This window comes from Phodopus roborovskii, unplaced genomic scaffold (genome assembly GCF_943737965.1).
Source record: "Phodopus roborovskii unplaced genomic scaffold, PHOROB, whole genome shotgun sequence".
NCBI classification, from domain to species: domain Eukaryota; kingdom Metazoa; phylum Chordata; class Mammalia; order Rodentia; family Cricetidae; genus Phodopus; species Phodopus roborovskii.
Window position 1 is genome coordinate 23821711 of NW_026126447.1, and position 72089 is coordinate 23893799.

Sequence of the window (72089 nt, forward strand, 5' to 3'; positions counted from 1 at the left end):
TACTTACATAAATATCATTTATAGCACTAAATATATCAGAAATTTTGTTATACAAGGAACAGCTGACCTATTTTTCTATGTTGCTTCCTCATATATTTTCATTCTTGTTACATGAATTACAACTCAACATTAAAGACGAAGTTCACTCTCCCGTATCATTCTGGAAAAGTATAAGTTTGACTAGTAAATCAAATTAGCCCTACTTCTATATTTATTCACTTGGAATCTATTTTAGTCTTCATAATTATTGTCATAAATAATTAAAAGCTTCCTGTCAATCTGTCACACATTGAAGGACAGTGAGTAGGAAGTAAAGTCCCAGTGTATGTCATAGGCCTGCTTATTATGCCAAGAAATGGTCTGAATACTTTCATAATTTAGTAAGAATCCCTAGATACTGAAATTTCAGTTTTTTGCTTTTTAAGCATTGATGCTGCTTTGCAATTAGAAACAAACTAGAGTTTTGAGAAGTGTGAATCTCATTTGACAATATACCCCTACCAGATTGGCTTGTGTGCTAGCCTGTAGTGCATTTCTTTAATTGGTGATTGATTTGGGAGGACCCAACCCATTGTGGGTGGTACCAACTTTGAACAGCTCATTTAACAGTTGTGTAAGAAATCAAGATGAATAAGCCTAAAGAAGCAAGCCAGCAAGTAATGTTCTTCCAGAGTCTCTGGCTCAGTTCCTACCATCAGCTTCTTGCCCTGAGTTTTTGCCCTCACTGTCTTCAGTGTTGGATTATTACCTAGAATTATAATAGAAAATAAACCCTTTTCTCCCCAACATGCTTTCGTTATACTGCTGTATCAAAGCAATAGAAACTCTAAGACAGTAGCTGTCTAGAAGAAAAGTCAATGAGTTCATGTTGGAAATACACATTTAAGAGAAAAATGTTTAGACACTTTTTCAGAGTCAATAGAGTAATGTAGGCTAAGAATATTCCCAAAGAAGATATGGAGCAGATTGTACTGGGCAACATTTGCATTTGACTAAAGATTTACCTTCAAGGAGCTTAGGGAAATCACAGAAAGCATTATGTGTAATAAAGACACAGATAATAAAGAGAAGTTTAATTTATTCTCCAGTAATCAGAATCTGAAGGAGGATTAATATTTAACTAAAAAAGTGAAAAGCCAATTCTATAACAAATAACAACAGAAAGACCAGTTATATGAATGTGAGCCAGTTGAAAATGAAATCCAAGCCAACAAAATACATAAAATGGTCTTAAATCAGAAACTAAGAAAATAGCTTCCATAAAAGGGAAGGAGAAATCAAAAAGGCAAGGGATAGTGCGGTGGCTTGAATGCTTTGTCATCAATGGGTGGTGCTATTTTAGAAGGTTATGTAGTCCCTTTAGAATGTAGAGCATCACTGAACAAAGTGGGTCAGGGGAATGCACCTTGAGGTTTTAGAGTATAGCCAAACTTCCTCTTCATTTCTGCAGATGCAACAAGGCTTTCTATCTCCTGCTGCTTTGCCTTCCTTTTCATAGTGAAAACAATACCCTCCAACTGTAAGCTAAAATTACATTTGCATCCTAAGTTGCTCCTTTTGGATATTTTGTTACCCAACAAAAAAGTAACAAATAGAAGTGGGCAGGGAGAAAAGAAGAAAAAAGAAAAAATAGTTTTTCTAGGTAGTTGAAGTATTTGGAGAAAATAACGTTTATGAGTTTTATGGTGAACCAAGCTTTGTGAAGAAAGAGGAGGGAAGATAGGAGTTCATAGCAATGCAAGGGATTATAGCCACTAGAAAGTTTAACCTAATACAGCTAAAACCACATAATTTGAAGATGAGGCTCAGAGAGAGGAAGAACTTTCTCTAGAACATATTCTAGCTGGTGGATATTAGTTACTATTCATGCCAGGGTCTGTATAGTATGTCATTGCGAGTCAGAGACTTTAGAAATATTACACCATATTTCAGGAACAATTCCTCTGTGACAATATCTGTAGAAATGTTTAAACAGAAATATAAATGTTAGGTCTCAAAACCCACAGCTACCTTGCTGAGTTATTCAGAATTGAAAAAAGAAATCAGCAACAAAATTGTGTAAGATAAGATCATGTCCCTTCCTCTTTGGTCTTCATGAATGGTTCGGACTGTTGAAGGACATCCCCTGGAGGGAAAGATAATAGTTAGGATATTTAACATGTTTCAAGTGGTAAAAGACTGAATGACAATGTTGTTTCTATTTAATTATCTTGGTTACTCATTATTTTAAAAAATAAAGGTGTTCATGGTGCAATAAAAAGACACACTTGCAAGTCAAAAGATTTATAAATAGTCATTTCTTATCTCTTTTTTTTCCTCCCTTGAGCCTTTGGCAAGTCTTTTTCTTTTCTAATATTAGTGTTTCTCAGTCACGGAATAGACAGTAAAAAAGGAGTTTATGGGATTATTTAGTCATAAGTTTGTAAAGAAAGAAAGCACAATTACTACTAGATTACATAATACATAAGTACAAAATAAAAAAGATGATCAAATACAAATCTTTAATACATAATACAGTATATCATCAGTAGTTAGACACATCAAGAGTTTAAGTCCCTGTCCTCATGTTAACAGGCTCTCAATTTTCTTAAGTGACTCAAATGTAATGAAGGTACATTTATAATGTAAAAATGGATGAATAAAAATTATAGTGGTTATAAAGCTAATATGCAAGATCATCATGTCAGACTGAAGCAATATGCAGGCCAAATGTTTAATATGATAGAAATGAAAAAAAAAAAGATATCACTGTTTTAAGGAATCATCTGTAGTGTATTTAAAATGTTTTACATGTTCAACTGAATTTATTTTCAGTTATAGCACTTGGTATTAACATTTTTCCCTTTCAAACAGACTTTATGATTGCCTTTATTTTTTTAATCAAACTTTACTTCAGCATTTCCTGATATCAATTTATCACCATATAAAATATGGTTCAAGATAATAAGGAAAATTTAAAATTCATGTGTGCTTGTGAGTTTTTTGTGAGCATAAGTGTCCATGTGCCACAGTGCATATATGGAGGTCAGAAGATACATTACTGGAGTTTGTACTCTCTTTGCACAATGTAGGTCCTAGGAAGGGAACCCATGCTGATATCCTTGAAAGCAAGTGCCCCCTGATGAGCCATCTCACCCATCCTAAATGGAAATTTAAACTGTGAATTCTATCACCCTTTAAGTCAATGAAATTCTGAGTGATTGTTTTTTCACAAAATGTATGATATATTTATATCTCAGTCCCTTATTATTAATAATGTTAATGATTAAGTTTCCTGTTTTTTCTACATCCCTAAATATTCAATTTGTTGGAAAAATATACTCTAGCCTCCAGAAGTTACGATACATAGGCATGATGAATAAAACAATCTCAACAATTAGAATCATGGGAATCTTGTTTGTTGGATTCAAGAAAAATCACATCACATATGTAATGTTAACTCTTACATAAAGAGTATGGAAAATGAACTACTTATTTCTCTACAAAATTGAGTACCAGCAACATATGCTGAAAGCTTGCATTGCCTGGCAACATTTTAAGTTCTTAGAATTAATGGATTTGATCCCCACAATCCTATTGTAAGATTTCATCACTATCTTTCTTTTAAAGGTTATCTTTTAAGACAAAACAATTAAGGGCTTTCTAGACATCACCCAGCCCATGAATGACAGCTGATACTTAAACATGTGGGGGCTGGGGATTTTTTCTTATCCTCTTCAGCAGTCTACTTTTCAAAATTATAGTAGCCTAGGAAATGCATCTGAAAGTAACATTTCTTTTTTAAATCTCATACAATCCCTTTGCTTTAGAAGCAAGGCAATTTGATTCTAATCAATTGAATTTTAAAAAGATGACAATGATTCATTATACAAGATTTCAAGGAGACCAAATTGTCAGGTTTTCCTATTACCCTCAAGCAAGCAATCATCTATGATATGATCTTGCTTATGACAAAACCATTGTCTTGCACAATCTCCTGTAACAAAGAATCAGATACTATGTGGCCTAAGCATCCGATATTTATTTTTCAAAATTTAGGGTATTAATAGCCAACAACAGCTTTTTCTCTGCTTTGCAGATGATGGTGTCTCATGTGAACTCACTTAGTAGACAAGTCTACAGTGCCTAAGAAGGTACTAATCTCATTCACAATGTCTAGACTCTCAGAACCTAATAGCCTCTATCAACATCACTTTATGGGATGGAGTTTCAATAAATAGATTTAATGACTATAATGACAATCAGTCCCATAACAACCACATGTGAGGAAACATAATTTAAAGGAACTTGTAGCTGTAAACAACTGCAAGTCAGTGAGTTCTGCCAATAACCAAATTTACTTGGAAGAGAACACTGAGCCTCTGTGAGCTGATAGCCACAGCCAATACTGTGATTGCAGCCTGTGAAACCCTAAGCTGTGGAATCCAGTTCAATTGTGCCCAGACTTCTGGCTTAAAACCAAATGCACTACAAAGTGTCTATTGCTTTAAATCATTGCTTGTTGTAGTTTATTATATAGAAATAGAAATATACTACAGTAAACAGAAAACTACTCAAAACTGATTATCTATTGGTGTATTTCTTCACTCATTTGTTTATTTGTGACAGGGAATCATAAAGAACAGGTTGTCTTCAAACTTGCTAAAACTTGCTATGTATTTGAGGATGTCTGGATTTCTGATCTTCCTGCCCAACATCCTCCACAAGTGCTGGGACCACAGATGTGCACCAGTTTTATGTAATGATGAGGACTGAACACAACTGTGCATGTTCAGTAAGCCCTCTACTGAGTTACATCCCTAGCCTTGCTCTTTTGCTTTTAAGAGCTATGGTTGCCCCTACACATCTTATGATTATATAGGACATTGTTTCTTTAGTCAGTTCTCTGGGTGCTATTATTGCACTATAATAATAATAATAATAATAATAATAATAATAATAATAATCTTTATAACAACAAAAGCCTCACACAGCACTACAATAGAGTATAGCATGTCTTCAGTCTCTTCTTTACAGCAACCCACTAACCAGTAAAAAAAAATCCTAGAAAGTCAGATAAAAATAAAGCAAAATATAATTAAATACAACTTTACGCATGAAAACTTTTCAGTTCAGATTTACTTTAGTTAATGATACTTCAGCAGTATAAAAACAAAACAAAAATAAACTTATTCTGAAAATAAGTTCTATAAAGGTCCTAACTACCCAAAGTGATTGCAAAATAAAAATGCCCACAGTAAACTAAAATTCACTTTATTCATGGAAAGTTTCATCTGCTGCTGGCATCAGCAAACCAATGACACATGTACATTTCTTGGTGAGAGGAGATGTGGGAGTACAGTTACATGGCCACATTTTTTTATATAATTTTTTTATTTAAATTTGAAACAAGCTTGTTTTACACATGGCCTCTTTAGCTAATAATGCTGCAGGAGTAAACACATTCAAACACCTTGTCTCCAAAGATAGTGCCACTTAATGACTACTCATAGCGCACACATCATGCCTCAACTCACATAACTGCATGTAATACTCATCCCTGAGTCCGCAGCATAATTGTGTTGGTCACCTACTCGTTAGCCCTCCCCAGAAACATACAAAGCAGTATTGGTGTGAAATGTGCAAATGCATGCATCAATGTTATTGACATTCTCCCCATTGCATTATATATATTAAAAATGTGTGTTACACACATTTCCATTCTTCCTTTATTTTATTCTTCATTAAGTGATTGTTTAAAATCAATCTGCATTTTACTATGTAGAGGTATGTCCACACAAATAATAGTAATGTTTAATTAAACTCAACTGTCATCAGTAGACATCGTCTTTCAACAGTCACATATCAGGAGCTTTGTCTGTCGGAAATTAACTATAAGATTGGCTTGACTTTTAAAGGCAGTGTGCGAGTTTCTCATTAGCCTTATTATCATTTTGAATCATAAATATGTAAATGATGAGTTCACACGGGAGATTTAATTCTGCACTCTTATTTCTGATTAGCTGGAGATACACTCTGGCTCTGTCAGATAATTGGTAACACTGCACACCAATAAGGCATTTCCCTATGCTTCATCAGAGGCAGTTGGAATTAGAGAAGGCAGGGCTGTTACAATTTTGACAGTTTTGTAACACCACTTGTTAAAGTTTTAACTCAGCCATTAATATAGTCCATGAATTATTAATATAATTTTTATGTCAAGGATCTTTTTAAAGTTGAGATCTGAGACTAAACTAAAATGTTCTGAGAATAAATGTGCCTTTATTTTTTATTCATATTTTCAAAAAAATGCTAAACAACAAACATCAATGTTGTTCAAGTAGAAGTTAAAAACAAACAGAAAAGCAAAAGTCATTTAGACCAGTTTCTGAGAATCATTTACTCCATAGCTCATAATGCCAAAATATTTGCAATGGGTAAGTCTTCTTTATATTAACTTAGGTGTGTTTTATAATGAACAAGTAAAGTTTAGTTTCTCTCTTTTTTTATATAGTTTTTATTTATAATTTTTTATTTTACATATTGATTCCAGTTCCCTCTCCCTCCCTACTTACCTCCCTCCTTCTTCCGTTCCCTCTCTCACACCCTCTCATGTCCCCTGAACCCCTCCCACCCTGCCCCTTACTCATGGGGAAACCACTGTACCAGTTTTATTTCAAGTTGTCCAGTTCTGGAAATGAGAGAAGTTCAGTTAACTTTAACCTAGAGCAGTCTTAGTATTTTTCATTCTTCTCTTCATAAGTTGATACTTAGAGTTTTGATGAGCTAGTAAATAACTGTCTGGAATCTATTTTTTATTCTAGTCTAAGCATTAGTTATCACTGGAAATGTCTTTAGTAACTAGACTACCAACTAAAGGAAAATAATATTTCCAAGCATAATGGCCACATTTAGTCATTGGTTTTGTGTCTCTTCAAGTTATTCTCTAAAATATATTTTTATTTTTTGAAAGATGTCTACATATCATAACAGATGACCTATAACTATCAAAATTATTGAAATAAGTAGCATTATTTAGCTGGTTATATAATTTCTTATTTCTGTATCTCTAACTTTATTAATGTCAGAACAGTCACATGCTGAATATGTATGGGTCTTACAAATGATTATATTTTCTTTAAAGGTGTTCTACAGGATAGATGGGATTTTTTGTTATTAACTTCATAATGAAAGAAATCAAGTGCAGACTGATTAAATAATAATATCCATGGGTAGACTAGTAAGGCCTCTATAGTACCCTCCATCAACAGGAAGAACAGGAAGCATTCCCTCATTATTACAGACATTTACTCATTCACCTTCACTGCTCCTCACCATGTTTTTGGTTTTCACCATTATCTTTCTAATACATTCACTACTCAATGTCTTCTTAGGACGGGGTCAATGTCCTAATCAACTCCCCCCCCCAAAAAAAAAAGTGTTCATATACTGACTGAAATGCTTTGAAAACCAGTGATTTTAAAAAGCCATTTTAATATATTTATATTATATATAAAGGCTATTTTAATATAGTAGCTCTTATTTTTTCAAGAAAGTTATTTATTTCTAAAACTAAGGACACATTTAGTGTTGAGTGAAGACCATTTGTGTTATGAGTGAATATACACTTATTCTTTCCCATGGGTTTTTTATCTTTTTCTCCCCAGGACTGATTCATTCATAGTTTATTATTCTCAACATACATAGATTCTGTGTGAAAGAGAAATAAGCTATTGGGTGGAAAGCAGATTTTGTACAAAATTTAATTCTTATTGTCCCCAAAGAGTTGACTAGGGAACTGCCCTTAATAAATCTTGCACTTATACACTTCCACACTTTTATTTGAATCTATAGTAAGTTATGAAAGAAAATAAAAACAGCAGAAAATTTGCTGAGTTTTACAAAACTGCTAGATGCTTAAACATACAGAATGCTGTATATGAGACATTTAAATCAATCATATAAAAACTGTATAAAAGGAAAGATAGCCAAACTCAGTGATAGAATTTCCAGTGAGATAAATGTATGATGTTAGACATGAAGAAATAGTTCTATGACCATAAAATATGATAGCAAAAATTCTTCTAATTAGAAATGAATGCACATTGCTGATCTGAAAACTGAGCTCAGGTGCACTTACCTTCACACATGAACTAGTCATATAACATAGAGGAAAATGAGAAATGAGCCATCAATTCCCAACTTAATTATCAGCCACTGTGAACTGAAGAGTAAGGCAGCATAGTACCATATTAACCATATGGATGATAGACCCAAATATGCCCAAGTTCAAATTCTAGCTTTACCTTTTCAAGGCCAAAATACTTGTGGTACTGACTGTATCCTCATTAATAAAATAGAAGAAACAAAGGTCACTTAACATAGTGTTAATAGGATTAATTGAGATAATAAAAGGGATATTATTAGTAAACACACTTATCAGACAGTTTTATTTTTTAATTTTCTTTATTACAAAGAAACACATTAGAAAATTAAAATATAAATTTCTCCTTACATATACATATGGATATACATGTTTATAAGTATAAATATTATATATGCATGTGTGTACATAAATACAAATTATAATTAGCTTAAAATCATATCCTTCAAAAAAGTAACATTGACAATTTTGTATATAATCCCTCAGATTTTTTACATTGACTAAAATGGATGATTTGGGGATTTTTTATTATATTGATTTGAAAAGCTATATTACTGTAAGAAATTACCAGTGTTAGAGTATACAAGGGTCCAAAAATAACACTGCTTTTATATATGAAAAAGAATGACTCAAATGAGTATATAAACCAAAAGAGCATTATATATATATATATATATATATATATATATATATATGTATGTATGTTAAACCTAGGGGTATCTTATTGGTTTTCCAAAGAATGTCATAATTTAGGGTTGCTAGATTAATAATTAGCACATCTTCATTCTGATTGTTACCCTTGTTCATTCTTAAAAAAAATCTCCCATCATGGGCAACAATATGCTAAAGTTTGTATTGGAGACTGTCACTTAGCTTTGGGGCCACTTTCACTTTCTAATTCGAGATCCTATCACAAGATAGGCATAGTTGTTTCTGACAAGCAAACTGGATCACCCAAGGGCTTCCTAAGGAGTGACCTTACTCCAAGGAGGTGACAAAAAACAAGATGAGCAAAATATTCCTGTTGTCCTGGTTCTGAAGGGAAACATGGCAGAGGGACCATGTGACACATGCCTCAGATATTTCCCTGGTAAACAGTTTGATAACTCCCTCTACATCTTTAAGGAAGGAATAAGTGACAGCATGGGGCAAGGGAATTTATTACTGAATGACAATCAATGTAGAGTCACCAATCATGGAACAGATTATCGGTCCTCCTGAAGGGAATCTGGCTCTCAGTCTTGGACTGAAATAAAATTTGTAAAAAAGCTTAAATATTAACTCCTATCTTATTATAAAATGTGATCCAGGTTCTCATTACACTATTTGTTGAAGAAAGAGAAAATTATAAATATAAGTCAAATGAAACATATTTACAAATACATGATTTAATAGATCTTTACAACCTTTTCTTAGTTTGGCTATAGATAAAGAAAGTATAAACATACATAGACCTTCCTTACCCAAAACTGTCTGATGATTTGTTTGTGGAATTCCTGGGGCAATTCAAGGAACTTACTGCATTGTAACAGTATAACAAAAGTAAAAACAGGTAAAAGTACTATGAAAAGTGAGACAAGTTCCTCAAAGCTGTTGAGTTATAACATCTAAGAGGTCTGTTCATACAGAAGAAAGGACATCAGTCATATCCCATTCAAAAAGGTAAAATCTATAACTGAAACTGAAGACACCCCTATCTCTATTACCATTTCTAAAATGAAGCCTTTCAAACACAACCAGCCTTGATTGCTTTTAAATATGAAGAACAAGAAATACAAAGTGGATGTGGTACTCAGAAGCCAAGCCCAGGACAACTAGATCTCAACTACGTTGCAAAGCTTTGCTTTGTGTTAGTACTCTATTGCTTTGTACTAAAATGTAATGACATCCTTCATCTTTATTTATATGAAATGTCAGTTCCCTTCAGCATCAGTGAAGCTGTGCTGATTTCAGTTTATGTTGGTATCAAAACAATATGCATTCAGTAAAAAAAAGCATTCCTTCCAATTTTGCATTTTGTTCTTTTTACAGTCTACCTTTGAAAGAAAATTATTAAAATGCTACCTAGCAGCAATCAGTCACATCTTCCATGTGATCACAGGGGCAAACAATTGAAACTCCACAGCACTGGTTTCAAAGCTATTGCATTCTGAAAATTGTGCTTAGTATATATTTTCAGTTTACTATGGGTTTATCAAGATATGACATAACTAGAAGCAGAAATGCATCTGTATCTCCCTTGAATGCCGTAATAGTACTTGTAAAATCTTGGTCAATACCAACTTAACTAATTGTCAGAAAAAAAAATATGACGTGCTCACAAATCAGTTTCAGAAGATGGAAGAGCGAGCTTTGTCTAAAACAAATCATTTTTAGAAGTATTTTCAATCCTGCACTGACATGACTAAGCCCACATAATATTTAAATGTTTTCTCCAATGGGTATTTTTATCTCAAGCATAATTATTAGACACCACAAACATGACTAAGTGAAGATTTTCTTTCATCTTCTATCATTTTCATTTTAGAATCACAAAACATCAGGGGACCTTTCTTTCTGTGTTACTGGTTGGATGCTTCTATTCCCTGCTGCTATTAGTCCCAAGGAGAGAAATGTGAAGTTTCTATAAATGACTTTGTCAATTTTATTTAGAAATCCAAAGTTTCAAACTGACACCAAATGAGGCAAACTCCAAGTTCTATTGAACTTCACCCTCAAATGTATACCTTCAGGGGAATTTTCTTACACAAAGAAAAGAAAGCAGGCACACAGAATTGTTTTCTAAAGCATAAAATGATTTCCCTTACTTCGGGTGTCACCTGTGTAATGACAACAATTTCAAAATAGATATTTGAAGATCTCCATTTTGTTTTTGTTAAATCGGTTCTCAGGAGAGATAAACAGTTTTCCAATCTGTTAGATGAAATAATATCCTTTCCTGGTTGTACCTACTGGGCTATATTACTTAACATCTGAGTAAGGTCTGCCACACTGCACTGAAACATTGGTATAATTAAGTATTAGTAGAGCATGTATATTGGGTAGCAGTAAATTAAAGTGAATAATTTATATATCTGGGTTCAATAAGTGGACTTAAATGCACAATCATATAAGCAAGAATGTTGTTGAAATTTTACACGGTAACAAGTTAAAGATAGGATGACAGGAACGGAAACAAAAAAAAATGTAGCAAAATGGAATGACAGGGAGCCTTCAAGTCCAATTAAAAAAAAAAACTGAATATACATAAAAACCTGAGGACCATGCAAGGCTTCTGAAATAGTGGTACCTCTCAGAGCTCTGTGCAAAGTATGGAGATTGAAAGAAGTTATCCAAACAAACTAATGGCAAAGACAAGACTTCAAATTGCCTTCTGAGACATTTTAATGTGCTCATATCCATTGGCAATACTTGTCATTTGCATCTGCTGAGGTTTTAAATTTGTTTGAAGAGGAAAGAAGAACAGGTAATCCCATAATATCTCACAGTAATATGTCACCACTTTCCCAGCAGGCCATCACTCAGCCCTCCCTCGTGTTCATTTTAAACTTTAGTTACAATAACTGGAAAGGATTTAGTAGATCTCCCCCATAATGTTGAGAATATACATCCAGACCATCTTGTTTCTGAACTTGTCTTCTCAAATCTAAAACTGGAATTAGGATTATGTCTGAGACGCCAACTTTGCATAACAAGTTTTGTCTTTTTTTTCTAGATTCTTTAGAGATTTATAAAAATCTCTCCATTATGTTAGGATGGTGCTCTGCTTTGTTCAAGAAAGCCTTCTGTCATGGGGAGGAGACAAGTTGGCCTCTGTTTTCAGCCAAGGGAACCAACACTGACACTTGCTGGGAGTTTGAACTCTGCATGTTTGCATGGCATGGTGGCTGGCACATGGCCATGATGTGTTTTGCCTACTTTCTCATCATGCTACACAGCTAGGTCATGATGAAGGGTACTGAGAGAAGCTCTCCTGAGCCAAGAAATAGGAGCCATATTGATTTTTCTAATATCCATTATTTTTCATTAGTGGTGTGCTTAGCTTTAGAGAGTATCCCACATATAGGAAATGCTGCTAGTCCCCCTTTTCAGTTGATTGCTTTACTTTAAGCTTATTGCAAAGGCACATTAAATTTAGAATGTCTCACCAAATTTCTGTCAGAAAAATTTTATAAAGAAAATGCATCCAGGGTCAGCAATTATTATTGTTGTTATTACATAATCAATTATTTTACAAAGACTATTATTGGATGCCATCCTCAAAGAAGCTTCAATGGGTAGAGTAATTCTTCTACCTTCCTTGAAAATGTCAAAATGAGGAATAGAGATGTTGTTGGTTTGGGAAATCTTTTGTATCATAAGCTTGTGGGGCCATAAACCCAAAACATAGGACCTGTGACAGCTGCATTATGAAAGTTATATTCCTTCTAATCTCCAAGTCCTCTATAAGTGGCCAAAGTCCTCAATCTTTGCCAAAGTTTGTTTTATGTCTACCATTTTTTACTCAAGTGGTATCTAACACCACATATTTTATATAAATTGGAATATTTTCATTTAATGAATTCACAATGAATACAAACTATGTTTTTAGTGTAACATAACACTATGTTAGCCTTAGACATGTGTGAGCTCACTTAGATTCTGCTCTTGATGCACAATTCACAGGGTAAGAATCTCACACAATTTTAGACATAGCTGTTCGCCAACATCGTTTATGATGAGCAGCTGTCACTATACCATATCATTTATGCTGCTAATGTCATCCTCTCTGCAATCATACTTCAGCTCACAATTTTAATCATTTTCCCACCATATTAAAATTAGCCTCATATAAGGAAAAGTCTGTTTAATAGATGAAAAGGTGAAGGCCTGGAAAACTTAAGTAACTAGCCGAAGTTCAGTGCGGAGACAAAATCAGATTGTCTGGAAAGCCAAGTATGTCTGATGGCATGGATTTATTATAGCATCCTAGAATAAACTTTGGGGGATGTGAATAATAATTTGAAAACATGCTGAGTTTTTTTCAGACTTTTGTTATATTGTGTTAGTTTAATAAAATATGTTTAAATCCCTTACTGAATCGATTTTACAAAACCTAACTAAAATGAAGTACAGCGTCTTGACCACAAGGGGGTGCAAGTCCCAGCATTGTCCTAAATTGTTTCTTGAACTGAAGATCTTCAGTATGTGTTACTCCTGTGATTTATGAAAGGCAGGGGATTCTCTCTGGAAGAGCGTGGAGTAATCCAGAGGGCTTTATATATCAAAGGTCAACATCCCTTTGAACCACACCTGATGGAAAATGTGTGTCTTTGAGTTGTGAAACTTGATAGAGGACTGACAGACTGTTATAAAAAGAAATCAAAGAAATGGAACCTCTACTTTCTCTACACTATTTTCAGCATTATAAAATTTGAAAGAGTCTGTCTGAACAGTTAGCCACAAAGGCTCTTAAGGTATTGATTAGGAAAGGAAATTCCTCTTGATAGACAACCTGGATTTTAATGATGAGCATTTGCAAAGGTGATCTAGTAGACCCATCATGTCATGTCATGCAAATTGCAAGGAATAGGGTCCATTTCCAGGACAAGGCACACTGCAGATTCCCTTGCACAACTTTGTTTCTGAAAGTCCTGTTTGTATATCTAGAAATTATCTGAAAGCTTGTTTTCTCTGAGGCATAATGCAACTATTGTCCTGTCTCTCGGTCAGCTTTTTTTGAATCTTTCCGTTGTCACGCAGATTGTCAGCATGCGCCACAATTACAAAGAGTCTCTGATTGTAAAATAAAATAATAAAAAGGAAAATCAGTAGGAGAGTGCCTGGGGTGAATTTATAATGCATTTAAAGTGTGAAGCTGTCCATTTAACCCTTAACAATATTCATTTTCTTCACAGTGTGCAAACCTTGTCAGTAGTTTGAAAAGCTATGAATTTAAATAACCTTAAGCAGCCTGAAAAATGAATAATTTGATAGGTATATCTGGCAGATGGTTGAAATGTCTAACTTTTTTTTTCATTTCTTTTTATTTTTTTTTTCTTTTTCCTGAGAATATGCTACAGGGTTTCTGCCAAACTTAGGTTGTAAGGGAAGAAAATGCAAACAATAAATGCTTTATATTTGCAAAATATGAGCACTAAGGTAGCAGCTAAGAATAACAGTTGCCAGTCCCTCCTCCCTTGGGCTTTACCAGGATGGACAGAATAGCAAGCACTTTGACTGTTGTTTTTAATGATTTGTTTCACTTTGTCAGAGATAATATTGAATCTGAGATTAAAATCAATGCTGTCCTGTGCCTCTCCATTGTGTCTTTTTGTTTTGCAAAGCATAATATTTATTTTAACATTAATATGGATGCCAATAAGAAGACTAAAATCTTGATTGAAATCTCATTGAAGGGACACTAGTGGGAAGCAACACATTTCTTTTCCCCCCAGGCTATTGTTATGTGTGCAGACACACACCTTATCTTTTGCAAATAGTTAGGGGAAAATAGCTAAAAATAATATTGTAGAGCCAGGCCAATACAAACCTTTAACCAAATCCATTTATTACAGAGCAGTATCATGACCAAGGGTATAGGTTGCATGTCAAATAGATTCCTCAGTAACATCTGCTACTCTAATAGATAACCTTGGCATAAGAATGTCTAGGAATGGATAGGTTACATTGAAATCCCAGGTATGTATGCCCAGGGCTCCTAAAACAACCAACTAAACAAAAATTACAATGTCAGGAAAAAGACGGAAGGCATTTTAACTAAGAATCAAGAATATACTAAGGATGTCAAGATATTTCAGTCATTTTTCTCTGTGTTCTGCAGACTGTCTGGCAGACTCTTCCATGAAGCAGGAACTCTGTAGCAATGTCCATCTTGAATCAACAGTCATTTTTTGTGGGTCCTGCATATCCAGTTAATACAGCATAAAGTCAAACAGTCCAGACAAGAGCAGTATCTTGTCCAAATGGCTAGTCTTGCCATATTGGAGGCAAACTCCATACGTGTTTCTTCGATGTCCATCTTCCTTTCTGACATAGGTGATATTGCCAGGAGCATTTGTGCCTCACTGTCAAGAAAAAACCTAAAACATTTCAAATGTCATATTCTGTAGGTCTTTGAAAGGTTTGAAGAATTCCTATCCATCTCAAATACATCTCTATACATCTAGAAAACCTAACTAACACTATAAATTTTGACTATTATAGGTAACTATCTATAATCTGTACTATATTATACATTACATTTTTAAATGAGCTATATAAACACAATACATAAACAAGAGGAGAAATATACTTAATTACAAAATTGACCTTAAATTCATATCAATAAATGAAAATCCATTCCAAAACAAAGTATTCATATCTATACCATAATCCCTTTTTACCTTTAAAAGGAGATTGGTTGTTGTCATTAACCATTTAAAACCAAGCCCACTTAAATGAAAACAAACATTTATAAACAATATTTGGGAATTTGGGCGTCGTTCTTTCCAAACTACTTCCTGCTGACAGGGGGCGCTGTAATGGGGATCCTAAGAGGATGTAGAAATCCTGGCTGTAGTCTGCAAGGCTGCTTTGTCCAAGCTGGTTTGAATGTTGGATCACCAGGGACTCTGTTTCAGGGGTTTGGCTTGATCAAACCACATTAGTCTGGAAGGAATCCACGGCTTTTGATTTTTTGTGGAAACAAAATTAGAAATCCTTTTCCCCCAGTAACTTGTCCTTGAACTTAAATTTTGGAGTTAAAGTATTTTTAAAATATATAAATTGAATTAATCCAACAGTATTTCCCTTAACAGTTGTTTCCTCAGCAGTCAAACAATATAAAGACAATATAATGCCATACAGTAACCAGATTTTCTCTGAGCTTTTCATCTTTATGTGGCTTTATTATTACTCTGTTTCTTTTACTTTATATTTTTTATTTTTTGAGACAGGGTTTTTGTGTGTAACTCTTATCTGTCCTGGAATTTACTCTGCATACTAGGTTTAATTTGTAAATCACAGAGATCTGATTGCCTCTGTCTCTGGAGTGCTGGGATTAAAGATGCGTGCCACCACACCCAACTGTTCTCTGTCTTTTTAAAACGATTTTATTTTTTTTCCATGTCTACATATATTTTAAAACACACTGTAAACCTTTAGAAGTTTTTCTTAATATGAATCTGTCTTTACTGTGAATCTTTATCTATTTATGGCCACGAGTCTTTTATCTGGTAAACAACAACATTGTTAAAATGAAAATTATAGCTGTGTCAGCTGTGGTTCAACAAAGATGGCCGTGGCGCCAGCACTGAGAACTGTTCTCATTGCCTTGGTCTGTATGCTGCCGGCTTGGAGATGTGATCATTGCCATTGCAAGCTCTCGTACACACCAATAAATTGTTAGTAGTGATTTTTAAAAGCCGTGTGGCTTTTTGACTCTTATGTTGAGTCAGGAACCTTTACTTAAAGGAGCCGCGCGAATATCTGCTTGTCTCTCCCAACTCAGAGTTCAACCAAGAAAAATGCTGCTACCAAGAAACCTTGTTTGTCTATGTTCTTTTGTTTCTAAAACCCTTTTTTTAAGCTTTTGTTAAATTTTAAGTGTAAGTTCTTATTAGCCACATGGGCGCCATTTGTAAGGAGTATGGTTTTTTTGCCCGCTGCAGGTCTTGTCCCGCCGCGGGGCCAGCCCCAATTAACACACCGAGACTCTGTATTTAATATAATTCTGTTGGCCAGTTACTAGTTTCTTATCGGCTAGCTCTGTCTAAATATTAACCCATTTCTGTTGATCTATGTATTTCTCTTACCGGGGAGCCCGCTGGCATTCTGCTTTCTCCAGATTCTCCATCATGACCCCTTACTACTTCCTCTCTCTGCCTTTTCTCCTAGTCCCTCCTATCTTCCTTTCCTATTGGCCAGCAGTGCTTTATTCATTAACCAGTATGAGAAACATATATACATAATGTCATCTCCCATCACAGAACCATTGGATTTGAGGCTACAGGTCTTATGAGTGGCCTGACATCGGTGCATCACTTTGGGTCCTCTAAAAGAGTAGTACACATTCAGTCACTCAGCCTTGTCTCCAGCTTACTTTTCTAACTTTTCCCTTTGGATTAAAAATATTCTCTTTTTCATACAATGTATCCTAATTACAGTTTACTCTCCCTCTACTCCTCCTAGTTCCTTCCCACCTCCCCTTCCATCCAGACCCACTCTCTTTTTATCTCTCATTTGAAAATATCAGGCTTCTAAGAGATAACAACAAAATGTGACAAAATAAAACATAATAAGAGAAAATAAAACCAATCACATCAAAGTTGTGAAGGCAAATCAACTAAAGGAAAAGAGCCCCAAGAGACAGCACAAGAATCAGAGACCCACTGTTTCACAGACTCAGAGTCCAGTGCCTTCATCCACACAAGGTTCCCATGTAGTATAAAGTACTTTATGGACAATTTTTAGGTTTTTTTTTGTATCAAAGAAAAAATCAAAATTGACTGTCTCTTATTTTTAAATTGTCTAAGATATAATAAGTAGAAGACTGAGTGACATATTTTATCCTTTTCATTATTAATGTCTTTAATTTTGGCATTTCCAAACAATTTTTTCAGTTAAAACTGAAACATTTGATAATCTATATTTAGTGACTATGAAACCCTTACTCTCCATCTTGGTGAAGCTCCTATTCTGCCAGTGGAGAAACACCACAAGGAAAGGGGCTTACTCAAACACTCAAATCAGAAAATACTTTGTTTCAACTTGGAATTTATTTTTGTTTCATTAAAAGAAAAAAGAAAGTAAGAAAAAGAGCAAATGGGACACTATATGAAAAGACATGAATATATTTTAATGGGGCTAAGCATATGTGACGATTTTCTATTAGGGTTGGTCAATTACAGTCCATATGAGAGTTCAGCTATACACAACAGATGTAGACCATATTATGTAATTTTTATTTTGTTTTGTTTTTTGAGACAGGGTTTCCCTGTGAGGCTTTGGAACCAATCCTGGAACTAGCTCTTGAACTGGTCTTGAACTGAGAAGAGATCTCCCTGCCTCTACCTCCCAACTGCTGGGATTAAAGGCATGTACCACCACTGTCCTGCTAGATGATGTAGACTTTTTATAATGAGAAATGGATTCTGTTCCTTACACTAGACGACACATGCACTATGCAAAGGACAGACATAGTACAAATTTCATGCTTTGTACTAATTGTGCTGCCTTCATCTTCTTTTCTTTTTCCAACGCCCACATGGAGTTTATTGGTAGAGGGGAGAGAAAGGAGGGGTAGCTAGTGGCTAACTGAAAGCAGGAGAGAAAGAGAAGAGGAGATTGTGTGTGGAGGGGGGGCACACTTGGCATGCTTGCATGCTTTAAAAGGGAAATTTGCACATGCGTAACTTAGTCCCCTGCACAGTCAGGTAAGGCATAAGCCTTCATCTTCTCTTAAATTGCTCTTGTGAGATACTGTAACCAAGGCATCTTACAGAAGACTGTATTGGGAGCTTACAGTTTCAGTAGGTTCATGATCATCATGTCTGGGAACATGGCAGCATGCAAGCAGGCATGACACTGGAGTAGCAGCTGAGATCTTGGGTTCTTTTCTTCAAGTACGAGGCAGAGAGAGTTAGCATGTAATAGTATGGGTGTTTAAGCCTTAAAGGCCATTTATACTGACATACTTCCTTCAGCAAGCCCCAACTCCTCATCCTTTCAAACAGTTCCATCAGCTAAAGACAGCACATTTAAATAAAAGCTTATGTGAGCCATGATCATCTGAGTCACCACAATGTATAATTTATTTTTCACCATATTTCCATTACTACTCTCCTAGCCTAAAATTATCCACACTTCTTGCCCAATAGCCCATGCTTAGAAATATAAGCAGAGTGCATATTGCATATTTGTAATCTCCACACCTATGCTTTCACCAAACATTTGAAGCAAGACTGAATTACTATAATAACTCATCCTCACAGTACTTTCACCTGGTTGGTATATTTTTACAAACAGAAAACAGCAAGGAAGACACTGAAATTTAGGGGAGAAAAAAGGCCAGAGAGTGGATTAACGTGAATGCCTAGCTTCCTGAGTTTCCTCTGGCATTCAAGTTACTAAGATAAAGAAAGATACAATCATGTGTTGTGTGAGAATGCACACAAAATCAGCACGTCTGGCACTGTGACAAATAGTCTGAGAAAGACAACTTGAAGGAAGAATGAGTTGTTTTGGTCACAGAGTTTCATGGGACATAGACAAGCAGGACTGCCTGGGTCCATTGCTGGGGTACTGAAGGGAGGCAGAATGTTTTGGGCAGGGTATAGTAGATGAAAGCTACACATTTTATGCAGGCTAGGAAGCAAAGAGAAATAGACAAAAGAGAACCCAGAATAAAATATACCATTTGAAGACATACTGACAATGATCTACTCCCTCCAATCCTCCTCATCTTCCAGTTTTTACCACATTCGCAGAGTCCATTCAGGTATGAATCTATCAACAATTAGGGCATGCATGAGCCAAACATTTCCCTGTCCCGACCTGTGAACATTGCAGTAGGAACCAAAGCTACAACACAGGGGATTTTAAAGAACATTTCATACCTTTATACTAAAATCACACTACTGATACCAAAGTCTTTTGCTCAAACTATTAAGAACAATATATTTTGTTCAACTCTGAGTGCCATGAAATCTGAGATTTTCTAGAATTTTTCAGAAGTCTAAGTTCAAAGGCTTCACTGAGACTCAAGACAAACAGGATCTGAGAGGTCCTTCAAAATGCACAAAGTAAATCATATACAAGAAGTAAGTAAGACTGAGGTTCAGTGGGGCAAACTTTAACTCTTGTTATTCTATGCCTGCCATCCATGAGACATGGTGGTGTGAAGTGAATTCCAAAGGGCTTTGGCAGTACAAATTACATCCCATGTCACTTTTTCCTTCTAAGGTGGTCTCTGCTGTCTGCATGCAATATCCCACAACAGTCAGTCCATGTTTCTGGTATTTCTAACTTCCTAGGATCTCTTTCAAAAGTTCAACATTATTCTTATAGCTTTAATATTATTAATTGTCCTGGGTATGAATATTTTTTTGGTGAACTTTACACAAACTAGTATCATTTGGGAAAGGGGAACTTCAATAAAAGAACTGTCTCTATCAGATTTTCCTGTGGGAATGTATGCAGAACATTTTCTTGATTAGTGATTGGTATGGAGGTAAGGGCTCAGTCCATATTTGCTGGTACCACCCATGGACAATGGAATTGGACTGTATTAAAATAAAACGATCTTAGACTGTCACGAGGTGAGCCAGTGAGCAGAAGCATTTGTCCATTGCTTCTGCTTTGATTTCTGTTTCTGGATACCTGCTTGACACTTTTGTTGATGATGGACTTTGATGTAGACACATAAACCAAATAAACCTTTTCTTTCCCCAAGTTGTTTTGGTCCATATTTTATAACAGCTATTGAAAGTCATATTAGACAATATCCTTTCAGGTATTCCCTTCAGGAATTTGGGCCTTCACACACATTGTCTGGCCTTCCAACTATCCTTTGAAATCTCTGAAAGGGTAGAATCATCTATGACACTATAATTATTGTATTCTGCATTCCTGTAAAATGCAGCATCGCATGGATGGTGCCAAGGTCTACCGCCTACTTAAAAAGTAGCTGGGCCCTTTTGGTCTCAGATGAATGGCTTCTGGAAGACTAGATAGCTCAGAGCAATGAAGCAAATTTTGAAAACAAACTGCCTAGACATCCTTGTGAAAATAAAGTACCTCAATGGAAGCATTCCCTTCTCTAGAGAGAAAAGTTTCAAATGAATTACATTTATAAACCTTTAAACAGATATAAGATAAGGTTGTATTGACTCCTGATTTGCCTTCAAGGTATCCTTCCTGTTGTCCTAGTGTAGACAACTACTTTATTTACTTTAAAAACATCTATCTATCTGTCTACTTTTTATGACACAGGGTCTCACTCTGTAGCTTTGGCTGGCCTAGAGCATGCTACATATACCAGGCTAGTCTCAAACTCTCAGAGATCCACTTGAGTGTTATGTGTGTGCATGTGTTCATGCATCAAAGTCAGAGGATTATTTTCAAAAATCAGTTCTTTGTGTTCTGGGGATCAAACTCAGATAACTAAGTTTGGGGGCAAACACCATTAATTTCTGAGCTTCTTGCCCTACCTGAACTTATTTTTCATGGCACTAATGTCTTTAGAAGCCATACTTTCCTTGATCTCATGTTTATTTTATGGGAAAAGTACATATTTTTTCAAACATTTCCATTCTTTTTTCCTCCATCATCCTCATTGTACAACTGGCTAAAAGCAGTAAGTGATATCCATGCTACAATGTTAGTGTGCTTCACAAATTCCTCTACAAGAAAAATCAAAGCATAGCCTTTAAAGTTGACCTCACACAAAGTCTCATATCATGAACAAAATGTAGACAACTTATTTTTAAAAAGGCAGCATAAATGATCTCTAGTCCAATTTACAGTATAGCCTCTGACACTTCACGAGGATGACCTTTACTCTCAAGATTCCTCATGGTGCTTTGTTTCCTTGAGGATTAAGCAGTCAAAATTATAAAGGAAGAAATTGAGGCAGTATAGAAAGAGGGAAGTCATTGGGAAATCGGGATAGAAGAAGAGAGAGAAGTTCCTCATTCTGGAAGCCTCTACCCAGCTAAGAAACATGAGTTCTAGCACAATTAGCATTTGCTGTAAAGGCTATTGACAGAATTTGTGTTCCTTTCATAAAGAAATATTTAATGGTAAAGTAGAGGTTTCAGACTTAGATGTACATGACTTTGGATAGGGATTCATTAAATTCCTCAGACATTACCTAAGGACATCACATAAGGGCTGGAAAGATGGTTTTGTGAGTAAGAAGAATAGCTGCTCCTCCAGAGGACCCAGGTTTAATTCCCAGCACCTAATTGGAAGTTCACAATCTTTTGTAACTCTAGTTCTGGAAGATTGGTACCCTCTTCTTGACTCTGGGCACTGCATACATGTGATGCACAGAACATACATGTAAGCAAAACACACATACACATAAAATAATAATTTATTTTAAAAATCTCAAAAAGTAAAAACTTAACTTTGCTTACAGAAAAGAAACCCTAGCTTTCTGTGTACCTGGGGCTAGGTTTTTCCCTTATCAGTTATAATCTTTTTAGTTGTAGCCTTTAGAACCACTTAGTTATATGACAGTAATGTCAAATTCCACCAAATCCTAACTATGACTACTGTAAAAACAATGCCCATAAGTGTCTCACTTTCTACTACTCCTCTCTTTCTCCTGACCCTCATGCTTAAACCCATATTAAAATATATATTTTTTATTCATTACATTTGTTCTTTAATAATTACATACATGATTATTCACATCCTTATGTCTTTGGTTTCCTTCTCACCTGTTTCAAGTCCCCTTCTTAAAATTGCCAGTTATACTATGAATAAATAAAAATAAATTTCTTAAACTAATCTACACGCATTCTACTTAAGCATATTTTAATTGACATATTTTGTAATAATGGGATAGTTCAGTGTGCAAAAGCCTGCTGATCTGGGATCAGTCTCAGGAAGTCACCAGGTAAAATGAGAGAAATGACTCCTATAAACTGACCTATAATTTTCACCTGTGTGCTATAGCGCACAGCAATCACATATATGCACAAGCAAATGCACACATGTAAATAAACAAGCCAGCTATACAGAGATTAAATAATATAAAAACTTAGTTTTTTTTAATCCTTGAAAGTCAACATACTTTTTGAAATATTAGCATTTAAGTCTACTAGAAGAAACTAGAGGAAGCTGACTATTCAGAACATCCATCTGCTCTTTTTTTCTAATTTTACAGATGGGATTTCTATTATGGAAACTATATCCAGAGAAATCTTGTCTATGCTTCAGGCTGTTCATGGTGTCCAGGACAGACTTTCTTTACAGGTGACCAGAGGCTCTGTTCTGGGTGCTGCTAGGTCTTATTTCCTTATCCAGGTCTTGAAGTCCTTTCCAAACTTTTTCCAATAAACAAAAGGATCCATGCTGTGCACCTATGCATACCCCTTGCAAAGTTGAGGGATATCATGATCATTTTCTCAGATTTAACAGACATTTTCCCAATTAACTACATCTTTGAAAGATATAGTAAATCTTCTCCAGACTATACAATAAGGTCAGCAGATTTTGTGATATTTCATCCACTCATCTTAGGTAAAACTTTTCAAGCATTTTTGGTGTACATATATAACTTTCAATGAGATGCCTATTGATCTGGTAAAATCATTTTTCTGGTAAAAAAATTTACTTCAGACACAGTAATAAGGATCAGAAGGGATGGAATTGGGAGGATGGGAATTTCTACTCTGTACTCTTGATGTAGTTTAAAATACAGAATTATAAACACTGAATTTTAACTTTATTAGCTAATTTACTATGATGGTTTTCTATGAACAGATATAATAAAAAAATGGCTGTGTAATCAGGTTATTTTTCAATACTGAGGAACATTCAAAATAAATGACAGGAAGCATGACTCTGTATATTTTAAATCATTATTTTGATTAATTAACTATCTTTCTCCATTAAATTACACCACAATGAAGGGAGGAGACAAAATAAAAGGAAAGTGGGAAACAAAAGTAGAGTATAGGGAAGGATTGAGAAAGGTAGTCATGAGAAAACATTGCATATATTAGAAAGATACTGTTTTATGTACAATTATGTTTTAATAATCAATATCCAAAAAGTCAAAATACATTATTTTAGGTGAAAACCACTTCTCTACTTCATTTTGCAACTGAAGAATTAAAGTTTTTCTGCCCAACTTATGTGACTTGAAAGGTCATTCTGCTGACTGTAACCATCATGAAAAAGTGACAGTATGTTTCCACTGCCTGCTTGGTTGCCTTACACATGAATTGAGCCTCAGTTAAAAAGATAACAATATATATTCTGCATCATTTAACAACCAACATTAGAAAGAAGAAAAAGGTTTTGGAAAAATGGCCTTGGCATTCCTTCTTCACCATCCACAGGTATATGAAAACAAAACAATCAATTACACACACACACACAACAAGTAAATAATTTTAATGTAATTTAGTAGTAAGTGGATAAGGAGAAAGGAGAGTTATGTTGGACACCAGCTTCATTTTTCTCCATTGCATGTTTATTTTTTCTTTGGAAGCTTTGGAAGATTCACAGATTTAGTTGCATTTCCCAACATTAGAAGAGCTATTCTTTTGTGTCAGTTTAATACTTGAGAACAATATGTGTTGTATGGAGACCTTATAAAATAGTGTGAAACTTTGATCTCTAAAAAATATCAAGATCAAAGTTTTCTATGCTTTGGAAATAAATATCAGCTAAAGTGAAGTGATAATAGTCTAGTCAAGAAAAAATAACCTGTTACAAATGCTTTTGAATTGGTGTTGCTATATGTGGTTGGTGCACTCCTGAATTAATTAATTGTTTCTTTGAACTTCGATATTCTGCTGTCACTAGGTTAGGAGCAAATGCCAATCACTGTTAATGCACTGAAAATTCATTTCAAGAATGAAAATTTTGTAAATGAAAAGAAAAAGAGTAAAACTTTGTAACTATAGGAAACAACATCTGGAGAAAATCCATGGCATAGCAAAATGGACATATAGGATTGACATCCCTCCTCTTCTCAACTGGAATGTGTTCATCTGAAATAGTCTGAATTTGTATCTGATACTGTATAAGTTAATTTGGTTGTCAGCTGCTCTAATTAATGTCATTATTTATGTGATGCCAGAAAGACTAAGCTTAAATCACAGATCCTCCAATTACCAGATACTTGAACTCGAACTAGTTAGATGACCTCCATACTACAGATGTTCCATTTTCAAAACAGAACTGTTAATGGCAGCCATGATCTAAGCATGTCATAAGTATTGGTAATAGTTATAAAAATTTCCCTCAACAGTTGATTGTGCAATACTCCCTACTCATAATTTATTAGTGAATTCCTTAGATTTGAAAACTGCCTACCAAGGGCTAGAGTATTAAAACTTTTTCTGAGGAACTATGGTAAATCTATATAAGAGCTAATAAGATGAAGTGATAGGCCTGTGATCTCCCATTTTCTGTTCAAAAAGGGTAATTCTTTCTTTCTTCCCCACCTCTCTCCTTTGTTTTCCATCTTACTCTAGAGTCTAGGTTAGCCTAAGGTCACCATCCTCCTACTTCTATCTCCCTAATGATTCCGTTGTAGACACCTGCCCCAAATGGCTTATATACCTATTTACTGGAGAGCTTTAACATATTTTGAATTTTTGAGAGCACTGCTCTGCATCTCCACATAGCCATCATTTAATTTCATGTGACTACTTAACTTTTTACAATGTAATTTTCTCCATAATATTTGACTGGTAAAGACTACTTTGATTAAATGAATTGGAAAATTATTGCCTAATAAGCTATGAACATGAACAAGGAATTGATGGCACATACCTTTAATCCCAGTACTTGGGAGACAGAGGCAAGCGGATCTCTGTGAGTTCGAGGCCAGTCTGGTATACATAGCTAGTTCCAGGACAGATTCCAAAGCAATACAGAAAAACCCTGTCTCAAAAAGAAAAAAAAAAGATATGAATATGAACACAAACATGTATTTCTTTTGTATCATTTTAACTCTAAACACATGAATGAATTCTATCTCTAAAAATGGCATGTCAAGTTAACATCCATCTGTGCTAAGCCTCATCTTCATCTCTTTGTTCACTATCTTATCTACAATATCATCCAAGTTATAGTAATAGAAATATCAATAGCTGCCATCTAGGTTTTCTCTATATCACTGACCTCTCAAATGAACTTAGAGCAGTGACTCTCAACCAGTGGGCCGTGATCATGATACTCAGGGTTGATTGACCCTTTCACAGGTATTGCCTAAAGCAATCAGAAAACACATATATTTATGTATGATACATATCAGTACAAAATTACAGTTAAAAAGTAGCAGACTAAAAAAAAAAAATCAATGGTTGGCATCACCATGACATGAGGAACAGTACTAAAGGGTTGGAGCATTAGAAAGGGTGAGACCCACTAGTAAACAGATGAATGAAAAATGTACAAATCAAACCTTCTATTATTTATTTATTTATTTTATTACTTTACATATTGATCCCAGTTCCCTCTCCCTTCCTCACCTTCTCCCTACCTCCCATGCCCCCTAATCACCCTCCCATCCCATTTCCCCCCCCCACACATTCCACAGGGAGGGTGGTGCCTTCCAGAAGGGGTCAACAAAATCTGTCAAGTCATTTGGACTAGGAACTAGGCCCTCCCTCCTGTCTCTAGGTTATTGGAGTACCCCTCCATGGGGAATGTGCTCCTAATGTCCCTTTGTGCACCAGCAATCCATCCTGGTTTCACAGTCAGAGGTCCCTTAGACTGCTGAGGCCTTCTAACTGAGACCCATGTTCAGGGAGTCTGAATTGGTCCAATGCTGGTTTCCCAGCTATCAGTCTGGAGGAACTTTGCAATTTCTTATCCATAACCTCCTTTAGCTTCTTCATCTCAGTAGATGACCCTGAAATATACTTAAATATGCAAAAACTACAATGATTATTTTCACACTTTCCTCTTCTGATTACTAATGTCAGAATATTTAACTAAAATCATGCCTAAAATCTACCATATCATTGTTATGACTCTGAGTCTCTTACCCTTTTCTAACTCATTCTTTATTTAAAGCATAGATATCAATGTTCAAAATCCACCAAAGAAATTATACTGATCCCTGAATACAATCTAAATTCTTCACAAAATCCTTTACTGCTTAACCTCTGTCACTTTTCCCTTATTGACTGAACTCACAATAATTAGTTTTCCCATCATCAGTTCTGCACTGCCCATAATCCCACCATCCTACTTCTGTCTCAGGACTTTGGGTGGCTTACCTCTCTTCTGTCATTCATACTTACCTTCATTATAATATCTCTATACTCTCCTTACATATTAGTTCCTCTGAGCATTTGACTTTCCAATGGCATAGTTCTCCACTCAGGATCTTTCTCAAGTGGATGGCCATGTTGTGATATTTTTGCTGTGCCTGTCACTATCTGAAATGATCTTTGCTCTTCATCATTTCTATCATTTGTCTTCTCAATTTTGGTCCTGTAATTATAATGACAATGGAATTTGACTGCCTCCTCAAATAAACTCTTTCACCACTAACAAACATTGACTGGCATGATAAAAAAATTATTTTGATAATAAAATGAGCACAATAACTAGTGAGTTTTGATTCAAGTGTTTTTGTATGCAGAAGACTTCATCTTAATGACACCTGTTACCTCTCATTTTCATTCTTTCTATTATCAGGAACTGGTAATGGCATTCCATTTTGCTTTGTCAGTCAGGAGTCATACCATTATCTCACAAGTGTTAGTGATTGCCTTCATCATTGTTCATACTCAATTGCTCAATAAATTTTATTAAATCTTGTCAGGTGATTATTTGTGTCCTGTCAGAATATGACTTGCACATACACACACATTCTCTCTCTCTCTCTCTCTCTCTCTCTCTCTCTCTATTTCTCTCTCTCTCTCTCTCTCTCTCTCTCTCTTTCTCTCTCAGTGTGTGTGTGCATTTTTTGGCTACATAAGAAAATTTTATTTCAAACAATCTTAATGCCCATTTTATAAAACACTGAATAGTAGGATCTCCAACTATTCTAAGTATACCTGAAAATGAAACCATTTAAACTAAGTAGAAAAATTTTAGGCATAACTGAACTTCAAAATGAAAGACTGGCTAAAATAGTATAAAAGGATTTAAATTGTGATATATGGTAGTTTTCTTTGTTGCTGGCATCTCTGTTGAGCTTAAACACACAATAAATATAGAAAGTTCTTGAAGACATGTAGACAGATTAGATAGTAGGTTTCCACATGCTTGATTTGTATATGTTTCTTTAGCTGATCAAACTTTAGGAATGAATTAATAAACAGACAGCTATATTTTTTTACTGCAATACATAATCAAATGAGAAAAAATTTACTAAGTTCTTCTTTATTTTATCATGTAGAAACCACTACTGAGTTTGTAGATCTATATTATAGCAAAGTTCCTAAAGACCTATGGGAGTCAAGCATCCAACTTTGATTCTGAAAAGTTCTGACTCCCAAGAAGAACTCTTGAGTTTAAAATCTAAATTGATGTTTTACTAGCTCTTTCACCTTGAACAAAGACTTCAAACATGAATTAGAATATCCATACTTCAGTACCTGTACAAATCAATAGCAATGCCAATCTAATGAAAGTTCTGTGGAAACAAATGAACTAATGCGTAGAAATGTTCACTAAAGGGACTAGACACTCACCCAACCCCCTGCTTTAGCAGCCATGACAGGCTGCAGAAAAGACTCAGCAACATGTGCTTGCCCTTCTCCCAGTCACTAGGAGGTCAGATACCTTCCATGTGGCAAGGAGCCAATCAGAAGTTAGTTGGAGGGCTTTGGGCATACTTTAAGGTTCTTTAAGCTGCTTTACAGTAAAAGTGGCATACAGATCATAGCAACTGCCCTGTGAGGACCTATAGGCCATGACAACCATTTGACAAGTCGCCCAGGCCCAGCAGTGCACCAATCCTGAGACTGTTAGGTACCCCTAGACAGTCTTCTTTCTCTACCCAATATATTCCCTACCTTATGGTTCCCCCAGGTCCTTCTTACACCAACAGCCATGTTGGAAGGAGGAAGGCCTGAGTTAATACAGTTAACCCGTTAATAATAAAAGAATAGATCTCTTGGTGATTTGGGGGTTCAGAATTTGGGCACAACATTGACCAAAGAATATGGTTTTTATTTAGGACACAGCATGTTTATTAGTGATGGGCCTGAGCCTGGGTAAGGCCATGAGAGATATTTAGATACATAAAATGGGTATTCCATGTTCATAACTTTTGATTTCTATCTTCCTTTCTCCACCTCCAATCCCCCATCCCCTCACCCCACCTCCCACCTCCTTCTAGGATCTCACAATGTAGCACTAACTACCATGGAGACAAGGCTGATCTTGAACTCACGGAGATTCAGATATTTATATCTACTAGCCTCTACCTCCCGAGAGCTAGAATTAAAAAGATCCACCACCATGCATAGCTTTTCATAGCTCTTATACATCAAATCTTCTAAAAAATGTTCTATGTGAGAGCTTGGAATGTAATTTGGTGATGAGTGGGTTGCCTGGTATGGTCTAAGTCTGGTTTTTGATCCCCAGTGTCAGGAAAAATAAAAAATAAATAAATTTATTTAATTTTTTAAATATTTCTAAATATTTATTTTTCTGGGTTTACAAAATAGGTCTTATACCCAAGGGTGTGTCTGTAAGCCAGAGGATACCTACCTTGCAAGAATCAGTTCTCGCCTTGAACCCTGTAGATTCCAGGGATTGAATTTGTGTCACCAGGCTTAATCTTCTAGGCAATCTAGCTGGCAAAAAAAAAAAAAAAAAAAAAAAAAGTGTTTCTCCTCTCATAATTGAGCCTTTTTGAGTCTTTAATAATGTAGGGCGCAGGTCAGCTTAGTACACACCTCAATAGAGACCAGCCAGAAAGTAAGCCTAAGTTTCAGGAGAGACTACAAACTGGGATCACCTAGGCACCACCCAGGAACAGACCAATAGACATTAAAGTTAAAAATACCTAACATTCCAACCATTGAGATAGGATCACTAGATTTCTCTCAGCCCAACATATATCCATGTCTTTCATCAAGACATCTCTAGATAAATGCCAGCCAATCAGGGGTTCTGAACTTTAGAAATTCCCTCACCCCAAACCATCTGAGTTTCAGACTTCTGATCTCATGCCAATGTGTTGAACTAACAGAAGGTCCAAACTTGAGTTTGAATAAATGCTTTTTGCTTTTACATTCAGGATTTGTTCTCCATGTGGTCTTTTGAGGGTCCCCATAATCTGGGTATAACAATAGTAGTCTCAATTTATCAGACATACTGTATGCTATTTTAGTACTGTAAGGATAGAAAAATACAGCCTAACTCTCCACTGACTCCAGGAAGATAGAAGCTTAAAAATACTAAATACCTTAAATTCCAGACCCTGCCCTCAGCCAGTAAATAGGCGAAAAGTCACACTCCTTGCCACTTACCTGACTTTGTAAACTGCTTGTGAAACCCCTACCCCAGTGACCTAACCTAAATGCCATTTGTCACCCTACCTAGGAGCCTGCACAAATGCAGACCTCCAGGGCTATAGAAAACTGATTGGTTTATAAAGCCTGGGCTTGGGTGGTTTAAATTGATTGGTCTGCACTGCGCGGGCTCTGGATGTTATGAGGTGATTGGTTTATGGTGTGCAGGCTTTGTTGTAACCCTATAAAAGCTGTCTCAATTCTGTACTCAGGTTCCTCAGTCCTCTACCCCTGCATGGCATATGATTGTGGACCCCAGTGCACTTGGAATATAAAAGACCTCATGCTTTTACATCAAAACTGCTTCTCCTGAGTGATTTGGGATGTCGCCTTTCCTGAGTGGGAGCATGAGGGTCCAAGCTCTGTGGGTCTTTCAGTACTAAGCCTACAACATTAACTGGAATCCATAGCCCTCAATAAGTCTCACTAATAACCTAAAGTGACAGAGGAGCAACAACATTGATATGAGAGTGAGGCTGAGTTTGCTTTTCTAAGAAATCATCAGGGAACTTGAGCAAACATCTGTTCTGAGAGCTCAGGACTAACCTCATTTTAAAACGAAAGAATTAAAGCAGACATTGTGAGCTTCTTGGTGAGCTATCTATGAAACACTTGTTTAGGAATTAACTGCTGTCTTGTTTTCTGTACCACACACATCTATTGAGTCTGAATCTAAAAGAAAGGAAAATAGTAACTGGAACTGGAACTGCTTCATCTAAACAAGGACCTCAGTTCATTTTTGTCTGTGCTCAATCCTGAGGCTACTAGGACAGAACACATGTTAACAGTATCATCCAATTTTTCCTTTTTCTGATGTCAAACTGACTAGTACCCATAAGTGTGAAAATTGACACTGGTCTAAAATATATACAAAGATTTCTATGTTAAAACTTTCCATTTGAAACTGCTGTTTTTGTATCACCACAATTTTGACATCTACAAAAAGCATAGCCTTAATGGACTGTGAATTGGTGAGCCAATCACAAAAGCAACACAAGATTCAATCACAGACACCTGCAACTCATTACAAATTTAGCAGTACAAATGCCAACGGCTATAATGGGTCTCAGATAGTCTCTACAGCTCTGCCAATATTCACCTATAATTTGGGCTTGACATTTACAAAAAAGACAACATTTACAAAAAAGTAAAGGGCAAAGAGTTTTACCAAATAGTACCACTCTTTCAACTTCCCCCTCCCTGCCAAAATACTGCAGGGAAAAAAAAATCAATTCTAAATACAGGTGCTATTTGCATTCCTTCTGAGGTGCTTATGAAACTGAATTAATTGATGAAGAATTTAAAGCAATATTCACTAAGCTTTTGTCCCCAGAAAGTAAAATTCTCCAGAAGTACTCCTAGTATTAGAAATATGTGACTAAAAGAGAGAAGGCAGAGCAAATGGAAGCACAAAATAATGTTAGTTATATTTTTAGGTTTCCTTTCTAAATCTGTGTAACCGATAGGTATATGAGTAAATGCAGACTTGATATTTTCCAATAAAAACTGTCAGATTTGCAAATATGGAATATTATGGTTGTCACTAGGTTTAGTGGAAAAGAACAGCCAGGAGTTAAAAAAAAAAAAAACAAAAAACAAAAAACAATACCTGAACTCAGACATCTAGAGAACAGAATTTCTTTTCAGGATATGTGTGACCTTGAAGAAGTTATTCAGTACTCTGAACTCTATCTCCTTCATACAGTTTTGAAGACGGCAGTCCCTGGCTGGTGTCTCTCCTCAGTACCTTTACTTTCTGAACAAGAGCTTCTAGTAGCTATGTAACCTGAACACACCTTCATTTTCTTCCTCATACATCCTCCAAAACTTTCTTCCTTCTTTTTTTCATAGCATAAGTGGGATATTTGGTGAGGGTCATTTAGAACAGTTCCTCATGCTAATAACCTACTGTCTTCAGAAGTGTTATTTTATGTCTTGTCTAAGGTGTATTTTAAAATCTTATGATTGTCTCTTCCTGAACTATTAGCACATTTTAGAAATTACTTCCTTTCAATGCTATTCCATATAAATTGAGAAAAGAAAATGCATTGCGATATTTTAAATACGAACAGCAAGTGTTCTATTAATAACCAAATGCAAAAGAAATAAAATATTTAATGTTATTCTTGGCTTGGTAGCTCATCATTTATGAACATTATTTATAATTTTCTAAGCAGCTTCCTCTTGTTTCCTACAACTGTGCAACTTCCCAACTGAAACCTATTTCCTTTCTTGTTCTGATTTTTTTTTTTTTTTCATTCCTTCATGCTTCGAGGAGCAAATTTCCTTAAAGTCAACAGAACAGTTTCCAGTGTAATCCTACCCCCAAGTGTTCTGCAAAAAGAAGAGAACATAACCACCTGTGACTGAGAAATCTCATTTTCATATTTATTCATTTTTTTATTCTTATATATGTGTTAGCATGTCTGTGTGCATATGTGAATGTGAGTGCAGGGACTCTCAGAGACACAGCTTTTCTTGCACTAGAGTTGCTGCCATTGTGAGCAACCAAATGTGGGTATTAGAAAATGAATTCAGGTCCTCTGTAAGAGCAGTGAGTGCTCTTAACCACAGAACTTTCTCTCCTGTCCTTCATTCTCATATTTTAGATGGCATGTCAGGTATCCAAACAACGTACAGAATATGATTTCTTAAACGTTCCACTTGAGAATCATTTTTACCTATGTGATGGTTTGAATGAAAATATTTCCCTCCCCACCCCACTCCTACCACCTCTAGGCTCATAGGGAGTGGCACTCTTAGGAGTTGTGGCCTTGTTGGAGTAGGTGTGGCCTTATTGGAGGAAGTATGTCACTGGGAGCAAGCTTAAAGTTTCAGATGCCCAAGCCAGGCCCAGTGTCTCTTTTCTCTCATCTTCCTATTACCTGCCTATTTGGATATAAAACTCTGGCTACTTTTTCAGCACCATGTCTGCTTATATGCCACCAGGCCCCCTGCCATAATGATAATAGACTAAACCTCTGAACTGTAAGCTAACCCAAATTAAATGTTTTCCTTTTGAAGAACTGCTGTGGTTATAGTACCCGTTCATAGCAATAAACCATAATTTAGATAACCTGATATAATTTTATGTGCTCTTGAGTATTTAAGTATATTAAACAGCTATATCATCTATTATCTTGTCTTAAGCCAAGAGGTGATATGTTGTCTTCACTCAATAGCAGGTTAAAGTAAGGTCTGAGGAAGAAATACAGTTAATATTACTGTGGTGTAAGTCTTCATAGACATTAGGTTAGGAATTTTTTTATCCTTCTAGAAGTTAGCTAGTCAAGACTATACATGTATATCAAGCTTTTTCTTGGGGTAATTTGGATTGGATGATTTAAGGTGGGAAGACCAATCCTGAATCTAGATCATATTCAATTCAAAGACCCAGTCTAAATCCAAATGATGCTTTTTGGTCACAAGCCACACAGAAGGACATGGAAGAAGGAAGCTCTTGTGTTTTGCATGCCTGCCCACATTCTCACTGAGAAGTTCATCTATCCTGCTACTGAGGTATTCCTTCATAGATATTAAAGCGTGCTTCATCTGCATTTCAACTGAGACTGAAGACCAGTAGCTCTCAAAGAATTCTCTGGGATTCCAGCACCAAATTAAGACTGGTGAGACATCCAGTTCTTATTAAATGAACAACTCAGAGATTCTTGGCCTTTTCTTTAGAAGATTGCAATTGCTGAACTAGCTGGATCATAGTCTGTGAACTACTTTAATAAATCCATATATATATATATATATATATATATATATATATATATATTCTGATCCTTTAGAAAAACCTGACTAAAACACCTAATAAAGTGGTTCTTTAATATTTAATATACCAAACACTACTGATAACAAATCATGAATTTATTTTAAAATAATTATTTGATGCACATACAATTTTACCATTTATTGAAGATAAAATGTTTGCATACTAACAAGATATTTATAGTTAGTTTTGCACAATGAATTAAATCTTAGCTGGATATTTGATATAGCAAGACTTACAACATCTTCAGTATCTTTTATAGTTGATCAGTATTTTGATTTTATACTCAAAAGTACTGAGAACATTTCTTCACATAGTTACGTGTAACACAAAAAAATAAAATACTCAGAGACTGATATTGGGGTTCAAGCTTCAAGCTGAAGATGAGAAAAGCCAGCCACTAGCTCTTACTCTACCTCAGACTGAAAGGTGATCCTGGCTCCACCAAACTACAACCCCAGACTACTATGCTCTCCCCAATATGTCTGGAGAATACTGAGACTTCAGTGTCTTCCTATTAGCAATGTGGCTGGAGAATGAATGCCAGCTCTGAGACCCTCCCTGTTCCTGCCTTATATACCTTGTATGAGTTCTGCGATTAAAGGCATGTGATCCCAAGAAATGAGATCATCTTTGTGTGAGCTGTTTCTCTTAGGACTGGATATATCTCTTGTAGCTCAATGTGACCTTGAACTAACAGAGATCTGTTTACTTCTACCTCCCAAGTGGTGGGATTAAAGGTGTGTACTACCACTGCCTGGCTTCTATAGCTTGTGGCTGATTTTACTTTCTGAATCCTTAGGCAAGATTTAATACATCATAAATAGTATATGACCACAATTGCATGGGATTAAAATGACAGAAATTATTGGAAATTCTGTCCTAATTTCAAGCCAAAATTCATTTAACAGTTTTGAAATCAGGTTAGTTCTTAAAAATCAAACATACTAACACAGTACAATTGAAGGAATACTAATTTGGTACTTGTAATCTAAGGAATGATAATAGGAAAACTTAAGCTTTTGTTTTTCATAATTAAACCATTAAATTTCTATAAAAGCATAAAAATTAGATACATGTATCATAAAAACACCATGACTCATAATGTACAACAGACTCAACTTTGACCTAAGGCATTTCCATCAAAGCTTGTGACTTTGCTTGGCATTGCTATCTTTGCATTACACATTGCATAAATTATACATTATAAAGGTGGGGTATAGATGACTAACAAACACAGATAATTTTCACAGAAGTTCTGAGAGTGACCCCTTTATCTTCAAGCAGTTACAGAATCCTCTTTCTGAGAACAGAAGTCATCCAGTATCTGAGTATCAGGGAGAGGATGACACAGTTAGGTATGGAAAGAAGTGAAAACAAAAAAGCTTGTAATGTGGACAAAGGATGGCCAGAAGATGTATATGGTCAACAGACACCATTTTCTTAGAGTCTGCAAGGAAAACATGTTCAGAGGTAGCTTCTTTTGAGGATTCTCATCGTAGCTCACAGTCTGCTGCCTTATCCCTGTATTCTTAAGCAGTAGACGGGACCTCTGTCCCAAGTTTGATTTTTCTTGGAGAGATTTCAACAAATTTTTTGCACCCCAGATACAGCATGGAAGAAAAAAAAAGATATTCCATCTAAGTCTAATTTGGAAACCATTGGCTTTTTTGGATTTACTTAAAGAATTAAGTATAACCTGAAAGCAACTGTCAATAGAAAACTCTGATCATCATAGGTAACAGCATAAAAGATGAATTCCTGGAAATCCCTGCTAAATTCTCCACACTAGAGCCTTCTCTACAGCAACTGTTTACTGCCTCTGCCTCCCCAGTGCTAGGATTGAAGGCATAAGCCACCGACGCCCAGCTCAGATTACTGCTTCTATATTTATGAGGGGCCTTATGAATCGTGTAGATATTCTAAGATTTCTGAGATTTATAAGTTACCCTGGCCCATGAGTTTTATGAGCCTCCTTTCTCTCTACCCAGAGGAAAATATTTCTATTATTTAAAAAATGGGGGGGAGGAAGCTGCATAGCGTACTTTTCTTACATGGTTATAGTCATATTTAGGTCTGCATCATTTAAGTTTAATTAACACCAAAGGTCCCATTTTCACATATATTCACATTGAGGGTTAAGTTTTCAACTTATGAATTTGTAGAGGACAGAATTCCATCAGTAGAATTATTCATACAAAGATAATAAGGAAAGGGAATAATGAGAACTTGCCTTAGAGCCAGGCATTGTGGTGCATGCTTTTAATCCTAATTCTTGTGAAGCAGAGGCAGACTGACTCTATTGAGAGAGAGAGAGAAAGAGAGAGAGAGAGAGAGAGAGAGAGAGAGAGAGAGATAAAGAAATAAAAAGAAAAGAAAATGTGCCTTAGATTGATACAAGAATTTTGAAACCATACATAGAAATGTTAGGTACAGAAAGTGCTTAGAGATACATTTGATATATTTAAGATAATTGCTTCTATGTGATTTGATTCTGTATGAGATCTAATTCATTTCTATTTTTATTCACATGATTTCCTCTACCTAGGAAAACAACCTTCCACCTTTTGCTGTGATTTATAATCCTCTAGTTCAGGTCACTCTAAGTGAAGCCATTCCTCTGTTCCAATGAACTCTCAACCTTAGAATGTTTCTGCAAATTCTACTGGAGTGTAAATTATGAGATTATTCCTAACCTTGTCAGGCTCTAGTGACATACTGCCTACTATAATATAATAGAAGCAATTCATAAAATACTCTTTCACCTCAACCAGTGTCAATTTCTATGGCTCCACAGCTACCATTGTTCTTGTTCCACACTGAACATTTAGTACAAAGGGTGCCTTATAGTACAAAACAGACATGTGAGAGTTCATTTTACTTGCTAATTCTCTGGTGATGTTCTAGCATTAAGGTGGTATTAGCAGGGTGTAGAGATGTTTAGTGAGAGTCATCTGTGTTCTTGTTGGTGCTCAGCAAAGGTTTCAAAGGTAATATGGTCACTAAGCTTGTTTATCCAGGTGGGGCTTGAGGCAGACATAAAAACCGGAGGTGTTTCCAGGAGCCTCGTGGACAATAACCAGAAAGTGCAACAAAGAAACACTTTGCAATCATCACAGAAAGCACACAGCATAATCCAAGGTCAGCACTTGCTGAATCTCAGAGATGAACAGAGCAAAATCCCAATGTCAGTATTTCCATTAAACAAGGCTGTAAAAGTAAAGGAAATATATTCCAGTCCTCTAGAATCATCAGTTAGATTCAGGTACAGGAGACAGAAATGAAGCATGGACACTTTCAGATGCAACACTGTCTTTGTGAATTTCAAAGCTGATGAACTATTTCAGCGACATCCAAATTTGTTTCCTTTGTGATTTCTGGAACATTTACTGTTTCAGAAAAACTTGATATCTGTGTTTGCCATTACATTTTTAAAAAATGAGAAGCAATGAGTTAATCAAATAGCATTTTTTTTTTGTCATCTAAATTCAACCCACTTATGAGAACTTAAAGCAAAGGAAACAGATTTAGGTATTTTATAGTAAAATGAAAATTATTAAATATGCAGAGACCCTCTTAGCTGCCTATTTGACTAATAGCATTATCTTCAGATGGTTTAAAACTCAATTGATTTAACACTTCCTTTGCTGCTAAGAAAACCTGGTGTACACTCCTCTAAGATTCTGTTGGTTATTCCTGGGCTGCATGCTGCTCTGGCTCTCAGCTTATCCCATCATCTAGTCAAGAGACCCCGAAGACTGCTTACTTTCCATTCTGCAAATTAGGAATGCATATTTGACCTTACTAATCTCTTCAGAGGAACCTGAAGAAAAGTAAAATGCTCAGAGTGAGAATGAGTGTAAGAGAAGAAAGTGAAGCCCTTCACCCAGTGTTCAGGGGACAAACATTAGTGTCTGAGGACCTCTTATGTTATTGATCCCAAAACTAGGTGATATTTGTTCTACCAAATGGGTACAGATGCCAGAAAGGAAAACATGTCTAAATGATACCATCAGCTTTGTTTTTTAAAGCATCATACAATATAAATAAGGCTAAGGTTGTAATCCTGACACACCTGGGCCCTGCCTGTTGAGAACCTGGCAGAGTGCCCACCCTTGCACACATGGCAGTCCATACCCTGGCTCTGCATGCAGGTGCAAAGGTCTCTTTAAGAGACAAGCTCTGCTTATTTTCTCTTGTCAAGCACTATCGCCTTGCCTGCAAGAACGACGCTCAATAACAGGATTCTTCTGCAGCTATGTTTATTGCGCGGCTCATCACAGCAAGTTGAGGGAAGACCCCAAGGAGGAAAAAGGGCTCTGCTTATATATGCTCAGAGGAGCCGTGTCCATTACTGACAGGTGTAGCACGCAACGCTTGTAATGGTCACCCCATGATATGGATCGTGCATCCACGCCTTGCTGGCTTATGGACAGGAAACCCGCGCCATCTTTGGGAATGGCACCGGTGGCTCTCTACATTCTCTCTCTGCTGTTTCTGTGAGGAGACTGTCGTCTCTCTATCTCTGTCTCTCTCTCCCCTCTTCCGCATAAACTTTCTTCCTGTGTAAGTTCTGCCTGATGGTGTGTTTGTCCTCTTCCATGAGATCCAGTGTCTCACCTCATGCTGCCATGTATCAGAACAGGTAACATTAGAAGAGTCCCTGAATCTTTTAGTAGTTTGCCTGATGTTCTCCAGAAAAATGTCAAACTTTCATCAGCAATTCAGGTATATCATCATTATGCTTTTCTTCATGAATTCTACACTCCTTTTTCTCTATTGATCTATTATTTTCCATATATAACATGCTTCTGTTGTTATCAAGACTCAGTGATTATATAACTGTGAGGGCAATGGAAAATTTCTCTATTGACATTTGAGATAATTTTGTAATTTGGAAATTATGAACTCATTTCTTCTGTCCTTTCTTAGACTTAAAAATGATAATAGAAATATCTAAAATTCAGAAATATTCATCCCTGGTCCTCCTTTTTTTTTTTTTTTTTTTTTTTCCTATGTGCAGTGTCTCTTTGTTTTACATCTTGTAGAAACGAGGAAGCTGACATCAAAAGTTCCCAAAGCTTTATTTTCATTCTTAAGCATAAATTTGGGTTAACAAACTTGGCTTTAAACTTCTTACCATGCAAGCCCAAATGTTATTTTTGCATGTTTTTTCTTCTGTTGTTGTTAATTATTTAAGGGCATGCACATGAGGGAAGGTGTGTATTCATGTAGAAGACAAAAGTAGAAGTATTAATCCCAAAGATGGGAGTGGAAACACCACTGATCCAAAATCAGTATGGCTAACTTAATTAAAGCAAGCAATTAATTAAAGTAAGCTTTTTTTTAAATTTATTTATTCCTGCACATGGGCTGCCCTTCCCTTAAGACATGGTTCAAGAAGTCAGCATTGAATGTAAGGAAGACAAGAGTTTTATAGTTCAGGGATAGGGCCTCTCCAAATGGGAAATTTGGTAGGCAAATTAGGCAGAGTTACAGGAGCCAGGAGCAAAACATAAGCATAACATGTTAGTCCTGAAGACCTCTGGAAACACAGACATGAATAAAAGGTGGGCAGAACAAGGCAGTCTTACCAACAGGTAGTCAAAAAAAAAAAAAAAAAATGCAGTCAGAAGTGGTCATATACAACCTTTTGAAACAAAGATAGGGTTACAAAATGATTATAAACAACTTTTTGAAACAAAGACATGATTGCCATTCGTAGAACAGGCAATGGGGAATAGCCCATTTTTTTTTTTTTTTTTTTTTTTTTTTTTTAAGGGCCCTGCCTTGAATTTATCTGCCTCTGCCTCCTGAGTGCTGGGATTAAAAGCATGCCCAATTCTTGATAAATAGAGGTTTAATCATAATGAATGAATCGAGTTTGTCATTACTATAAGATGGCTTTTAAGCCTAAAATGCAGGCAGGCTAGTTCCTCAGAAGTTCTAGATTCTCCTCTATTGTTTCCACGCTTATATTCTTGAGATAGGCTACTGAGACTGAAGCCCACCATGTTGGCCAGAATAGCTAGCCACGGAGCTTCTGGGACCATCTGTCTCTATCTCCTACTCTATGGTCACTGGCACATAGTTAGGCTTGGCCTTTTAAGTGGTTGATGGGGATTGAAGCTCAGGTCCTGATGTTTATACCACATTAGCTCTCACCTACCAAGCCATCTTCCCAGGCCACAATATATAATATTTAATCTTGAGGGTTTTTTAATCTTTAAAATAACAGGACAAACCTCAGCGTGCTATTTGAAGATGATAAAATAGTGAAGTACATGACATATGTACTTCCTGTGTCTCTGTCTCTCTGTGTCTCTTTCTGTTCCCCCCACCACATACATGCCAAAAAGCATTACTACTATTTATAGAATTTTGTTCAGTGTGACATAGCTAGTATTGTTCACTAATTAACACAGAAAAATAAGCACTCCAAGTATTAAATGCTGTGTAATAATTCACTAGATTAAAGGGTAACAATCCATGACTTTTAATTAACTCCTACTCACATATTTCCCTTCCAAACACGCATACATTTGGGGTTTTGTTTTTGTATTGACACAGTTTAAGTCATGAATGAAAGGTGATGATGAAGAAATGGAATTTAGAAGAAACCAAATGCCCAGTGACCATTCTTGGTCCTTTATGCAACACACATTAGCAGCTACTTAAATCCAGGCAGAAAGGCTGGCTTCAACCTGTTTTCACCAAATCTATCTACTCTTGGCTGCAATGTACAAGATGGAAATTAATGAAGATGCTTCTTTGCTAACACAATTTGTTTGTCTGTTTGTCTTTTCTCCCCTACGAGGTTTGCATTAACATTTTATTTCTTTTACAGGGGAAAAAAATTCAAATGCAAAGAGGAAGCAAACACTTAATCCACTTCTAGTAGGTCTGTGAGACATATGGCCTGTGGAGTAATTTAATCCAGCCCACCATGGAATCTGAAAATTGCTTCTTCCATCCCCTGCTGAAGCTGAATCTGAATGCAGGAAGAACAGTCTCAAAAACAAGAGCTCCTGAGTGTTGCTTCTAAGGGGCAGCGCCACAGAGGTGTGGAACAGTGGGGGTTTATGAATTCAATTTACCCATATTCAGAGCAGCAGAAGAGAAATGATGGTAGTTCCACTCTTTTATGGAGCTCTGGGTAGAATAAAAAAAGGAAATGAATTCAATGCTTCTGACTCATTTAGAGGGATCACAAAGAAGGTCTGAGTTTGGAACAGAAGAGAAATTTCCAGAAATTCATACCTTGAATAAATCAGACAAAAAAATGATGAAACAAAACTGACACCATCAGTTTTGTGCAATGGCAACCTCCAACACACTGTGAGAGATGCCTAGTGATGATATTTCTTCACTACTTAGGGATAATAATATATAAATTTACTTATATATTCTTTTAAAAGATTGTTGGATATTTGAGTACATGGTGTTTCTTTGGAAAAAAACAAATAAAAGCCTCTTCATTTCAGATAGACCTCCAGTAATAATCTCATTAATTTGTTCTTCCATAATGCCCTTTCCAAATTAATCTGTTTTATTATTTTTCTTTACTTCAGGTTTCTTAGTGAGCCTTCATAACCCACAGGGCTGAAACCTGTTCAAATATGAGCATCACAATTACATTAATACAGTGGCCAAGTAATCTAATTCTTTATAAAATATCAAGCACATCCAAGAAGCATCATTTAATAGAGACAGTTTCAAGAATTTGAATCGTTTGCTTTGTCCAAGACAATCAATAATACATTTCAGAGAATAGCATGGCATTCAAGAAATAACATATAAACTTCCTGGTTACATTCACAGCTGAATTGGGACCTGAGGATCTCTTACTTCAATTTGGGACTCTTGTTCACAGCTATCTATCAGTAATTCTATTAACAGATATTTTTGAACATTTTCCTATGTACAGAATACGTGTCATAGACAAAACGAAAAATCACAGTATCTGGGTGCTGACTGTTAAAACTGATCATCTTCAGTTGTCTCTGAGCACGGCCAAGAGACACGAATATCCTGACTTTCTGTTGTTGCTTTTCCTATAAGGATAGAGTTAAGTCTCAAACTCAGGACAAATGGCTGTAGTGCCTATTTACCATATCAAAGTGGACCCAGCTGCCAGGTTCTCCCAGTATCTCCCAGAACCTGTTACAGAGCTAACCTAGCTGACAGGTCCCTATCCCAATGTTCCCTTCCCCCCAGAGTCTCTTCCCTATATAAACCAGTCATTTTGGGTTTGCTGGGTTCTTGGTTCCTAGTTTCTTTTTTTTTTTTTTTTTTTTTTTTTTTCCTCTCTCACTCTCCCCCACCTTCTCTCCACCCACAACCCAGTTAGTTGACTTCCCTTTCAAAGAACTCCTGCTCTGAATCTAGCTGCTTATCAGACTCTCCTAAAGTATATGAAGATCATTTGTTTCTGCTGGCTTCTATAACCCACCAAATTTGACTCCAAATTCTAAAGTCCACTCCCCTCTACCTGATTTCTAACCTATCTCTGCTGCATCTGACATTCTCTCATATGGTAACAACCTCTGCCATTGAACAGACAAATGATCCCCAAATCTCTTCTATCTAAACTTGCTCTGCTCAACTCTTCCAAAAGTCTGTTATCTCTAAGGTTTCTCTACTTCACACTATAAAATATTTTATATTGCTATGATTCCTTGGCTCTCTGCTCTCAAAAAAAATTTTTTTTTCTAAGACTATTCTATAAACTCAGAATTTGTAAGTTCGTTGAGTATGTTTTTTTTTTTTTTTAAAATCTATGCATTAGTAATTTAATTAGCTACAAAATACTATGTTTGTGATTCTACTCTTGTTTAGAGTATACCAGATATATAACTTGGACCAGCTTTTTTTCCCCATTTTTTAAAATTATTATTTTTAACTTCCAACCCCATTTCCCACTCCCTCCCCTTCTCCCTCTTCCTCATCTGCCCTTATCCCACTTCCCACCTACTCCTTAAAGGGGATAAGGTCTCTTTTGGGGAGTCACAAAAGTCTGGGACACCAAGTTGAGGCAGGACCAAGCCCCTCCCCACTGAATCAGGCTGGCCAAGGTATCACACCATAGGTAATGGGCTCCAAAAAGCCTGTCCATGGACCCAAGAAAAGTCCTGGTCACATTGCAAGCCCCCAAACAGATAAAGCTCCATAACTGTCACCCACATTCAGAGGGCCTAGTTCAGTCTTATGCAGGTTCCCCAGCTGTCAGTCCAGAGTCTATGAGCTCCAACTAGCTCAGGTCAGCTGTCTTTATAGTTTTCCCCATCATGATCTTGACCCCTCTTGCTCATATGATCTCTCCTTCCTCTCTTCAACTGAACTCCAGGAGCTAAGTCTGGTGCTTGGCTATAGGATCCAATTCTTATTTAAAAAATGTATCTACTAGGAAAATAGATGTTTTAAATAGCAACCCTGTGACTTGCCTCCATTTTGGCTAATGTTATTATCAAGATGGAAACAATTACTCAGCTGAGTGGCAACTATCTTTACTAAGATGAAAGAGAGTACATGTCATGGGACTTCACTGCCATTTTGCATAAGATAACCACATGGCATAAACCAACAAAGGCAGCACCTATGAATGTTCTTAGTCCTACTGAGCCCTTTGCTTTTATCATTATATTTCCCTTTACACTAAGGAGACAACAGTAGGTTTCCAAAATATTTTGAATTACTATTGATTTTTATATGATAAATTTTTATATTCCTAAGTATAAATGTATACTTAGTTTAACAGAAATTGACTTAGAGATGCATATCTAACTACTTATGCCTTTATATCTGTGTTCAATACCAGGCTTCTAGAGAATTCAAATAAAGAATAAAATATATTTAATAAATAATATATTTATAAATTCTTCGGGTCTACTCAGATTAACAAAAGCTGATTTAGAGGTTTACATGTAACTACTTATGTCTTTGTTAACTATGTTCAACAACAGGCTTCTAAAAATTTTAAATAAAAAATACATATATTTAATAAGGCTTATAAATTCCTAAGATTATAAAGGTACACTCAGGTTAATGAAACTGACTTAGAAACATATGTCTAACTAGTTATGTCTCTAACTGCTCAACATCATATTCTAGAAATTTTAGATAAGTAAAAGAATATGTGTCAATAAGTTACATTTAGTAAATAAGGTTTATAAATTCTTAAGATCTACTCAGGCTAACAGTTACTGACTTGGAGATATATGTCTAGTCTCTTTGTCCTGCTAATTTTGCTAAGCTTCAGCCATTTGTACAGACTGGGTGATAACTGATATTCTATAATGATTGACTATAAAAGAATCAGGAAAGTAAGGGGTAAGGGTCCTAGCCTCTCTGTGGGCAGTATTGATGATTTCAAGTTTCATTTTGATGCTAAAGGATCTTTAACTAAATCTTCAATTTTTTTCTTTTTCTTTTTCTTTTTGGCTCAAACTTAACAGTGTAAGAGTGTAAACCCCTACTCTTATAAAAAGCTACTAACTTGTTGTAAAATGTTAAAGATAATTAAGACATACAAGTTAATACTCAGTCTCGCCTTATTCTTTAATGAGCTCAGAAACAGACTCATAGTCAAGCCAAATACAAATGTGATTCATTTAGCAACAGGATTTATTTAGTCTTCTGTGTATGTTTTCAAGGTTAATCCTAAAGCAAGCCACTAAAACCAAGTAAAGCAGAATTGGCTATCAAGGTCTTGCAATAGTCGCTCTCTCCTATGGCCCCCACAGTGGTGTCTCAGCCATAAATGAAGATTCCATTTGACTTATTTAGGCATCTTGGAGATTTTCTCTTTAGTTACACCATAACATGAATATATGGTACACATCAAATGTTCTTGAAATATTAGGATGACACATTTACTTCAGTGTCTATGTAAATAAAACACAATGACTGATATTTTTAATATTCTCATTTCCTCAGTGCTTTACTGAGAAGTAAAATGTTCTAACACTATATGTTTTAAAGTATAATACTGCAATGGGCTCTATACATATATAATCTGGTGACTTAACTTTCTCTTCAAATTCTGGAATAAGAGCCAAAAAGCTCCAGATCATGAAAAAAGAATCTGTCTAAATTTTCAGGACCTACACTTTAACTTTAAATTTCATTTTTTTAAAATTTACTTAGTTCAGTAGAATGAAAGATTCACCCAGACAGACGTGACTATGATCTAGTTCCAGGACTTGACTTCCCATCTTTAAAACAGGTATCCTTACAAAGTAAATAAAAGACCTACCCTGTGACTGTCTGTGATTATTAAAAAAAGAATATATATGGTGTGTGTGTGTGTGTGTGTGTGTGTGTGTGTGTGTGTGTGTGTGTGTGTGTGTGTATATATATATATATATATATATATATATATATATGGTATAGTATAGTAAAAATGGTACCTTGTTTTCTTTCTCCCTAAGACATGTAATGAATGTTTAGTTATAACACAAGAGAAATCCCAGTTAATTAACATCATGTAAAATATCTGATAAATGTCACTGAAAACTGCCAAATCCCTCAAAAATATGGAAAATTGGATGATTATTACATCCAAGAAGAGCCTTATGTGAGTGGATATGGTTCTGAAACAAGAGCAATAACAAAGGTCTGCCAGGTAAAAATTAAAGATCCAGAATACAATGTACACTTTAATTATCAATAATAATAGACAGTAGTCCATGAACTTTTAAAATGTAAGGTATTACTAAGAGAAATAGAATGTGATGTGATCTAAATGAAATTTTTCTCTATTTTCAGTTTTTCTATAAATTATTATTTTTTAAAAAGGTAAAGTTGATTTTTTAAAATAATTCCAATAACTAGGAAAGCTATATAGGAAGAAGTTAGCCTGGGAATTATGTTAAATACTACTTCACTCTTAAATCAATAGTCATATGATTTTTGTTTATCCTTCCATAACACAAATGAGGAAGATGGATCTGTACAGCTCAAGCCACCTGAAGAAAACAGTAGCTTCAGTTTGACACTCATCCTTCCTGGAAGTGGGCAGAGTCCCAAACTAATCACATGTACACAGCTCTAATTCTAGTCTGTGAAACACACTTTAGGAAAGGGGAACTCTAAGTCTTGACAGCAAACAGGTTTTCACTCATAGTAATGGAAAGCTGATGGCTATTAGCTTTGCACTCCATACCGAAGTGTGAATGTCTTCTTGTGGAAAGCATGATAGAAGCAATAGCAGTCAGAGTTTTAAATCACTCTGTGTGTGTGTGTGTGTGTGTGTGTGTGTGTGTGGTCGTGGTGGTGGTGTGGGTAGAAAATTGTGATATGTAGTATGTGGCAATCCACGTGCTAATTGAAGGTAATTATCGGCACTGCAAATCTATGGCAGTGTGTAAGCAAGGCAAAGAGAATTCCCCATAGCTATGTGCCCTGAGCTTGCATCTTCAATGAGGCTGAGGCAGCCTTCTTTGAAAATTTCTCTATGGTCAACTTGCCAAGTCTACTTTATTCCAAGGAAAATGGAGACCAGAAATTCATCACAGATTTTAGAGTTACAGATCTAGTTATTTAAAGCAGACTATAGGGAAACCCTACTTTATCTCAGTATAAAAGCATTTTTTTTTCTGGGGTGTCTGCAGAATCATTAAGTAGAACTGATTTGGAGATAGCCAGTGAGGGAATGAAATAGGCAACTTAGAGTCTTCTTTTAAAAAATCTAGCTCTGTTAGAAAGTTCTCAGAATCATGCATTCACTCACATAAGACATTCTATCTATTCTGACACAGTTACATAACAGAATAAAGCAATAACACCTTTGGTAAATCTCAAGCCTTCTATTATCATCTCTTGGAGCTGCGAAGTTGGAAAGGAGGGCAAGCTAGGATGAAAAGGAAATGAATTTGGTATATTTCATTTCATTGACTGTCACATTTCTTATAAATTATTGGGGAAAGATACTTAGACAAAATTTAAACTAAATGAATTATTTAATAAACAGATGCCAAATGCAAATGCATAATTTATTACTGCTATGCATGAGCTAGTTTAAGGATCCTAAAGTTTTTTTCTTATAGTAAACTAAAATGTTCTTACATGTAACCTAGTGCACATCTGAGGGAAAAGTCCAGTTACTGCCATACTCAATCAATGAACAGATTTCAACTGAGCCCAGTCAATACTTACACAATAAATAAATGCTCCTATGGGTTTTGAAGGATGCAAAAGTGATTGGGGACACAGGGTTTAAAGAAAAAAATATTTAAGCACTGACAGGTGTTTCTAGATTTGTGTCTACATTTATCCTCTTGAGTAGCTTAACTTGTTTTCGTCACCTTCCCACTGCTGTGGAACTCAGAATACATCTTACCAGTTCTCACCCATGTAAACATTTCCCCTTGTGAACAAGTCGGGTATACGTTGTTAAGTCTTTAGCTAGTGAGTAGACTTGTTTATTATATTTCATTCATTTGTCAGGTAAAAATTGTAATGAACCCAGAGACTCTTGGGCTTTTCCCACAATAGATAGAAAACTCCATGGTAAGACATTCCCATTGTTCCCAATACTGATCACAATAGCAAGGAATTATCAGTTACCATCAAGTTTCTCAATCTCCTAGAGCAAGTCATGTTTTAAATTTTGATCACACTTTTTTAGGTCTCACATCTGTTTTGATTCTACTGTGATTTCATGCCTTCAGTTCATATCACTAAGCACCCTGTGGTATTCTTCATCAGCTTCAGCTCTACTTAGTAAGTATTTACTGACTACTCTGAAAGAGCCTGTATATTGGGCAAAATGAGTTAACCAACAAATTAAGATTTTCAATATGTGTAGCTATTGAGCACAGGAAGCATGCCTATTATTACTAAAGAACTATATATTAACTTTTAGTTTATTTAATTATAGTTAATTTTAATTTTAATGTAAATAGTTGTGTATTTCTAGCAGCTTCTGCCCCTAGAAATGGGGTACATATAATCAAAGAACATCATATATATTCATGAAAATACTGTAATGAATGCTATTACCATATATAATTAATTATGTTAATTTAAACTATTTTAATTGAAATTAAAGTTACTAGATCACCTGCCACATAAGCTTTAAAACTCCTAACTAATCTTAACCTTTCATTTCCTCCCTCAAGTCATTATTAATCCATCCATAAAGTCTAAGTTTAAAGAATGTATATTTAAGATCTTTAAATATTTTATGTGTCCATTTTTTTTTTTTTTACTTCATTTGGGCCATAATCTTCTTTGTTCCTGCCCTGTGTAAATTACAAAAGGCCCTGCAGAGAGTGGTCCCTAGTCTGTTGTGGAATAATCTCTTCACACACTGTGAGGTTGTGTCTTTGCCAAGGTGCCTCCTGATTGGTTTAATAAAGAGCTGAATTGCCAATAGCTAAGACAGCCCAGGTTCTGTTGCCATCACTGACAGTACATCCTCACAACTACCTGTAATTTCAGCATGCATCTATGAGAAAGATGCCCTGAGGGAAAATCACATCTATTAGTCTTCTTCTTATGAAATGGTAAATTTATTCAAATACAGCCTATGTTAAAAATGTCATCAAAAGTTATAAATACCCAACACAGAGATATAGGATTTGGTATTTTCTCTGTTGAATTTCAATTTTACTTTGATCTAATCTTTCTTTTCTTGCTGTGCTTGCAATCCTCAATTTTCAATAACATTTATTTCGTGCCATTACATAATTTTAACTAAATAATGTTTTAATTATTTTATCATGTGCTCACAATGAAGACAGATTTGGGGCTTTTGAGTAGTTTTGGGACAGTAAAAGACTACTGGAACCTTTGGTTTTGGAGCACACACATTTCATGTTATGAGATGACCATGAGCCTGGAAGGACCAGGAGGAATAGGTGGCTTCAATACATTTGAACACTTTGTCCCCATCGGGTGGTACTGTTTTAGAAGGTAGTGAAGCATTTAGAAGCAGAGTCTTGCTAGAGAAAACAAGTTACTAAGAGAGAGTCTTGAGATTTAACGAACATGCCTTCCTTTCTGTCTGATCTCTGCTTCCTGATTGCAGAATCAATGTGATCAGCTGTCTCACTGTCTCGCTCTTCTACAGCTACACTGTCCATATCAAAAGGAACCATGTTTCTTTTCTAATTGTAAGCCAAAATAACTCTCCCTACCAGAGTTGCTTCTTTACAAATATTTGATCACAAATAACTGAGAACAGTGGACTAGCAAGTTGGCACAAAATCAACCATCATCTGCTCCAAAACCTATGCCTACTTGGGAGATATAGGGCCTGATATGTTTATCCCCAACTTTCAGCTAGTTTTTTTAAGTCTGTGGCTTCATGAATATTCTATTGCAGCAGCACTGTATGTGGAATTCTTGTAGCAAGATTGAGAAAACAAAACATGACTCACTGTGGAATCACTGCTTTGTCTATGGCTATTTATTTAGCCAATAGTGATGGCTTCTTCTTTAAAAGTTGCATCATCAGGCTACTAATTTGGTGATGTGGTAACCTCACTCACTCAGTCAGAATATTATTTAAAAGGAGTTGAGGGGAGGGCCTTGGAACTGCCTCAACTTGGTATGCCAGACTTTTGACTCCCCAAGGAAGGCCTTACCCCCCACTGAAGAGTAGACTGGGTGGGAATGGGGGAAAGTAGAAGGACTGGAGAAGGAGGGAGGGGAAACTGGGGTGATCACATAAAATGAAAATTACTCTTTAAATAAAAAATTAATTTAAAAAACAAAAATAAATAAATTGTGGCTGGGAAGATGGTATATTTTGATTAACTTGTATAAAGCCTGGGTTTGATTCTTGAACATTTAAATTATCAAAATAATTTATAGCTTTGCATGCATTCCTAGGAGTTGCATAAACTCCTTATCATATTTTATCTGTCTCAAGAAAATAAACAGCAAGAAAAATTAGCATCTCTGTACATATCTGTGAAATCTACATTTGGGATTAACCACTTGAACATCAAAACCACCAACAAACACATCAACATGTTTTCAAAGCAAAGCAAAGTAGAACTCCTTTACAGTTTCTTTTGAAGTCTCATCTTATGGTTTTTATCCTCTCCATTATGAAGTTTTATATCTCCATTTTTATGGCATTGCCCAATAACCACATCTTGATCTGTCCATGTGTCAAATGTTTTAGATTATGTGTGTCAAAAATAGCACCTATTTTGCATAAACAATAATGGTGATTTGAAATAATCAATTTTTTTTTTATTTTTAACTAGATTTTGTTTAACTTGTTGCATGTGAGTGATTTGCCTGTGTGTGTGTAGCTGTATCTATCATATGCATGCCTGGTGCCTACAGAGGCCACAAGAAGGCCAGATGTTTGTGAGCTATGTCTTTAGCATCCCCAAAATCAATATTTTGTGTTAACCTAATCATACTCAAAAGAACATTTGTACTCCATCAGGCAAGTCTGAACCTGTTTGTGTAGAAACAAAATATGAAAAAGATGAATGGTTTTCTCTGTCAAAATTAAGAAAAATTGTGGGGGGGGTAATAGATGAGAAATAGTGGGGGAGATAAAGATGAAATTGATCAAATCTCTTTATATGCATATATGATTATTAAATAAAGTAATTTAAATCAAAAAATACATTTTTTTCTGATAATATATTAAACTACAGGTGTTTAGGCATAATTAGGGCATTCATGTTAAAGTGTTAAGGATGGCATACATAAGCCTATGCTGCCATGTATATTTTACCCAACTAAATCAGCTACATCAAGGGAATATAAACAGAAGAGGAAGATCTTCAAAAGCTTAATTATGGAGGTATTCTTGCAGATAATTTGTTATAACACAAGTATTTGTGGCTGGGAGAGCATGAGGCTCTAAATAGCTTTGTAATTATTTTGTTCATCAATCTAGACTCTTGCCTTAATTCAGCTCTATTCTGAGCATTTGCCCCCACTAAATATAGTATACATATCACGTAGCTATTTCATAGAATTAAGTTGTCAGCATGTTGGGAGATTTTCTTCCTACTCCTTTAGAAGTTACTTCATTGAAGTGTCTTACTTTCTCCAGACCAAGATCTACTGAATGTCATGTTTTGCAGGTACCTTGGTTGACTTCCTCTGACTTTGAAAGTCCAACTGTGCTTCCCTTTAGATTATTGCCTTATACTCCCTTCACCACCTTGCCTGTTGTGTAACCTACTTCTATCACAAAGTTTGATATTTTGAACATACTTTATGTCTGTCAGCTTGATTTCTGCTCAGTGCCCCTTCCTAAAACTAAACATTTCTTAAAGGTATTTCTGACAACATATCAAGCTTTGTCTAACACTGCTGACAGATCTGTATTTTATCCTAGACCAAGTTTCTAGAGCTGCCACTTGCTAGGCTCAATTGATGTGTTATGATACCGACAAAGCCTGCATAGTCACATTGATAGAATATGTAATGTAATCAATGACTCATAGCTCTAAAACATATGTAATATGTTCTAGGAGAAAATAAAGCAATACCACTTCATAATCTTGAGTATGTTCTACTATCATTTACTGAGCCAGCAAAAGGAAATATGACTTTTAGCAGCTCACAACTTAAAGGAGATATTAGGACTTAGACAGAATTTAGAGAATTGGTTATATATGAATAGAATACCAAAGTTCACTGAACTCAGTGGATTACAATTATTTCTGCAGTTCAGACTCAAACTTTGCACCATAAAATCTTCCTGTGCTGGTCTCCCAAATTCCAGTTCTTAAAACATGTAATAATAAGCACATTCTACTTTAATGAAGGGAATGAATTACATGGGATCTTTCAAATATCAAATGTCTTCTTTTGTTCTGACACAACAAAATTTTGCCTTTAATAATATTGGAAATGGACAATAATAAGTAAGTGATAAAGATCAGAATTCTACTAGGCTCTTTATGTATGTTAACACACTTCATCCCAATAGGAATCTAACAAAATATTTCAACAACTATTAATCAATGATTAAAGTGTGGTTTGACCTAACCAAGCCAATTTATAAATAATTTTAAAAACCTAGTAGAAATAGAAGACCTGCCACTTAAACCCTCATCTACATGATTTTAAAATCCATTCCCCTTAAACTGTCCTTTTGGGATAATATCCACCTGGAACAAAACATCTAACGAACAAACATCCTTGGTAATCCAAAAGTTATACTCTGTGGCTATGAAAAGGACATGTGGAAATACTTAGATTGATAGAAATGGGTTAATATTTAAAACAGAGGTAGCCAATAAGAAATGCTAGTAACAGGCCAACATTTCATAATTGATACAATTCTGCATGTTATTTGGGGCTGATACAGCTAAGGGGCCAGGCTGGCAGGAAAACTGCACATAACAAAATGGCTCATACAATGTGGGTTTTAAGAACTTCCACTTAAAACTTGACAAAAGCTTAAAATGGAATTTTAGACACAAAAGAACAGAGATGAGCAAGGCTTCTTGGTAGCAACATTTTCTGGGTTGGGCTCTGTTTTTCTAGAGACAAGCAGAGACTTGTGCAGCTCCTTTAAGGGAGCATTCCTTACTTGGCATAAGCAGCAAAAAACCACAGGGCTCTTATAAGAGGCCCTGCTAACAACTAAATTGTGTGTATGAACAGCTGAGTGGGGCAGTGACCATATCTCTGAGCAGGCAGCATAATGCTTGATGGCAGCATAGAACAAGGCAGTGAGCACAGGTCTCAGTGCTAGTAGTAAATGTACCCCCTGCCATCTTGGATAGACAGTGGTTAAAACAGTCACCACTTTAATGTTAGCAATGTTGTTGTTTAGCAGATAAAAGACTTGTGGCTAGAAAAAGATAAAGATTTATAGTAAAGATGGATTAATATAAAGAAAAACCTCTAAAGGTTTACAGTGTGTTTTAAAATATACATAGATTTGGGAGACAAAACAAAAATCAAAACAAAACAAAAAACCCCAAAAACAACAAAACAAAACAAACAAAGAGAGAGAGAGAGAGAGAATAGCTGGGTATGGTGGCACATGCCTTTATTTCCAGAACTAGGGAGGCAGAGGCAATTGATTTCAAGAACAGAGTGAATTCCAGGGCAGTCAAAGTTACACAGAGAAACCATGCCTCAAAAAATGAATGAAAAAATAGAAGTATAAGAAATAGAGTAATAAAAAAGCCACCTAAAGATGGGAAATACACAGGGAGTCTAGATACTGTATACTATTGTGTTGTCTTTGAATTGCTCAATTGCTAAGGAAGGAACAATAACTGCTAAAATACACATGATTATCAATGCTGCTAAATAAATCCAATGTATATATTTTAAAAATGCATTGACTTCAAATTTTAAGGCTAAGGAAAGGTTACTGGGAAAAGAATTTTTACTTTTGTTTCCACAGAAAACAAAAAGCTGTGGATTCCCTCCAGACTAACATGGTTTGATCAAGCAAGACCTTCTGAAACAGTGTCCCAGGTGATCCAACATTCAAAATGGCTGGGACAAGGCAACCTTGCATACTACAGCTGGGATTTCTGCATCTTCTTGGGATTTTCATGGTATTACAGAGTCCCCAACCAGCAGGAAGCAGTTTGGAAAGAATGATGCCCATTTTCCCAAATATTCTCTATAAATGTTTATTTTCATTTAAATGTGGTTGGTTATAAATGGTTAATGATCATAACCAATTTCTTTTTTAAAGGTAAAAGGGTATTATGGTATAGAAATGAATACTTTGTATTACAATGGATTTTCATTTATTGATACAAATTTAAGTTCAATTTTGTGACAAGTGTATTTCTCCTCTTGTTTAAGTATTGTTTTTATATAGCTCATTTAAAAATGTAATGTATAATTAAGTACAAATTATAGATAGTTACCTATAATAGTCAAAACTTATATTTAAGTTAGTTAGGTTTTCTAGATATACAGAGATATATTTCAATTGGATAGACATTCTTCAAACCTTCAAAGACCTATAGAATATGGCATTTAAAATGTTTTAGGGTTTTTCTTGACAGTGATGTAACTGCTCCTGGTAACATTATCTGCATCAGAAAGGAAGATGGACATAGAAGAAACTTGTTATGGAGTTTGCTTCCAATATGGCAAGAGTAGCCATTTGGACAAGAATCTGCTCTAGACTCTATGATTTATAAAGTATATGCTTTATAAAGTATACTATATGCTTTATAAAGTAAACATGCAGGACCCACAGGAAAGTGATTGCTAAAACAAAATGGAGAGTGCTACAGGGTTCCTGCTTCATGGAAGAGTCTGCCAGACATTCCATGGGACACAGAGAAAAGTAACTGACAAACTGCCAATACAGGTGGACAGTTAAAAGTTTCCTGTTTTTCTAAGGAGTCTGTCAGACACACTATGGCCTATAGGCTGAAGATGGAACATTACAGTAGAACTTTGGGTGACTGACCAGGTGAGTTGTCTCTGTCAATCCTAATGTGGTCTTTGATGGAGTTGAAGACAGATAGTAATGGTTATAGTTTTCTTTAGGATTAAAGATAAATTATATATAAGACTCACATAGGTAGGATAGATGATATCATATTTTCTTTAAATCCTGCTAAATGTTAATGAACTAAATATTGTTAACTATAGTTCTTATTTGATAACTGTTTTGTTATATATTTTACTATGTTAAAGTTCAATTTCTTCTTTTTATTTAAACAGAAAATAGGAGATGATGGGAGATGTCATTCTGCAAATATGTTTCTCTTATTGGTTAATGAATAAAGCCCTGTTAGTCAATAAGAACTAAGAGAACTAGGCAATAAGAACTAGGCAGAACTAGAAGACAAGGAGGATTCTGGGAGATGTAGTAGAGAGGAGTCAAGATGTAGGATGAGAGAGAAAGGTCCGGACCCTTTCTCCAGTAAGATAAGACCACCTGGAAACACTTAGATTGATAGAAAAGGGTTAATATTTAAGACAGAGCTACTAATAAGAAACTGAAGCCACTGGCCAACAGCGTTATAACCAAACAAAAACAAAAACAACACATGCAGAGACAGTGTATTGTTTTAATTATGAACCTGTTGGCCAGTTACTAGCTGCCAACCATAATCTCCAACCATAATCACGGTTTGTGGTTGAAGGCAGGTGCAAGAAGCTCCAATGCGTTTTGACTCTCATCCTTCTTGCTTTTTTTTCTAATTTTTACATTGAAATCCAGCTTTCATTTAATTAGCACTGTGTGCTTTGCTCTTGCTACCCTGTACTTTATTTCTTCCATTTAGTCTGTTTCTTTTGATAGCATAACACTGGGATACAAGAGAATATCACTTTTATTATCTTTTTTTTTCTTTGACTAAAGTATGAGAAATTAACATGCTGATGAAAATCACATGTGTATAACACTAGAACTTTTCAAGGCCTCTCCCAGTTTGTCATTATTACAACGTTTACAGGCTGGCACAACTTAGCTCTGATTTCACTTTCCATCTCTGCTCCATGGTGGTACACAGTGGAAAACCAAATGGACCTTTTACCCTGTTATTAATCCAAGTGAGGGGAAAAGGACCCAATTTGTGCATTATAAAAAGAAGAGCCAGGCAAAAGATTAATTGGGCAGTAATTAAAATAAATATGCACTGTATTTCAGAGCATAAAACAGTGTTTCCAGGGAAGTTAAGTTTACTTTGTACTGAGGAATGATTCTCATCCATTCAGAAGCTATACCACATGACTGGTGGCTAAGGAAGTAAATAGTAATTAGTGACTCTAAGATTAAAGTAAAGGTAGATGTTCACTTGAAAGAACACTGTGTATATGATATGTTAAAGAAATAATATTGGTTTTTTTAAGTAGAAGGAGACATGAAAGAGAATGGACAGAACAGAATAAATTTAGTGACTGCATCCTACATGCTAAGATGTCATTAAAGTTGAAAAGTTGCTTAGCTCAAACACCTGACACTGCCTTATTGGTTTAAACTGCCCACAGTTGCATTCTTAAAAGCTAGGCTATATTCTCCACAGTGGTTCTATCGATCTTTGTTTGTCTCACTCTCACATCCAAGAGTTGACTAGAAGGGCTAAAGTAGAAGTTCAAAAGAGGCAATTTGGGTTCATTCTCATGTTCTTCATCTTTATCCTGGGGGCATCTGGTTATCCAGGTACGCTTTTATCATCACAAAAAAAGGAGATGCTATGGAGCCCATTGAAACACATGAGGTGAGGCCTCTCAAAGCCCAGGCTTAACATTGGCATATATTTTTACCTGATAGCAAATATAGCCATGTAGTTAAACTGAAAGTCAATAGTCAGATGAGAGTTCAAGGCTGCTAAAATGGTGTGAAAATACTAAAATATTACATACACGGCAAAGAACAGGGATTCAGGAGCACCATGCCAATAAGAGCTAATAACAGTGTAACCATGAAAACAAAATAGAAGTCTTGATTGAGAAAGGGAGATAGACTTTATTTTGTAGTTGTTAGCATGAAAATTAAACTAGAACAATATTTGAAAGTTTATGAATACTGGAGTAAATATCAAATAAAAATAAAAGCAAACAAGAAAGATGGTTGTGTTAATCTGAGTTTTCTACAGGAACAAAATTGCTAGAATTAATTGTAAAAGCAGTTTATAAGATTGGCTTACATATTGGGAGAAGTGTAGTTTAATAGTGACCACCCACATGCTGGAGAGCATGATATCAGATAGCTTCTTGTACACAAGTCTGGATGCTGCAGCCATCTCAATCCAATTCTGAGGCTCAGAACATTCTTGAAGTGTTGCTTCCCTTAGGTCCAAGCTGATATCTGATGGTGGAGAAGGTGGCAATAGCAGCAGGAGGACAGACACACTAAACAGTAAGAAGTGTAGGTAGGTGTGCTGGCAGTAAATTTTCCTAGGACTGCTTTTTCTTTAGAAAGTACTATCTGCTCTGAGCAGGGTATTCTCTCAACCATTGACCAACCTGAAACCACCCAGATTGTGTCCCTTATTAGGTTCCAGATCCAGTCAAATGGATAATAAAGAAATGGTAACCATTACAAAACCAGATCTCAGAATGAAATAAAGTTAAATTTACATGTGCTAATTTTCTTTTGAAACAATGTGACTTATGATTAAAGGAATCATTCTTTTAATAAGCAAAAATGGACTTATTTTGTGGGAGGGACGGTTCAGTATTCCAGTGCATACTTCTCTTGAGGAAGACCCAAGTTGAGTTCTTAGCTCTCATATTGAGTGGCTCATAGTAACATATAAGTCCAGCTCTAGGCAAACTGATAATTCTGGCCTCCATGGACACCTGAACCAACATATACATACCCACTAATTGACACAGTCATATACTTAAATAAAAATAAAATGAAATCATTTTTAAAGTTAGACTTAAATAGCCCATTAAAATGTTTCCTAATTAGGAAGATGGTTCTGTTGCTTAAGTGCTTGGCACAGAAGCAGGAGGACCCCAGCTTGAATTCCTAGTACTCAATTAAAATCAGGGTTTGAAAATGTGTGCTTGTAATCCCAGGACTGTGGAGGTGGACACAGAAGGATTCCTGTTTGCTGGCCAACCAGTCTAGATGAATTGGCAATCTCCAACTTCAGTGAGAAACCTTGCATCTGGCTGCTACACATGCATGTACACACACACACACACACACACACACACACACACACACACACACACACACACGTTTTTAATTGGCTCAGGATCTCCTTACTACATATAAGTATCAAACAAAAGTGAAAAAAAGCATTAAGAGTATCTTTTTAGAAATGAGCAAACAAAATGTGTGCCAAAAATCGAGGGAATAAGGGAATAATTGAGATGTTGTGGTATGTTCTTAACAGTTTTAATGATCAGACAAATAGCAAGAAGGAAGACAGAGCAATGCTCTTTAATAGTTGAGTCTAATATATCGTGTGTGTGTGTGTGTGTGTGTGTGTGTGTGTGTGTGTGGTATTTATAATCTGAAATACATTTGACAAGTAAAAAGCTGACTAGTTGTCTATAATATTCTTATGTTGACCACAAAATAAGCAGAGACCTCTGAATCCAAATATACTACATTTACTATTTATTGCAGTAGGAAAAACTGCATACTAGAAGAAAATATGTTTCCTGCTCCAAAGGCAATGGGACCTGGGAAAATGGAGCTGATCAATGAGGTGGACTAAAGTCTTATTCAATAGCCCACTTTATACAAAGCATCAGACGATTTATACTCTGAGGGTTAAAGGTGTCACATGAATAAACTGTGCAATCACAAGACAAGTTGCATGTGGCATGCAAGCAGGACACACCAAAAAAGATGTTTTTCAATAGAGGCACATAATTAAATAACAAAATAGCTAGTTGTAATTAGTAACTATAAGTAATTAGAATGAAACTCACTCCTATCTGCTACACCTGAGAGGGGCATGAAAATTCATTTCAAAAACAATTTCTGCCTTTTGAAGAAACTAGGGTCACAAAACTCTTGCCTTGGTTTCTTAAAGTTTTCTTACAAGCATTCAGAATTCTCTTCACACTACTGCAATATTGGATCATGTTCTGATAATATGAAGTATTTCACTAGCAACATTTAGCAATGGCCTTATACTAGATACTCCGGGGAAAGTTTCAGAGGATGGGCATGCCTTCAGGACATAACAGTATCACGGAGTAGGGAGGATTCAAAGATGAGATAGTTTACCTTTGGTAGTCAGGGAAATCAAATGGAAGTTAACAGCAACAACAAAAATGTACTCAGTGCTGACATGATGAGTGACACTGTCCCTCCTATCACTGCCTTGTTCTGTCCTCTTTCATTGTGCTCACAGAGTGTTATTGCATTGATGATGCTGTTGCATGAAATTAGGTCAAGTCCACTATACACTCTTTTCTATGAAACTACCAATCTATATTTATCAAGTACTCAGGATGGCCATTTTAAAGATATGTTCCTTCTGTAAGGCAAAGGACACCAGAATGAGAAAATGATTTTCAGTCACTCCACATTCCACAGAAGACTAATATCCAAAATATATAAAGAACTCAAGAAACTTGATATAAAGAAACCAAACAATCCAATTAAAAATGGAGTACAGACCTAAACAGTGAATTCTCAACAGAGAAATATCAAATGGCATAGAAGCACTTAAAGAAATGTTCAACATCCTTAGCCATTAGGGAAATGCAAATCAAAATGACTTTGAGAGTCAATTTTAAGCCTGTCAAAATGACTAAGATGAATAACACAAGTGACAGCTCATGCTGTTGAGGATGTGGAGCAAGAGGAACACTTCTCCATTGCTGGTGGAAGTGCAAACTTGTACAGCCACTTCAGAAATCAATATGACAGCTTCTCGGAAAATTGAAAATCTATCTATGTCAAGACCCAGCTATGCCACTTTTAGGCATATACCCAAAGGATGGTCAATCATATCACAAGGACACTTACTCAACTATGTTCTTAGTAGCATTATTTGTAATATACAGAACCTGGAACAAACCTGGGTGTCCCCCAACTGAAGAATGAATAAAGAAAATGTGATAATATACACAATTGAGTATTACTCAACTTTATAAAACAATGACACCATGAAATTCTAGGGCAAATGGGTAGAACTGGAAAAAAATAATCCTGAGTGAGGTAACCCAGACCCACAAAGACAAACATAGTATGTACTCACTTATACGTGTACATTAACTGTTAAGTAGAGGAAAACCATGCTACAATCCATAGATCCAGAGTGATTAAGTAACAAGGGGGCTCAAGGGTCAGGGGGGATGTGGGTTTCCCTAGGAAGGGGAAAACTAATAGATAGACTGGGGCAGGTTGGGATGAGAACAGGAAGGATTGGGTAGGGGCTGAAGAATGGAGGAAGAGATTACAGGGAGAGACAACAGGAATTGTGAGAGACACTTAGTAGGAGAGACAGAAACCTATTGTAATTGAAACTCCTGGAATCTATGAGAGTAACCCTAGTGAAGAGTCCTAGTCATGTAGAATTCAGAGCCTGAACTGGCCATCTTTTGTAACTAGGCAAATTCCCAGTGCAGGAACTGGGACACCAACCCAGTCACAATACCTTTGACCTACAATTTGTTCCGCCTGCAAGACATGCTAGGGTAAAAGTGGAGCAGAACATGAAATGGACAACCAATGTCTGACCTATACCTGACATTGCTTTGAGGGCCAGGAACTAAAGGCTGGATAGTTCAGAGATCTTAGATAGAACCAAACATGGCTGGAAAAAAAATGACATCACTAATGATATTCCGCTATACTCATACACTGGATCCTAGCATAATTGTCATCAAAAAGGCATTATTCTGCAACTGATGGGAGAACATGCAAGGCCAGATTGGCAAACATTAGGCAGAGCTCAGGAGAATCCTCCACAAGATGTGGAAGAAGAATTTTAGGATCCAGAGGAGTCAAGGAAATCACAAGAACACTATCCACAGAATCAACAAACCAGTGCTCATAGGGTAGGATAGTCTTTCAAATTTTCCTGTTTCTGAAAATATTCTAGGCCTATATCCAAAGTTGGTTGTCCCAGTGATACAGAGAAAATACTGGGTGATTGTACAGGCAGCCAGCTCTTTCTATCTTGCTTTGCATTATTTGAAGGTTACTCCCTTGCTCTTCCTGCTTACTCAGGTAATATTATTTTCCTTCTCAGGTCTTTGATAAGGTTGAAGATTAGACAGTCATATTCACAATCCTGCCATATCTTAGCTAGGTCATATTAAGTACAAGACTTAGACTCTCCGAGATAGGACAGTTTTGGAATAATATCTCAATTTGCCAGTTACCTTTGGCCTAAACATTTAGTATATATTTCTTGCTAGATGTTGTTTGTAGTTTCATTTTTGTTCATGTTATTACCTTTATTTCTTCTACATAATACTTGATAGTTCTTATTGTAGATAGTTTTATGTTAGGATTTGAACCTTCTTATTTATAAAAAAAAAGGGGGGGGGAAGTATTGTGGGTTTGGATCCATTTAACCAATGACATTTTGGGGCAGCAAGACCTAGGAAATGGTCTTTTCTTTATATGTGATCTCTTAAGAGTTGATGGAGATGGGTCACATCTCCCTTGCTCTGATTCTCTCTCTCTGGTGGTTAGAGTCACACAAGGAGCTGTTGGCAGAAAGGCAGGGCACAGAAGCTGGATCAAGGTGATGTCTAATCTGTTCTGTATCGGTGAGTATTTATCTCTATCTTATACCTAAACAAATTCTTGAGACCCTCTAACAGACTCTAGTAACCTCACATTACAAAGAGACTAAGGAGATAACAGCAAAAGCAATATCTGGCTGTCAGTTTGCTGGCATGGACATGATTGATATGAACTCTAAGAAGCAGTTTTAGGAGCTACTTCTCAATGGTGACATGCCATTTTGGTTATGTAATACACCACATCTTTTTTATAAAATATAAACTGAATAAAATACTTAGAGATTGTTATTCTAAGATTGTGATAAATGTTGCCAGAAACAACCTGCTATGGCTGTCATGTCCAAGTCTTAAAACAAAAGCTTCAAACCTTCAAGAGGAAGGGTTGAGGAGAAAGAAAGGTCACTCTGACCCACTCTGTCTTGTTTCTGACCAACAAGAAATGGCCCCTGTATTGAAATACTAACAGAGCTGATATAATGACTCTACAGCTAGATTTTAAGCAGTTTTGCAGAAAAGGAAACTTATAATATATGTACATATATTCATCGAGATAAAATATGGCAGTTTGACAACTGACAAGCTAAATTTGTTGGTATGTAAAACTTTAGTCTTTAACCCTTGAGAAATTCAAACATTTCCCTAGGAATTGAAGGGTAAACAAGTTCAAATTTCATTTTATGAGAAACAGTGAAAAAAATTCTATGAAATTCCTTGAGAAACGATTTTCCTCATGTATGAGAAAATTAGAGATGGCCAAATCCTTTTGGGTAATAACTACCATATTTGGAATGTAACTAAAGAAAATAGGTTTTTAAAAATTCATTTTATTTTATGTGGGTTGTTTTGTGTACTGTGTGTGTGTGTGTGTGTGTGTGTGTGTGTGTGTGTGTGTGTGTGTGTGTGTGTGTGTTGTGCCTAGAGGCCAGAAGAATTAGTCTGATCCCCTGGAAGTGTAATTACAAATGGTTGTAAGCCACCATGTGGGTCTGGAAATTGAAACCAGGTCTTTTGGAAGAGCACATGGCTGTCTTAACCACTGAACAATATCTGAATGTCCTGGCATAAGTTTTAGAAGAGCAATTTACAATCTGAATATTTTTACTATTCTTTTTTCATTTGAGATTATGTTATAATTACATCATTTCTACATTTCCTTCCTTCAACCTTCCCTGGTACCACACCCTGGTCTCTGATATTCATGACCTGTTTTTAATTCAAAATACAAATTGTTAGCCCTCTTAGTGATACATGTGCACATTTTCCTGCCTGAACATTTTATTATTGGTACACTATTTCTTACAAAAGGCTATTTCTCCTATCTTGACATCTTCAGTTGCCTACAGAGTTTTGTCTCAATACAAGACCTTTGTGGGTGTTCCTGCTACCAAGTTAATATCCCTATTGTTCAGTTCCTCTTTTGGCATCCCTCTTGGTAAAAACTCCTCAGTTTAGCTTCTCTGACATTTCTAGGAGGAAAAACGTAAAATATTAGCATTTGAAACAGGACTCTACAAACCTGTTTCTTGGTTGTTTGTTGTTACTGTTGTGTTTGGATTGGTTATGGTTTTCTATAATGGCCTATGTTGCATAGAGAAGTGTCCTTGAGTAGGGGTGAAAACTACAGTTATCTGTGAGTGTAAGAACAAATATTTAAAATGTACTGTTGGGATCATGTTGGTTGCACATTTTCCTTCAAGAATCATGACATGACTTTATTAGTGGGATGGTATATTTTCCTGTTGTTAGAAATAGCAATTTGTCATATTTAAAAACACAGTGATTTGGTTACCATTTAATAATGAATGTTACTGATAGATAGAAAATTCATAGCAGGATTTAAATTTATGTGTTATATGTGCTAATATTTTTGCTTTCTATTTATTCTCAAGAAAATATACCATAAACTAATGAATGTTTATTAGAATCATAATGGGTAGATATTAATATTTATACATTTCAACACATTTTTCTTAAGATGAATTAAGATTAGTAATTTAGCTTCAATAATTTTTATGTAATTATACTAAAATGTTTATATTTAATTATTTACCATAAAGCATTTCAAGAATATATAGTCATGAAGTTTTGTGTGAATACCTAAAATATAAATTCTCTCTAATATGTAATTATACATGTACATGCATATGCAAATATCACAACATGCCTCAATTAAATATGGGTTAGTAGCTGTTTCATTTTCACAATCTTTCTTTTCAGTGAAATGAATTTTTTATTACAATAAAATCAAAGTGACTAGGTGATACCCACACATTTTATAACTAACTGCCTGCAGCTCTTCAGAAATTGAGGACAAAGTTGTGATTTTTGTATTGTTCTCAAGTCTCCCTAGAGCAACACAGTATGTTGTTTGTTACCTAAACTGTGAGTTTTGATTGTATTTTAGGCCAGAAGTCACATGTTTATTTTTTCCATGCTCTTACTCTGATGGATCAATCTTTCACATGAACTTTGAGTGACTTTTGTAAACCTTTATTTACTCAACCTTTTCTCAGATCTCAGTGTTCAAACAAAATGCCTGTGGATGATAGACACAGCCTAAAAGTATTAAGTCACCAAACACATTGTTGTAGTTCAAGTATACCTTGTTTGATTACAGATATTCAATTCAGCCTCTTTACCCCAAGGGCAAAAAGAAGTTAAAGTATTGTATTTATAAGCTTAAAATGAATTGGTACAAAAGTTGAATCAAAATGGATTTAACTGGATCTAACTTATATGCTCTGAATATCTCAGAATATATTTGGGGGACTCCATTTAATTACCTGGACAAATATATGTCAAAGTTTTTACAATAGGTTGTTGACCTTTTGTTTTCCATACTGAGGTAGTATGCTGCTTCTCATGTCCCCATCTTTACTGGTATTGCAGGTACAAACCTGCCTGAAAAACAGACCTGTTTCTAGAGAGGTTGCAAACACATAGATTTTATGAGTCTTACACAAAAGAACGTGTGTACTGACTGTCACAGAAAAGAAGGTCATGTCAACTCAAGTACAAGAGTTCACATATATTTCAGAAGCAAAATATTTCATTTACTTTCATTAACATGTGTATTAATTGTGTATGCCATGTTTATTTTTATTAAAGATGGAACCAGATTTACCTTTTCAGACACCATTATACCTTCAGTTTTATTTTGTAGCTACAACATCATAGCTTCCATCACCTTTACCACTAATAGACTAGGTTAAAATGTTGGATAGTGAAGGTGGCTCTAATATAAGACATGTAATTTCTCTTAAGATAATTACAATTGAACTCTCTGTCTCTTGTTGTGCACTGTTCCTTTACATTTATGGCAAAGATAGGTATGTATATGCTTTTAAAGCCAAAAATTTCCACGTCTAACATTTAAAATATATGGGGATTAAATTATAATTATAACATTTATTTCTTCCCTTTTCTGTATCCAAACCCTCCATGTACCCTCCTTCCCCACTCTTTCAAATTCATGGTCTCTTTTGTCATTAATTGCCATTGCATACATATAAATTCCTAAATAACTATTCAGTCCACAAAAAGTTATTTGCATTTACATTTTCAGAGTAAATCAATTGGTATGCACTTTCCTGGGGAAGATCATCTCTCCTACTCCCACTTTTTCTCAGTTGCTTATAGATCTTTGTTTAGATTTTTGATTCATTCATGTAGCTGGCACATACTTAATACTTTATGTAGAGTTTTAAATTATTTTTAGAGTAACCTAAGCCATGTTATTCTATCAGGCAATATATTGTAGACAAATATTTTTTCATTGTTTTTTAAAAGTAAATCATTTGGCTTTGATAATTATTTCATATTCTAACAAGTAAAAAAGTACACAAATTATAAAATATCACTTAATTTCAATACAGATTATTTTTAATTAGTAGTTTGTACATTGTTTTGTGATGCTTCTAGGTCCTCTTGTACCATTCTATTCCCATCAGCATCCTTTCTGCTTCACTATAGCATACTTTCCATTACTCATTCTTTCTTTCATGCCTTTTTATACTCTCTCATGAGAACTGACCTAGTTTCACATATTATATCCCCATACAACCCACATATATACATACGTAGAGGCACTGAAAGCAAGAATTTATATGGGGGGCATATAGAAGATCTAGCCCTTTTGTGTATATTGAGGAGTGGTATAGCTGAGTCATATGGAGTTCTATTTTGTCTGGTTGTATTTTGGGGCTGGTATTTAACATACTATGCAAGTGGAAGTCATGGAACTCCTTTCAGTATATGGGGAATTCGGAATCAAACTCAAGTTATCAAATATGATGACAAGTGCTGTTATTTGCTGAGCCATCTTATGGATCAGTTGTACATAATGAGTTCATTATGACATTTTCATATAGCTATATAATATATTTTGTTCATTTCCATCTCTCCCATTTCCTTCTCTTATCTCCTGACCATTCTTAACTTCTTTCTAAATTTAAGTTTTGGAGTGATATTGTATGTGTGCCTCAGCAAGTTTCACTAGAATTGCTTCCATGAGCATGGATGGATAAAGGTCTATTTACAGAAGTACATGCAACTTACTAATGACTTCCATCAACTGAAAAAGAAATGTCTAATCCTCCTGCAGCAACAATTAGGCCTATAGATCTTCAGGAAGGGGTAAGTTTTATAATCTTCTCATCCTAATAGATTTTTATTGTCTGTACATTATGAGAGGAGGATGTGGTTCTGGGAGCTCTATATCCATGAGGCAATGTTGACAGGCCTAGTTTTTTGCAAGTATTAAATAGGTAATCAGAGATGCTAAGCTTGTGAGTTCAAAGGCCATGGCATATCAAGAAGACAACACTCTGTAACATCTGTCCATTTCCTCTGAGTCTTTCTTTCTGCTCCTATCTTTACAATGTTCTCTGAGATGATACAGATGTACATTTTTACAGATGTACAGATTTACAGATGACAATTCAACAGTCACTTTAATCACTTACGAGCTTCTTTGATACCTTGTTGTCTATCGTGTAAAATAATTTTCTCTGATCAAAGCTGAGAACAGCAAGACTTCACTGGAATAAAAGTAAGTATTCAGTAGGCAGTTTAATGAGTATCACCTGACCATCAAGTAAATAACAGTATAAATTTCTTCATTAGGGAATATGACCCACACAATCACAAGTTTTTGGCCAATTTTATAGTTTCATGTAGGGATTTCTTCCTGTGAATTGGGTCTCAAATTCACCCAGAGAGTAGTTGGTGATCCCCATGACAGTTAAACCACAGACACATCTTGACCAGCAGGATAGCAGTGTAACTTTCAAAGTCCACAGTTACTTAAAACTATTGATGACTTCCTCCCCTCCTCTAGCAGCCCATACAGTAGATTTTGGCACTGCGAGAGCTAGCTATCTGGGAATAAGCTTGTAGATTAATTGCAATTTGATAGCTTTAGGTCTTCTAATTAAAGCATGTGCTATAATTAGAAATCAGATCTTGTCATCTAGCCAACTAAGAACATTGACAACATCTGGGCTGGCTAGTTTTATGTCAACTTGACAAAATCTAAAGTCATCTGAGAAGAGAGAACCTCAATTGAGAAAATGCCTCCATAAGATTAGGCTATAGGCAAGCCTATAGGGCATTTTCTTAATTGATGGGAGAGGGCACAGCCCATTGTGAGTAATTCAATCTTTGAGCTGGTGATGGGGTATAAGAAAGCAGGATGTATTCCCATCTCTCCATCCCCCTTCCCCTGCTACCAGTTTGCCCAGGAAATCTCTTATATTTCCCCTGCCCAGGGAAACTTATAGGAGGAATTACCCTTTCTGAATGGAGATGGAGGAGGAGTAATAGAAAAGGGAGGTAGATGGAAAGTAGGAAATGGGGGTTGGGGTGGGGGGAACCCCAGTTGGTATGTAAAATTAATGAAAAAATTTGCTTAAATAAGATGATATATATATATATATTATTAAATGATATAAATATATTATTAAATGAAACATTGTTGTTTTATTCATATTTTGACATCTATAAAATAAAGATGTTTCCTTAAAAGGAAGAAATAAAAAAGAAATAAAGCAGCCTGAACAAGCCATGAGCAGCAATCCAGTAAGTAACATCCCTTACTGACTTCTGCCTCCAGGTTTCTTCCTTGTATGGGTTCCTGTCCTGACTTGCCTCCATAATGAGTAGTGATAGGGAAGCCAAATAAACTCTTTCCACTCTAAGATGTTTTGGTCATGGTGTTTCATCACAGTAACAATAACCTTAACTAAGACAGCATTATTTTATAGGTATCATAGACCTCCTTGATCAACAGCTCACAGGAAAGCAGCTTTCTCCCCTTGGCACTGGAACTTTTGCTTAAAAACTTATGCTCCCAAGAGATGCTGAGAGACTGTCTCTGTTTAAATTCTTTTCTCCTTTAAATTTTATTTTATTTTTAGTTAGATTATAATGTGATATGTTTCCTTACTGTATTTTCATAAATACCTATTTTAAACTTTTCCCTGTACTTCTTACTCTCTTTTCCATACTTCCAATCCCCATGAAAACCTTTCCTCCTCTGGTATTCTCCCTTTAATTTAATATCACAAGTGTACTACTAACTGCATTCTGTCCTAAAAACTCTCTCCTCCCTCTTCTGGGCCCCTTCTTAACTTTCCTGGCCTCTGCATATAGGCATTCCAACATAAATACACTCACATAAATATTGGAAGCTATGGTCCATATGTGAGAGAAAATATAAGATATTTGTCTCACCTAGTTTCATTTAAAATATTCCTAGTTATAAACTACTTTTGAAATTTTTCACTTTTTAATTTAAATTTGAAACAAGCTTGTTTTACATGTCAATCCCATTTTGTGTACCATTCTGATTGTCCCTGTTCCCACCACTAACCTCCATCCAATTCCCTTTCTGCTCCGTACATGGGGAGTCTTTAAAGTCTATCATATCATTTGGAGCAGAACCCAGGCCCTCCTCTATTGTCTAGGCTGAGGGAGTATCCCTCTATGTGGAATGGGCTCCCAAAGTCCATTTGTATACTAGGGCTGAATACTGATCCGCTCACTACCACAGTCCCCATAGACTGCTCAGTCCTCCTAACTAACAACACATTCATGGAATCTGTATCAGTTCCATGCTGGTTTCCCAGCTATCAGACTGGATTCCATGAGCTTGCACTTGTTCAGGTCAGAAGTTCTATGGGTTTCTCCAGCCTGGTCTTGCCCCCTTTGCTCATCACTCCTCCCTCTCTGCAACTGGATGTCAAGAGTTCAGCTCAGTGTTTAGCTGTGGGTGTCTGCTTCTGCTTCTATGAGTACTAGATAAAGACTCTAGAATGGCATTAAAGGTAGTCATCAATCTCATTATCAGGAAAGGCATTTAAGGTAGCCCCTCCACTATTGCTTAGATTTTATTTGGGGTCATCCTTGTATATCTCTGTACATTTCTCTATGCCAGATTTCTCTTAAAACCTATAATGGCTCCCTTTATTATGGTATCTCTTTTCTTGCTCTCCTCTATTCTTTCCCTGACTCAATCTTCCTGTTCTCTCATGCCCACCTCTCCCTTCCTCTTCCTCTTAACTCTCTTTCCTCTCCCCTCATGCTCCCAATGTGCTCAGGAGATCTTGTCCCTTTCCCCTTTTCCAGGGAACCATGTATATCTCTCTTTGGGTTCTCGTTACCTAGCTTTTCTGGTGGTGTGGATTATAGACAGGCAATCCTTTGCTCTATGTCTAAAAACCATATATGAGTGAGTACATACTGTGGTTGTCTTTTTGTGACTGGGTTATCTCACTCAGGATGGTTTCTTCTAGTTCCATCCATTTGCCTGCGAATTTCAAGATTCCATTGTTTTTTGTTTGTTTGTTTGTTTCTTCTTTTCTTTTTGTTGTTGTTGTTTTTCCCCCTGAGTATTACTCCATTGTGTAAATGTACCACATTTTCTCCATTCATTCTTCATTTGAGGGGCATTTAGGTTACTTTCAGGTTCTGGCTATTACAAATAATGCTGCAATGAACATAGTTGAAGAGATGTCCTTATTATATGAATGTGTATCTTTTGAGTATATGCTTAAAAGTGGAATTACTGGATCTTAAAGTAGACTGATTCACATTTTCCTGAGGAACTATAATTTCCTGAGGAACTATGATTTCCAAAGTGGCTGAATGCGTTTGCACACCCACTAGCAGCAATGTAGGAGTGTTCCCCTTCCTCCACATCCTCTCCAGCATAAACTGTCTTTGGTATTTTTTATTTTAGCCATTCTGACAAGAATAAGATGGTATCTCCAAGTTGTTTTGATTTGCATTTCCCTGATAGCAAAGATGTTGAGCACTTTCTTAAGTGTCTTTCAACCATTTTAGGTTCCTCTATTGAGAATGCTTCATTCAGTTCTCTACCCCAATTTTTATTGGATTATTTGGTGTTTTTCAGTAACTAGCTTCTTGAATTCTTCATATTTTTTGGAAATCAGCCCTCTGTCAGATGTGGAATTGGTGAATATCATTTCCAATTCTGTTGGCTGCCGTTTTTGTCTTGTTGAGTGTGTCTTTTTCCTTACAGAAGCTTTTCAATTTCAGGAGGTCCCATTTATTAATTGTTGATCTCAGTGTCTGTGTTATGTTCAGAAAGTGGTCTCCTGTACCAATTAGTTCAAGGGTATCCCCCACATTCTCTTCTAAGAGGTTCAGTGTGGCTGGATTTATGTTGAGGACTTTGATCCATTTGGACTTAAGTTTTGTGTCTGGATATAGATACGGAATTATGTGCTGTCTTCTACAAATCAGCATCCAGTTATGCTTTTTTCCATTGTATAATTTTAACTTCTTGTCCAAAAATCAGGTGTTGATAAGTGTGTGGATTAATACCAGTTATTTTCAATTCAATTCCATTGGTCTTCCTGTTTATTTTTGTGCCAATACCAAGCTGTTTTCAGGACTACAGCTTTATAATAGAGCTTAAAACCAGGTATGGTGATGCCTCCTGAAGTTCCTTTTTTGTACAGGGTTGTTTTGGCTATCCAGAGTCTTTTGGTTTTTCATACGAAATTGAGTATTGTTCTTTCAAAGTCAGTGAATAATTGTGCTTGGAATTTAATGAGGATTCCATTGAATCTGTAGATTGCTTCTGGCAAGATTGTCATTTTTACTATGTTGATCCTACCTATCCAAGAGCATTGGAGATCTTTCCATTTTCTAGTATCTTCTTTAATTTCTTACTCTAACGACTCAAAAGTCTTACTATATAGTTTTTTCACTTGTTTGGTTAGCATTACACCAAGACACTTTATGTTGCTTGTGGCTATTGTAAATGTGGTGTTTCTCTGATTTCTTTCTTAGCCCCTTTATCTTGTGTATATAGTAGGGCTACTGACTTTTTTTTTTTTTGAGTTAATCATGTATCCTGCCACTTTGCTGAGGGTGTTCATCAGCTGTAGGACTTCCCTGGTAGAGTTTTTCAAGTTACTTATGTAAACTATCATATCATCTGCAAATAGTGAAAGTTTGACTTCTTCCTTTCCAATTTGCATCTCCTTGATCTCCTTTTGTTTTCTTAACAGAAATTCATTTTTATTAATTACTGAATAAGATTCTATTCTGTGTATATATTATATTTTCAATATCCATTCATAAGTTTATTGATATCTAGGCTGATTTCATGTCCTAGCTATTGTGGCTGGATATACAAATATCTCCACAGCAATATATAAAATCCTTTGAGAATATGTCATTTAGTGGTATTGTTGAATAAAATGGTATTCCCATTTTTAAGATTGTTTTCTAGAGACCCGAGCTTGTTTCCCTAGTGGCTTTATCTGTTTTCCCTTTTACCAGGTGTGAATATGGATTCCTCTTTTTCCTCATCTTCATGAACATTTTCCTTCATTTTCTTGATGATAGCTTCTTTGATTGAGTTGAGATGTAATTTCAAAATAGTTATAATGTATATTTTCCTGATGTCAAGGGATGTTGAATGGTTTAAAAATATATTGGGACAATCAACAGTTCACTCATTGAATTTAAGACCTTTATCAAGAGAAGGATGTCACACATAATACTGGAAAACTAACCAACCGCCAGTCATGGGTCTAGGAAGAAACCTATAACTACCACTTTACTAAACTCCCTAACAACATTATAAATATTTGTCATTCTACCTACAGGTAAGTGTAGTCCTCATTCTTCATCAAGGAAACTTCTCTTTGTAATAAATGGAAACCATCATAGAAAACCATAACCAGTGAAAACACAGCTTTTGTGGATCCCAGTCCCAAAAGATGCCTGTATGTAAGGCTCAGAGATAACTGTGGAAAGGGGTATGGAAAGATTGTAACAACCAGAGGATGAGGGTGTTTGGTGTGAAATTGTGTCTCTTAGGAATGTCAGAAGCTACCTCAATAAATTATTGTATAAATACATATGAACTGAACAACGAAAACAAAATTGAATGGAGTGGATGGGGTTGGGGGGGTAAGCCTTCAAGGCTTCAACCAGTTATCTAATACCAAATGGTCAACCCTAAAAGCATCTATACAAGTAACATTATACAGATTGAGAAGGTTGAATTTGTGTACTTATTGAAATATGTATTTAATAAACATATGTATGTAACAACAACAAATGGAAAAGAGGCTATGAGTTTTAAAGAGAGATAGGAGGGTTATATGGAAGAGTTTGAGGGACAAAAGGGAAGAAAAAAATGTGTGATTAAATTATGATCTCAAAATAAAAGAAGTAATTAAAATAAATTTATTAGGGGCTGAGGATATGGGCTAGTATTTAGAACATTTATTTTTTAGTCATGAAGACCTGAAGATTTGAGTTTATTCCCTAGCACATACATACAAAGTCAGGCATAGATGCACATGTTTGGAGTTCAGTAATTGAGGGT